This window comes from Stegostoma tigrinum, chromosome 1 (assembly GCF_030684315.1).
Source record: "Stegostoma tigrinum isolate sSteTig4 chromosome 1, sSteTig4.hap1, whole genome shotgun sequence".
NCBI lineage: Eukaryota > Metazoa > Chordata > Chondrichthyes > Orectolobiformes > Stegostomatidae > Stegostoma > Stegostoma tigrinum.
The window spans coordinates 22,452,648-22,524,736 of NC_081354.1; positions in this window are offsets into that span (position 1 = coordinate 22,452,648).

Genomic DNA, 72,089 nt, shown 5'->3' on the forward strand with positions numbered 1-72,089 from the left:
AAACGCAAATTCAGAATGGTCTCGTTAGTGGCATTAATAAAAAGCTTGCACAATATCGCACATATGCACATTCAAATCAAAGAAATGGCTATTCCACCAGACTTAAATGAACATAAAGAATGATCAGAGTCAGATTATTATCAGCCTGCCAAGTGATGAAGTAATTGTTTGAGGGCCAGGGGAACCTGGACGGATGTGGAAATGGGACCATGGATAGTGTGAGGATAAAACAACCTTAAATAGAATCAGCACATTTGAAGTAGGAGGAGATAAAAGCTGGATAATGTGAGAATCACATACTTATGCAAGTTTATTTCTGGTTATTTAATCTTGCAAGAACAGAGCAACTGTGTCAAAAGTCGACGCATTGGTTCAAACAGTAGGATGGACAAAGGTTTTAAGCTGACTTCGTGGAACAAAGTGCAGAAGAATTTTTAAAGCACAACATTTCAACATGTGTCAATATTATTTTAAAAAGTCATTGTTTCCTCCATGGCCTTCCATTGAATTCACAGAGGTCTTATCTTGCATATAACGCAGGATTTAGTGCGAGAGAAGTTCTACCGATGACTGAGACGGTTGAATAAGGATAAAAAATACACATTACTTGACAGCGACCATTTGATTGAAACTCCAGATCAGGATAACAAAAAAAAACTAGAAATTACCCGATCATCATGAATAGATACCTATTCTAGGATTCAACCACATTAGTGAGATATTGTACAAGGAAAATCTTGTAGGCTTTTAGCAGGAGCTTGTGTTGATTGGGATACCTGTAAAGAAGTGTGTGAAAAGCTTTAAAGCAAAGTGTGAACAAATGCACAGAAGCATCTACTTCTTGACACAAAGTGGGTCAACTGTGCTGATGCTTTATTGTCTTTACATTGTAGTGAACCTGTAAGGCTAGAAAAGATGAGATGTATGAACATTTGGACTTCAATAATCGTTATACTAGATTCCAGATTGTAATTGATCCTATTTCAAATTATTAAAGCTTTGTAAAATTTCATAAGGCTTGATTTTCTATGAACATTACAGCCAGCAGTTAGGTTAAAGTGCAACAATTTTGTGTGCTAGCATTAATGAAGCCAACATTGCTGCACTCTTTAAAAAATTCACTGGAAGTGAATTGACGTGACCTTTATTAACTTACAAAAACTACATTTATGTCAGAATCTTTGCCTGTTGGTAAGAATGGAATTGCTTTGTGTAAATTGTTCAGGTTAATTTTCTCACAAAGATCAATTGAGCTGCCATTCATCTAAATGAAAAGGCTTATGAAATCATCTGGAAAAGTTCACAACTCACTTTTATGTAGAGATCATAGGAATTGCCGATGCTGGAGAATCTGATATGACATGGTATGAAACTGGATGAACACAGCATGCCAAGCAACATTAGAGGAGCAGGAAAGTTTGATGTTTCAGGTCAAGACCCTTCTTCAGAAATGGGAGAGGGGAAGAGGATTCTCAAATAAATAGTGAGACAGGGGGAGGTGGATAGAAGATGCATAAAGGAGAAAATAGGGTGAGAGGAGACAGACAGACCAAAGAGACAGGGTTAGAGTCAGTGAAGGTTAATGTAGGTGGGGAGTTAGGAAGGGGATAGGTCGGTCCAGGGAAGATGGACAGGCCAAGGAGGCAGATTGAGGTTAGGGGGTAGGATATGGGGGTGGGGCTTGAGGTGGTAGGAATAGTTGGGGGGTGGCTAAGTTGGGCTGTTTTTGGAATGTGGTTGGGGGAGGGGAGATTTTGAAGCTTGTGAAGTCCACATTGATACCCTTGGGCTACAGGGTTCCCAAGCGAAATATGAGTTGCTGTTCCTGAATCTTTGGGGTGGTGTCATTGTAGCAATGCAGGAGGCCCAGGATGGACATGTCGTCCGAGGCGTGGGGGAGGGGAGTAGAAATGGTTCGTGACTGGGAGATGGAGTTGTTTGTTGCGAACAGAGCATAGGCGTTCTGCAAAGTGATCTCTATGCCACTGCTTGGTTTCCCCGGTGTAGAGGAGGCCACAACAGGAACAGTGGATACAGTATATCACATTAAAAGATGTGCAGGTGAACATCTGTTTGATGTGAAAGGTCTCCTTAGGGCCTGGGATAGGGGTGAGGGGGGAGCTGTAGGGGTAGGTGTAGCACTTGCTTTGGTGGCAGGGAAAAGTGCCAGGGGTGGTGGTGCTGGAGGGGAGTGTGGAGTGGACAAGGAAGTCATGGATAGAGTTGTCCCTCCAGAAAACACGTAAGGGTGGGGAGGGACAAATGTATTTGGTAATGGGGTCGGATTGAAGATGGCGAAAATGTCGGAGGATGATGCGTTGAATTGGGAGGTTGGTAGGTTGGTACGTGAGGATGAGGGGGATTCTGTCTTGGTTATTATAGGGGGTGTTAAAGATGAGTTGCAGGAAATGTGGGAGACACAGAGCATTTTCAATCACTGTGGAGGGGAAGTTACGGTCCTTGAAAAAAGCGGACATCTGGGATGTTTGGGAGTGGAATGCCTTATCTTGGGAGCAGATGCGATGGAGGTGGAGCAATTAGGAATAGAGGATGGCCTTTTTACAGGAAAGTAAGTGAGAGGAGGAGTATTCGAGGTAGTTGTGGGAGTCAGTAAGTTTAAAATGGATATTGGTTTCCAGGTGGACCAGAGAAGTCCAGGAAGGAGAGAGAGAGGTGTCAGAGATGGTCCAGGTAGGGTTAAGGTTGAGGTGGAAGGTGTTAGTGAAGTGGATGACCTGTTTGAGCTCCTTGTGGGAACATGAGGCGGCGCCGAAACAGTCATCAATGTAACGGAGGAAGAGAAGGGGGCTAGGGCCAGTGTACCTTTAGAAGGCGGATTGTTCCACTTATCCTACAAAGAGGGAGGCATAGCTTGGGCCCATGTGGGTACCCATGGCCACCCCCTTCGTCTGTTGGCAGTGGGAGGAATGAAAGAAGTTGTTGAGGGTGAGGATGAGTTCGGATATGCGGATAAGGGTGTCAGTGGAGGGGGACTGGTTGGACCTGCAGGACAGGAAGAAGCAGAGAACCTTTAGGCCATCTGCATGGGGAATGCAGGTGTATAAGGAGCTGACACCCATAGTGAAAATTAGGTATTGGGGACCGGGGAATTGGAAGTTCTGGAGGAGGTGGAGAGCGTGAGTGGTGTCACGGATGTAGGTCAGGGGTTCCTGGACCAAGGGGGAGAAAATGGAGTCAAGATAGGCAGAGGTAAGTTCGGTGGGGCAGGAGCAGGTGGAAACAATGGGTTGAGCAGGGCTGTCAGGTTTGTGGATTTTGGGAAGGAGATAGAAGTGGGCGGTGCGGGGTTGGGGAATGATGAGGTTAGAGGCTGCGGGTGGGAGGTCACCTGAAGTGATGAGGTGGTAGATGGCTTGGGAGATGATGGCTTGGTGCTTGGGGGTGGGCTCATGATCAAGAGGGTGATAGGAGGAGGAGTCAGAGAGCTGGCGTCTGACCTCGGCGACGTAGAGGTCAGTGTGCCATACTACTACAGCGCCTCCCTTGTCTGCGGGTTTTATGGTGACGTTGGCATTGGACCGGAGGGCTGCACGTTCTGTAGGGGAGAGGTTGGAGTGGGTAAGGGCGGTGAAGAGGTTGAGGTGATTGATGTCTTGACAACAATTAGGGATGAAGAGGTTGAGGGATGGTAGGAGACCTTGGGGCGGTGCCGAGTAGGAGGGGGTGCGTTAGATGGGGATGAAAGAGTCAGTAGAAGGAGGGTTAGGCTCACGGTTAAAGAAATAAGCGCGGAGGTGGAGGCGATGGAAAAACTGCTCAATGCCCAAACGAGAGTTGTATTCCTCCTCCTTACTGAGGACGAAAGGTCAGTCCTCAGTAAAGGACTCCCCTTTGTGCACCTCCACCCCAACATCGTTGAATACAGAAGACTGGAAAATGACAAATGTTACACCTTGTTCAAAAATGGTACAAGAATAATGCAAACAATGATGAGCCAGTCAGTTTGACTTTGGTGGGTGGTAAACTTCTTCAAGCAGTAATGTTGGATAAATTTATAGTCACATAGACAAATGTAAGTGAATTAAAGAGAGGCCATGTGGAGCACTGAAGAAGAAATCATTTTTTACCAACTTGCTTCTTCATGCCATCTCCAGTTTGCATAGAGGTGAAAGAAAGTACACAAGACCATACTGTTAATATGATGTATGTAGTTTACATTGTAAAAGGTAATGTTGAGATAAGATCTGTCAGAGGTCTTTAACTTCCCAAGTGGTCTGGACAGATTAAATAGGAAGAATATGTTCATGAAAGCATCAAGAATCAAGAATGAGAGTGTATGTTTTAAAGTAATCAGTACAAGAACAAAATAATGAGTAAGCGCTTTTTCATGCTCAAACTACAACACAGTTGGAGGGGAATGTCTGGTATCCATCTAAATCCACAGCCTCTGCTCCTTTTTGAGCATGCCTGGCCCACCTCCTAAAGACATGCACCATGCTCGAACAAAGATCTGACCTTCTGGGCCACTGTTATTCTCAGGTTGTGTTTGCAAAGCTAATAGATACCCTATTTCTGCACTCCTGACCCAGGAGTGAAAATCTGATACTTGATACTGAGGTTTGCAGTATTAAAACAGAAAGCTAAGGAGCTAGAATATGCACAAGTCTGACAGACTACCAAACGTCTTTTATTAATTTATTTGCAGGAATTGAACATATGATTGAAACTGACTCTCTGGCTCTGAAATTGTTTTAATTCCAACGCTCAGAAGAGATTAGTGGCTAGTCTGAAATATAATACCAAAAAGGCAGCATCTGACAAAAATAAATGCTGGGTCACCTTTACATTCTGAGAACTGAAAAGTGAAAAAAAGTATTTTAAAGTCTCCCATGCAAATTCTAAAGCTTTAAGTTCACCTGCAAACAAATTGGATCTGCTTCCTTATATAACAGCCATAAGTGCATGTCCAAATGAGTTACAGAATAGTTTCCTCTTTCTTTCAAAGTAAACCTGCAAATTAATCTTGGGAATATGACCCTAATCCTTAACTATCTGAACTTATCTGAAATACAATTTAAGAGTAGAAAGAGATTGCTTCTGCACTGGACTCTCAAACATACGTTTTGTCTTATTCATTCTGAGGACATGGACATCATTGGCTCTCCAGTATTTATTGCCCACTCATAGTTATGGAGTCATTGGTTTGGAGATGCATACAGGTAGAGTCCATGATTAAGAAAGCAAATGTAATCTTGTCGTTTATCTCAAGAGGGTTGGAATATAAAGCAATGATGTGCTTCTGAGACTTTATAAAGCACTAGTTAGGCCCTATTTAGAATACTGTGTCCAATTTTTGGTCCCACACCTCAGGAAGGACATACTAGCCCTGGAGCGTATCCAGCGGAGATTCACACGGATGATCCCTGGAATGGTAGGTTTAACGTACGATGAATGGCTAAGGATCCTAGGATTGTATTCATTAGAGCTTAGAAGGTTGAGGGGAGATCTAATAGAAACTTACAAGATAATGTATGGCTTAGAAAGGGTGGACGCTGGGGAGTTGTTTCCGTTAGGCGGGGAGACTGGGACCCATAGGCACAGACTTAGAATTAGAGGGGGTAAATTTAGAATGGAAATGAGGAGACATTTCTTCAGCCAGAGAATGGTGGGCTTGTGGAATTCATTGCCACAGAATGCAGTGGATGCCGGGACGTTAAATGTCTTCACGGCAGAAATCGATAAATTCTTGATCTCACAAGGAATCAAGGGCTACGAGGAGAGTGCAGGGAAGTGGAGTTGAAATGTCCATCAGCCATGATTTAAATGGTGGAGTGGACTTGATGGGCCGAATGGCCTTACTTCCACTCCTATGTCTTATGCTCTTATGGTCTTACAGCATGGAACCAGAATCTTCTGTCCAAATTGTCTGCACTGACCATGCATTCCTGTCTGACCCAGTCCCATTTGCCAGCATTTGCCCTATATCACTCTCATTCCTTTCTATGCATATTCTCATTCAGATATCTTTTAAATGTTGTCATTATACTCACCTCCACCACCTCTTCTGGGAGCTCATTCCCTCAACACATCACCCTCTACGTGAAAAATTTACCCGTTAGGTCCTTTTTAAATCTTTCCTCTCTCACCTTAAACCTATGTTCTCTAGTTTTGGACTCCCCCACCCTAGGAAAAAGACCTTGGCCTTTCACCCTATTCATGCCCATCATGATTTTATAAACCTCTATTAGGGCACCCCTCAGCCTCCGACTCTCCAGTTGCCTTTGACAAGATGGTGGCGAACTGCCTTCTTGGACTGTTGCCATCCATGTGTTATATTTGACCCATTATGGCCTTCAAGGAAGGATTTCCTGGATTTTGACCCAGTGATAGTGAAGGGATAGAGGTATCTTTCCAAGACAGGATGGTGAGTGGCTTGGAGGGGAACTTGCAGGCGGTGGTTTTCCCATGTATCTGCTGCACTTGTCTGTCTTGATGAAAGTGGTCATGTATTTTGAAGGTGCTGTCTTAGAATCTTTAGTGAAGTTTGTAGTGCATCTTGTAGAGTGTACATGCTGCTGGTTTGGAGCATCAGTGGTGGAGGGAGTGGATACACAAGGATGAGGTGTCAATATAGTGGGTGCTTTGTCCTGGATAGTACTATGCATCTTGGGTTTTGTTGGGGTTGCACCTATCCAGGGATTATTCCATCACAATCCTGACTTCTGCTTTGTAGATGATGGACAAACATTGGGCAATCAGGAGGTGAGCTACTTGCCATAATTGTCTTAACCCCCGATCTGCTCCTGTAGATGCTGCATTTATTTGGTTGAGTTTCTGGTCATTCAAACCTAAATGTCGATATTGGGGGATTCAGTGATCTTAACAGCACTGAATATCAAGAAGAGGTGGTTATATTGTCTCTTACTAGAGATGGTCATTGTCTGGTATTTGTGTGGCACACACGTTATCTGCTACTTGCCAGCCTAAGCTTGGATATTGCCCAGATCATGTTACATTTGAACATGGACTGCTTCAGTATCAGAGGAGTTGCAAATAGTGCTGAACATTGTGCAATCATCAGTGAATTATCTATGAACACCCCACTTCTTATGATGTAGGGAAGATCAGTGAAGTAGCTGAAGATGATTTGGCTTAGGACAATATCCTGAGGAACTCCTGCAGAGATGTGAACCGTGACCATATTTCTATGTGCCAATTACAACATCAACCAGAAGACAGTTGGCTCCCTCGTGCCTATTGATTTCAGTTTTGCTAAGGTTTCTGATGCCACACTTGACAGAATGTAGCCTTGATGTCACGGGTTATCATTCTCTCCTTATGTCCAGAATTTGCCTCTTTTGTCTAGTCTGAGGTCAGGAGCTGAGTAGCCCTGGTGAAACCCAAACTGGGAGTCACTAGGCAGCTTATTGCTGAGCGGGTGCTACTTGATAACACAGCTGATGATACCTTCCATCACTTTAACAATGATCAAGAGTAAACTGATGGGTTGGTAATTGGCTGGGTTGGATTTGTCTGCGTTCTGGACTACAAGTCTTTGGTGCTATTATCGGAATGTTATCAGGACCCATGGACTTTGTAGTATCCAGTACCACCAACTGTTTATTTATATCTTGTGGAGTGAATCAAATTGGTTTAAGAAAGGCATCTTTGAAGCTGGGGACCATCGGAGGAGGCCACGACAATCATCCACTCAATATTTCTCGCTGAAGGCAGCTGTCAATGCTTAAGCCTTAACTTTTTCAGTGGTGTGTTGGACTCTTCCGGTATTGAGGATGGGAATATTTGAGGATCCTCCGCTTCCAGTGAATTATTTAAACGTCCACCCACCATTGATGGCTGAATGTGGTGAGACTGCAGATCTTAAATGTAATTCATTGATTATGGCGTCTTAGCTGTGTCTATCACTTGCTGCTTATGCTGTTTGGCGTGCAAGTAATCCCGCTTGGCAGCTTCACCAGATTGACATCTCACTTTTCGATATGCCTGTTGCTGCTCCTGGCATACACTCATGCACTCTCCATTGAACGAGGGTTGATTGCCTGGCTTGACGGTAGTGGTTAAGGTCCATGAGATTGCAGATAATGCTGGAGTCCAGTTCTGCTGCTGTTGACGGACCTCACAAATGCCCAGTCTTGTGTTGCAAGGTCTGTTAAAATCTGTCCCATTTAGCACAGTGATCGTGCCACACAACATAATGGAGGGTCTTCTCAATGTGAAGGAGAGACTTTGCCTCCACAAAGACTGCAATAGTCGCTCTTATCAACACTGTCATGGACAAGTGCATCTGCAGCCATTATACTTGTAAAGATATAGCCAAGTGTGTTTTTCCATCCTATTGGTTCCCTCACCACCTGCCACAGGCCCAGTCTGATGGCTATTTCCTTTAGGAGCTGACCAACTCAACCAGTAGTTCTGCTGCTGAGTCACTCTCGCACACTTTTCCTCATTCAATATATTTATGTTTGAAAAGGAGCCAATCTACCATGGCACTCTTGAGCCAAAGAAAGCGTGAATTTGTTAATTACTAAAATACATGGAAAAGTAATGCACACACATGTAAACACAGATTAGAAATAATTGTTTAAATAGATGACAATTAAAAAAAGATCTCCAAGTCAGTCTTTTGTGTATCCATTGGAGTAAATGGTAGAATATGGCAAATGTTAAACTGGGTATTTCTGGTAGCTGATTTTGTTAGTTGAGCAGTTAGTTTTGAGATTCTTCTGCAAATGTATTGAAAGAATTTCCATTTCGACTGCGGCTTTTGACTGGTGACTTGCTTTCTGCAACCAAGAAGAATCAGACTTTCTTTTCTTTTATTCTTTATCTATATGCGTAAGCCTGTGAAATAGATCTCCTCCGTTGTAATCTTCATTGCACACTCTGGCCTCGTGACACTGGAACACTTGACCAGCAAACGCATAGCAGAGATGAACTGATTTTGAGCACCTTCTCTTGTGCAATTCTGGCTTGGGACAGAACTCACAGAATATGATTTACGTCTCTACGATGAAATGGTCCTCTGAAATTTCTTGTCAATTTTCCAGTTGCAAAATTCCATGATGACTTTTCAGACTAAACGTAATCCGTACAGGAATTACATTTTCAGCTACCTTTGTCTAATTTTAAAAAAAATCAAAGCAAAACATTCAGTCTTACTTAGAAAGGTCAACATATCAGCAAGAAATTTAAGATTATGATCCGTTGTTTTGGCTATATAGGTGTTATGTGTTAATGGAATTCTTTTGGAACTGAGCACAGAAACTGGTTAAGCTACCAGTATTAGTAAAACATTTGCTCACTAAATCACTTTTTCATTGCTTAAAGCAGAAAACAATAACAAGTTTAAAAATGCAAATATTTACCATTGTTTCAAGACATCTCCACTATGGTCGGCACCAACTAACGGCAATATCGAAAATAAACTAACAAAATTGAAAATTCTCTCCAAGTCCGCAGGAGCCTTAAAGAGATGTGGAGAGCTGTTTATTTTTACGCCCTGCTTCCAGCAACTTCTGTCCTGACTTAAGATGTAAACTTTGTTCAGTGGTTTAGGTTTCGCCTTGGTAATAGAAAGTTGTGGCTTCAAACTCCGCTCCTAAAACTTGAGGGACTGCTATTTTATCAAAGATGTGACATTAAACTGAATCCCATTCCTCATTATTTAAAAAGAGTAGAGAATTCATCATAATGTTCTGGTCAACAAAACTGATCTATCATTGCCAAACCAGTTTTCCTGGTTCTTTATATTACTGCCATTTGTGGGACCTGTCTGCGTTCCAACTTGCTATGGTGTTTTATCATACCTTGCCCCAAATAAATTATTCCTATGAAATACTGTTTGCCATCCTGGGTCTTGAAAGTTGCTGTATAAATCCAAAGTTCTTTCTTAACCATTTTGAGGTTGTTTACTTGTAGACATTTTTTTAAACGAAAAGAAGTATATTTTTGCAAGAGACAAGCAAAGCACAACTGGGGCTGAGTGACAAATGCTGGACTTGCCAGCGTTACTCATATCCTTGAAAGAAAAATAAAATGTCAGAAATGCCCTTTGTTTTTATAAACCTACAGCATTTTAGAGGCTGAGATAACAAGGTACAGAGCTGGATGAACACAGCAGGCCAAGTAGCATCAGAGGAGCAGGAAAGCTGACGTTTTGGGCCGAGACCCTTGATTTTCTGAAGAAGGGTCGAGGCCCGAAACGTCAGCTTTCCTGCTCCTCTGATGCTTGCATGGCCTGCTGCGTTAATACAGCTCTATACCCTGTTATCTCAGATTCTCCAGCATCTGCAGTTCCTACTATCTCTGAAGCATTTTAGAGGCTGTTGCTTTCCAAAGAAGGAGATGTATATCCACTTTCATCATTGTTGAGGGGCCTACCTTGGAAGACTCAGATAACCAAAAGGACTGGCTTTACTTCTTAATCTTACAAAGTGATACAACAGAGGCAGGGGGATGGCACACTTGTCAATTGCATCTGAAAGAGGGAAACTAGGAAATCTTCCATGGGCTAAAAATCATAAAAACGACTTCCCCCTGCATGCTGCTAAGCATGACATATGCGCGGTGATGTTCACCCCAAGTGTCAATTTTGCAAGGTGTGGAGGATAGTAAGTTTGATATGCTTAATTTCAGAGCTGGTGTTAAACTAAATGAGAAATAAAAGCCAATAAGTATCTCATCCAATCAATTTTGTTTGAGGCTTCCTTCTTTTCGAATTTAAAAGTAGTATGGTTGACGTTAAGGGCATAAACAAATGTGAACAGGCATGATTCTTTGGATTTCCCGATATCTAACCTGAAATAATCAGGTCTAAATACAATAGAAGCTTGCACACAGCACGGAAGAATTGAATAACTTCTCCATATTTGAACTCCCTAACAATTTACCAAGTGACTCAATAGCATTAGTCCAGGTGAACACTGGACAGCTCCTTTGGTGTATAGCAGCTCGGCCCAAGAGCATATGCAGAGGGGTGCTATGAGTTCCTGTGAGTGTGCTTAAAAATTGTAGAAATGATTAATCATTTAATTCTCAATCGGTGCACTGAAAGTAAAATTAATCCCAGGGATGAATGAAGCTTTGGGCTAGAAAGGGTATAGAAGGTGATGAAATAGTAAGGAAACAAGATGTAAGGATTCTTTTGAGACTTGGGGATGAGGGATATCTCACAACAAGAAAAGCAATCACTGCAAGAGCTATACTGCTGTGATTAATCTGTCTGTCAAAAAAACGTAGGACAACATTCTTTAAAGATGAAAGAGATCTAAAGTAATGAGAGCAGGAATTGTATGAAAGCTACCTCAGGATAATGACTATGATCATTAAATTAAATGAAGTCAAAAGGAAATGTAATGTAGATTGTTGACAGGAGCAAAATGAATTCAAAATAAATCCATATGCAAACTTGTGTGTTAAATCTAAGGACTGCAATTAATTTTGGTGGAAGTTAATGCAAATGTAATATCGTAATTTCAAGAGCGAGAGAAAAAAAAAGGTGGTTTACAAATGTTTGAATCTAAGGATTAGTGTAAGAGTTGGCAACATTTCCTTCCAGCAGTGGATCTATGAATGAAAATTAGAAACCAGCCACCTTCATCCTGTGATAGTGGGGACTGCTGATGCTGGAGAATCTGAGATAATAAGTTTCTGAAGAAGTGTCCAGACCTGAAACGTTAGCTTTCCTGCTCCTCTGATGCTGTTTGGCCAACTGTGTTCATCCAGCTCTGCACCTTAATTCTGTACCTTGTTTCCATGCATTTGCTCTCAGCAGAGCTGGCCTATTTTCTGCTCTTAACACCCGGCATTAACTCCAGTACCTCTTCAACACATCTCTCCTTTATCGCCATCAGAACTCTGTTTGCCTGTTGCTCTGGGCACCTTTGCCATCCGTTCCACCCGCTTCTCTTCCGCCTCTCTCAACAGCTAAAAAATGTCAAGATAACAAAATGTGAGGCTGGATGAACACAGCAGGCCAAGCAGCATCTCAGGAGCACAAAAGCTGACGTTTCATCAGAGAGGGGGATGAGGAGAGGGAACTGGAATAAATAGGGAGAGAGGGGGAGGCGGACCGAAGATGGAGAGTAAAGAAGATAGGTGGAGAGAGTATAGGTGGGGAGGTAGGGAGGGGATAGGTCAGTCCAGGGAAGACGGACAGGTCAAGGAGGTGGGATGAGGTTAGTAGGTAGCTGGGGGTGCGGCTTGGGGTGGGAGGAAGGGATGGGTGAGAGGAAGAACAGGTTAGGGAGGCAGAGACAGGTTGGACTGGTTTTGGGATGCAGTGGGTGGGGGGGAAGAGCTGGGCTGGTTGTGTGGTGCAGTGAGGGGAGGGGACGAACTGGGCTGGTTTAGGGATGCAGTAGGGGAAGGGGAGATTTTGAAACTGGTGAAGTCCACATTGATACCATTAGGCTGCAGGGTTCCCAGGCGGAATATGAGTTGCTGTTCCTGCAACCTTCGGGTGGCATCATTGTGGCACTGCAGGAGGCCCATGATGGACATGTCATCTAAAGAATGGGAGGGGGAGTGGAAATGGTTTGCAATTGGGAGGTGCAGTTGTTTGTTGCGAACTAAAAAATGTCATTTTCCAGCTCCTTTCAGTTCTGAAGAAGAGTCATATTGGATTCAAAACATTAACTCTGTTTGTCTTTCCCAGATGCTTCCAGACCAGCTGCATTTCTCTAGTACTGATTGTTTTTATTCCAGAAATGTTCAAATGTTCAATCCTTTAAAAAAAGAAACCTGTGGAGGTTTCCAATTCAGTTGAGCTTTACAAGGAAACTTTTATTCTGAGATGGGATCCCTTGGTTCTAGCCCCCTCAGCTTTATCCTTTCTACTCAGACACCTTCCTGTTCAACCCTGTAAGAATTCTGCATCTTTGTGACTTTAAAAACCTCCAAAATGGTCGAGCAAGCCACTTTCCCCATGGGTAATTAAGACTGGACAATAACTGTTAACTTTTCTGTGGCTAAATAAAGATGAAGTGTCCTCTGCCTCATAGGGATTAATCCTAATCTGGGGAATAAAAAAGCGGAGAGCTTTCAAGAAATGGAGCAATGCTTGCACAGGAAACGTTTGCAAAAAAACAGGTCACAGAAAATTGAAGTCTCTACCTGTGAGAAGGGACATGTATGCCTTGGATCAAAGGTTCATTGGATAGGTTCTTGAGATAACAGTGTTGACCTATGTGTTCGGTAAATTGGGTTTAAGCGGTCCAGAGTTTTTAAAAATGAGAGTCAATCTTATTCAAACATATTTGATTCTGAAGAGCACTGACAGAGAAGCTGAGAAGTTGTTTCATCTGTTTGGGGAAACTAATTCAAAGAGTTGATTATTTAAAACTGAGATGAGAAAAAAAAGTTTCTTTATTCTGAAGTTTGTGAGGCTTTGGGATTCTCCACTTCAGCGGCATTGCAGTTAGGGAGCACATTCAAGATTGTAATAGAATCTTGATCTCTCTGATGATCAAGAGATATGAAGAATGAGCTGGAAAGTGAAATTGAGGTAGGTGAGAATCCAGTATTCACACTGGCACTTGGGACAAATAAAGAGACATTCTGCAAGCAACAGGATTGTCTTTATTTGTGTAGGGAACCAAAAAGCACTGCTTAACTCTGGGAAACTAGATACAGTGCACATGATCAGACTGCAAGTTCCAAATTCAACTCACAATTTGACTTTCAATTGAGCCTTAGCTCTCCTGGATCTTTTACTTTGTACTTTTGCTCACAACTGGAACATACTGATATCAATTGGAATTGTGCACTCTGAGATTTCTCATGTACCTAATGTTCTAGGATGCATTCCTGTGCAAACAATTTCTGGTCAGAGTTATTTTTTCTATATCATTTGAAGAGAAGCTGGAGGACAGATTCCTAAATCTATTTTTCCAAGTAAATGTTACATTGAATGTGTTTTTTCAATATAATGTATATATTTATAGAATGCAGAGAAATAAGGAGGTATGTATAGCTATCACCTATAAATACCTTTGTAGATATTTAATGCTTGAAAAAAGGCTAGTTTACTGACTACAATTAAAACCAATGCTTTATACGCTGAAACATTAAGATGAGCAATAGATAATTTTAAACTAATTATCTTGCGTCTGTTTTATTGATAGCTAATTTTTAAAAAGTGCTATTTTCTTACAGCTGAGAACATTTAGCAAGCAGTAATACAGATACAGAATGAAGAAAAAAAAGTCAAACAGATTTTCTTCATTCTAATTTGATGTCTTTTTTAAAAACAAATGCTGAATTTTCAAATAAACACATCTTTTTTGAGAGAAATAAATAGCGAAATAGTCTGTGGAAGAGAGAACAAAATAGATTGGGGGTGATGGAGCAGCAGTCCACTTACTATTTGACCTGAAAGGGAGAGTTGGAGAGAGAAACACACTAGGATGTCTGAGTTTGAAGTTATTGATCATGAAAGGAAGGTTAGTGTATTGCACTTGAATGAATAGTTCAGTGGCAGATGAATGAGAAACAGCAGGAGCAAAGGGGTGGTAGGAAGCAGAGGATGATGTGCAAAGTAAACCATAGAGCAAGCAAGTAACTGGCGGAATTCTGAATAAATAGGGGGATGGTAGAAATGGGAGTGCCTGAAGACTATGTTTTCACAGCAGCCTGAGACGAAAAGCCTCTAGCTGTTGGTGGCATTTTTATTTGCCTCAGTACACAGTGTTTCACAAACAGAAAAAAGATAGTGATTAAAAACAGAAGCAGAGAGTATAGTAAAGTCCCATCATATTTGTAGGTACATTCATGGAAAGCCTCAGAAACAGCAAATTTACAATCTTTATAATGGGAGTTAATTGCACAGGTTACAACCATTGTTGTAAAATTGAAAATCAATATGCACCACACGCAATAGGGGAGAAAAATAATAAAATCATTAGACTGTATTCTTACATATTTTATGGCTCAGAGCTAGTTGCATTGAATTCTATGGAGTGTTTTTCATTGTGACGCCCATTGAGTTTTCTCGCCTTACATTCCCAAACTCACCTCATTGACCACATATGCCACCACAATAATGTCCCTCTCATCCAGATCTAGCCTACCCTACTACATGCCATTCCAGGAACAAGTCACCACTGTCGGGATGCCTCAGAAGTCAACAGTATGGCTGGTGCAGGCACCACTTTTAATAAGTCACTGTACACCCAGAAAAATGCTGTTATTCCAGATTTGCTACGCACTGTTTGTCTCTGATGTCTGGAGGAAAGCACAGCATTGTAGGAAGAAGATTGATGTCCATCTTTGCTCCACCAGTGAAATGCCTACCATCTTCTGTCTAATATCATGGACTCATTGTACCCACCTTCTATCAGGTTTCATGATCTACCACTCTCATTGCTGGGTTCGACATTCTCCCTCTCACACTGATCACCCAACCCCTGAGAGCACTCATCCTGAATGCTCTCTGTGCTGCTCACTCACTCGCTTGGGACAACTCCCCACTTGCATCAGCAGTAACGACAGTACCATCTACTTTAAGCTCCCTTAATACATACCTTTCATCCCATGAGGGAAACAGCTCGCAACAGGGCAAAAAGAACCAAGATGGATCATGGCTGACTGACATTTGACTCCTCATTCTCTATGTGGAGAGCATCCTGACTCTGACTGCCCTCGCTAACCATGTTGAAGTCTCTGGATTGGAATCAAAGATTGCCTTTGACTTACTGTGCAGGGAACGCTGAGCAAAGGCTATCTCCCTTGACTTGTGTGAGGACTGCTGATAACCATGGCAAGCATTCTGGCTTTGTGTCTGTGCCGTACAGCAGGGTAAGACAAAGGACTGTGAGCTGGTACCTCTGGCTGAGGGAGGTAAAGCATAAGTGAAGAAACAGATACATGCAAACATGACAGAATGAGTCAGAAATGGAAACACCAGTACAATAAAAACAGATAAACGGAATGTTCCATTCTCTGACTTACCAGATGCAATGTAATGCATGTGACAGTTTACCTTTCCATTCTTTGATAACCAGTCAAAACCTCACCATGCCCATTACCTGTTCCCCCAACTTGATTTAATGTTGAGGCAGCTCACAGCATTTTCAGGGCAATATTCTCAACTCTGAAAATTGTTGGCCACTCAGAAGCTGGCAACTCTCTATAATTGGCAATCCCACTTGAATTGACAGATATTACAGGAAGAGGCAGAGTATCAGTGATTGAATCCAGGAATAAAGTAAGTGATGTACATTTGTGAAGGCGAGACATACAGATCCCCAGTGAGAAGAGGTTAGAGGATGAAAACTTAGGGGAGCTGAGAGTTCCCGTATGTGTATGGTCCATGTTTCTGGTATGTCTCTCCCTTAAGAATGCCTCCACATGACACTTTCCCTTTAAATGAGCTCTTCCTCCTTTCACCTTGTATTGGGCCAAGGTTGTGCTGGGGAAGGAAGAACAGAAATCTGGCCCACAACAGATTTGTTACAGTTTATTTATGTACAACACCGAAAGCCCTGTAACATTAGATAATGCAAGTGTTTTTATTCTCCACTTTGCTACAGTTTTCCCTTTGCCGTGTTGGTTAGAAAATCTCAATTTTTTTTCAAAAATAAATTTAGGCACCTAATTTGTTTTAATAGCCTTAAGACTTTTTAATCATTTTGCTTTCCTAAATAATTTGGTGAAGCAAAGCACTTTGCATATAGATACTCCCTCAGCACTGTGGTTATTTTGGGGACTAGTATTTCCCTGTTGGTTTATGTGAAGTGTACTAATAACGATCAAGAATACAAAATAAATAGAGCTAATGATCCTTCCCATTAGAAGTGCAGAAAGGAACCGAGGAAATTTTAATTTTTTTGATTTAATTACACTGCGTATTTTTGAATTTGTGAGTTTATTAGTTAAACCAGCACTGCAAATAAGATAATAAAAATTGCAGGATTTGCAATCACGGTATATTTCTGATTTCTGTAAGCAGAACGGAAAATTTACATGGATCAAGCACGATATATCAGTGTACAATTTGCGACATTTATTTTACGAATAAATATTGAGTACTCGCAGACAGAATAATGGATTTGTTGCAGTACAGGACGGTGGTTTGTACTTTAGTCAGGGAGCTGGAAAGAAGGATAAAACTGTTTTGTTTGCTCCAACAGTCAAGCTGACTGTCAATTATTATTCAATTATATTTTCAGCATACATTTTAAATAAACTGCCGAGATGTGTTTCTAAGCAACACTTGAAAGGGCATAGAACTATGATCTTATTGCTTAACATGTATTGTTTTATGCTTGTCTTTAATTGTTTCAATCAAATTGAAGACTAATTTAATAAACTTGACTCTGATGCTTATTGTGAGGAAAAGAGAAAAAAAAAATCTTGTATTCAATACAGTTCCAGATAATTTTGGTTGAAATACACTATGTATACAATGGTTTTATTTATTTGAAGTGGTGTGACAATTATTATGCATGCAAAAGATATTTCTGCATAGATGGGGACTGCTAAAAAAAATCAAATTCTATTTACAGAGTATCTTTAATGCAGACAAATATTTCAAGGCTTATTACAAAGCTATCAGAAAAAAAATGGCCGAGAAGAGATACGATGGGATGATCAAACATATGATTAATGAGATAGATTACACGTATAGAATCTTAATGGATATAGGAGCAGCAAAGAGGGCAAGAATTTTTAGTAATTCTAAAGACTGCAACCTGGTTAAAGGCATGGTCACCTCTGCTATGCAACAGCACAAACTATTTTAGATGCATTGGTTGAGGGAAAATATTGATATGAACTTCTCTGAACTTCCGCAGGCAATCATTTGCATCCATCTAAAATATGAAGAGAAGCAAACGGAATTTAATGTTCATTCTTTGGGTTAGTACCTCCACAATGGGACTTTTTAAATTTCCCATGGGAAATGGGCATTGTGGGCTGGCCAGCATTTATTACCCACTTCTGGCCATACAATGAAGCAGCTGGGAATGGTTGGCCCTCATACAATACCCTGGGAAACTCTGGCAGTATGTCCTGGAGTTAAGATGGCTGACCTCCAACAACCACAACCTGCTCCCTATTTATCTGATCTGACTCCGACCACGGAGAAATCATCCCCTGATTTCCATTGATTCCAGTTCTGCTACGGCTCCTTGATGCTACGCTCAGTTAAATGTGGCCGTGATATCAAAGTTTTAGTGATCATACTAGTTATGGCCAAATAAGCAGGGGTGAATTGACTCCTATTTCAACCTTCCCAGTTGGCAGCAACAAAGGTTTTTGTTCCTTACAGGATGAAAATTAAGTTAATTAATTTCTACCGAAGAGATTTGGAAGCCAATTTCAAGGTTTTCTTTAGTGAAAGAAAGAACAAACTTATTGACTGTTAACCCCAAGAATATCACTGAAGGAGTGACATCATGTGAATAACCTTCAGGCAGTTAAATGCAAGCACAAAATTAAAAGGAGAAAATGTCCAGTTCAGGAAGGAAGATAAAAAGTTGTGCAGTTAAAAGACTTTTGGGTGCCCTTACAATGTAAGTTTGTAACTTACAACCATGGTTGGTGTCTTTGACATCATCAAAAGAGAACATTACAATGAAACTTTGAGTTCTCAGTGGTTCCAATGTTTCTTTTCAATCTGTATTGCCCCTGAGCAAATTTTCTTCTTGAAACATATCAAGAGTTTCCAGTTGTGTTCATTGCCGCAGTATTAGTTTCACCATTTTTCCCCTAATTCTTGGTTGACAATACCAAGATTCTTGAAATAGAAGCTTATTTGATTATTCCTTCTGCAGCAGTTATGTTTGGAGGCTTGTTAATTACAGGTGCCGTTCTATTCTCTAACATGTTAAAGTTCTCATAAAGTGTGCATCAAAATAGGAAATGAGGGCTTTTTCCTCACACTTGTCCAGAGAAAGCGCTGACTGGTTTCAGTGCCTTTAGATAAAATGTTAACTTCAGCTTGGCTTCCCGATGTCCAATCCAATTTGACGATTTGCCACGTGTTAGATAATGCCTGTAATCACGTTAAATCAGCATTTTTGCTTCCTTTTTAGAAGAAAATGTTTTCAGTACACAAAAGCTGCATGTACTAAAATGGAGGTTATAATTCAAATATTAATAATTCATATTTTATTCTATTGATCTGAACATGCTAAAATACTTCTCCACTTATCCACTAAAATAAAGCAACAGGACTAAGCAAGGCTTGTTAGCCAAATAATGTGCAGTGTTTCTAAATATTTGTTGAATTCAGAACTTTAAAAGATACAATCAAGCATGTATTTAAATAAAACATTAATGCAGTCTTCGATTCCAAAACTTTAGCTACGTGATGATAGCAGACGGTCCAGTCAGCTATATTTTGGGCCAAGAGGTAACTTTACTAACAGGAGATATTTTTGTCCTAGGAACAATATAAACAAATCTTTTCTTTCACTCTGGTGGATTTACTGTGATTATCAGTTTGGTGTAAACTGTTACCTTTATACCTTTACTTAACATTAATGTACAAAGCTTTTCTGCAAATCCTACTCAGGAGAAATTAGATAATGTAGCATCACTTCTGATGGATCTCACAGCATTCTTCAATGAATGGCATGATATAAATTGAGTTCTGCCCAGCCAACTTACGGATCCCCAGCTAAACCAAGCTTTACACCCTATGATATTTATACGTTACCTTTTGTACTTCTGCAGGGTCCCTTCCCACACAATATCATCAATGGAAACATTTTAGCCATTGCCTAGCATATTTGTCAAGTGCCGTGCACTGCAGCATAGCTTGTGCTCTAATCTCATGTCTGCTAATACACCCCACAACAGTGTTTGCGCCCCTCACTTTATTCCATGTTTCAAGCTGTACTATATTGATATAGTGCAAGGTTTGCAAATCTTGCTTTGCAAATAATGGGAAGATGATGGCCAAGTGGTATGATTGCTAGATTATTAAGACCATAAGGCCATAAGACATAGGAATGGAAGTAAGACCATTCGGCCCATCAAGTCCACTCTGCCATTTAATCATGGCTGATGGACATTTCAACTCCACTTCCCTGCACTCTCCCCGTAGCCCTTGATTCCTTGTGAGATCAAGAATTTATCAATCTCTGCCTTGAAGACGTTTAACGTCCCAGCCTCCACTGTGCTCAGTGGCAATGAATTCCACAGGCCCACCACTCTCTGGCTGAAGAAATGTCATCTCATTTCAGTTTTAAATTTACCCCCTCTAATTTTAAGGCTGTGCCCACGGATCCTAGTCTCCCCACCTAACGGAAACAACTTCCAAGCGCCCACCATTTCCAAGCCATACATTATCTTGTAAGTTTCTATTAGACTCCCCTCAACCTTCTAAACTCTAATGAGTACAATCCCAGGATCCTCAGCCATTCATCCTACGTTAAACCTACAATTCCAGGGATCATCTGTGTGAATCTCCACTGGACACATGCCAGTATGTCCTTCCTGAGGTGTGGGGCCCAAAATTGGACACAATATACTAAATGGGGCCTAACTAGAGCTTTATAAAGTCTCAGAAGCACATCGCTGCTTTAATATTCTAACCCTCTTGAGATAAACAACAACATTGCATTCACTTTCTTAATCATGGACTCGACCTGCAAGTTAACCTTTAGAGAATCCTGGACCAACACTCCCAGATCCCTTCTGCTTTGCAAATTTTCTCAATGTTTAGAAAATAGTCCATGCTTGTATTCTTTTTACCAAAGTGCAAATCCTCGCATTTGCTCACATTGAATTTCATCAGCCATTTCCTGGGCCACTGTCCTAAACTGTCTAAATTTTTGTGCAGCCTCCCCCACCTCCTCAGCACTACCAGCCTCTCCACCTATCTTCGTATCATCGGCAAACTTTGCCATAATGCCCCCAGTCCCTTCATCCAGATCATTAATATATAAAGTGAACAGCTGCAGCCCCAGCACTGAACCCTGTGGGATACCACTTGTCACCGGTTGCCACTCCGAAAAAGAGCCTTTTATCTCAACTCTCTGCCTTCTGTCAGACAGCCAATCCTCAATCCAAGCCAGTAGCTCACCTCGAACACCTTACTCAGCAACCTCCCGTGAGGCACCTTGTCAAAGGCCTTTTGGAAGTCTAGATAGATAACATCCAGTGAGTTTCCTTGGTCTAAACTACTTGCTACCAATTCAAAGAATTCTAACAGGTTTGTCAGGCACGACCTCCCCTTACTAAATCCGTGTTGACTTGTTCTAATCTGACCCTGCACTTCCAAGAATTTAGAAATCTCATCCTGAACAATGGATTCTCGAATTTTACCAACAACCGAGGTGAGACGAAATGGCCTGTAATTTTCCATCCTTTGCCTTGATCCTTTCTTAAACAAGGGAGTTACAACAGCAATTTTCCAATCATCTGGGACTTTCCCAGACTCCAGTGACTTTTGAAAGATCACAACCAAAGCCTCTGTTATTTCCACAGCCACCTCCCTCAGAACTCGAGGATGTAGCCTATCGGGGCCAGCAGATTTATCAATTTTTAGGCCTTTTAGCTTTTCTAGCACTTTCTCTTTTGTAATGCCTACCATACTCAACTCTGCCCTTTGACTCTCCTTTATTGTTGGCATACTACTCATGTCTTCCACTGTGAAGACTGATGCAAAGCACTTATCAAGTTCTTCAGCTATTTCCTTATCTCCCATCACTAGCCTTCCAGCATCAATTTGGAGCGGCCCAATGTCTATTTTTGCCTCTTGTTTGTTTCTTATATATTGAAAGAAACTTTTACTATCATTTCTAATATTACTTGCTAGCCTACCTTCATATTTGATCCTCTCCTTCCTTATTTCTCTCCTTGTTATCCTCTGTTTGTTTTTGTAGCCTTCTCAATCTTCTGATTTGCCAGTGCTCTTGGCCACTTTATACGCTGTCTCTTTTTCTTTGATATATTTCCTCACTTCCTTTGTCAGCCATGGCTGTCCAATCCCATCCCAGGTAATCTTTCTTTTCTTTGGGGTGAACTTCTGTGCTGTGTCCTCAATTACACCCAGAAACTCCTGCCATTGTTGCTCTACTGTCTTCCCCGCTTGGTTCTGCTTCCAGTCGATTTTCATCAATTCCTCTCTCATGCCCCTGTAATTACCTTTATTTAACTGTAACACCATTACATCCAATTTTGCCTTCTGTCTTTCAAACTGCAGACTGAACTCTACCATATTATGACCACTGCCTCCCAAGTGTTCCCTTACTTTAAGATCTGAGATAAAGTCAGGCTCATTACTTAACACCAAGTCCAGAATAGCCTGGTCCCTTGTGGGCTCCATCATAAGCTGTTCCAAAGAGCCATCCTGTAAACATTCCATGAATTCCCTTTCTTTAGATCCACTGGCAACATTATTCACCCAGTCCACCTGCATATTGAAGTCCCCCATGATCACCATGACCTTGCCTTTCTGACATGCCCTTTCTCTTTCCCGGTGCATAGAACATAGAACATAGAACATAGAGCATTTCAGCACAGTACAAGCCCTTCGGCCCTCGATGTTGTGCTGACCTGTCATACCAATCTGAAGCCCATCTAACCTACACTATTCCATGTACGTCCATATGCTTGTCCAATGACGACTTAAATGTACTTAAAGTTGGCGAATCTACTACTGTCTCTTGCCGCATCTTGCGCCCCTGGTCCTGATCACTGTTAGGAGGTCTGTACATAACTCCCATTATGGTTTTTTTGCTTTTGTGGTTCTTCAACTCCACCCACACAGACTCCACATCCTCTGACCCTGTGTCATTCAGTGCCATAGATTTAATTTCATTCTTAACTAACAAGGAAACCCTGCCCCCACTGCCCACCTCCCTGTCTTTTCGATAAGTTGTAAATCCTTGGGTGTTTAACTGACAGTCCTGAACACCCTGCAACCACGTCTCTAAGATGCCTACCACGTCATAATCATTCAAGATGATTTGTGCTGTTAATTCATCTACTTTGTTATGAAAACTACGAGCATTTACATAAAGTGCCTTAATGCTAACTTTCTTATCATTATTGGAGATATTGGAAATCCTAAGATGTCTTAGGCTATCCTTCCATTTTGCTGTATTCCTAGTCTGCCTCGAGCTTAAACCCGCCTGTACACATACTATCCTGCTGCTTATCCTTCCATTTAACTCCATACTCCCTGTCACATTCGCTTTCCCTTCCCCCCAACTCAGAGGTTTAAAGTCCTACTGACCACCCTATTTACCCTTTTCGCTAGAACACTGGTTCCAGATCGGTTCAGGTGGAGACTGTCCCAATGGTACAGATGCCCCCGGTTCCAAAACTGATGCCAATGCCCCATGAAATGGAATCCCTCTTTCCCACACCAATCCCTTAGCCATGTGTTTACTTCCCTAACTTTCTTTTCCCTATGCCAATTGGCACGTGGCTCAGGCAGTAATCCGGAGATTATGACCCTTGAGGACATGTACTCCAATTTCTTTCCTAGTGCTTGATAATCCCTGAACAGGTCCTCTACCCGAGCTTTGCCTATGTTGTTCATCCCAATGTGGACCACAACAACTGGATCCTCCCCCTCCCGCTCCAATATCCTTTCAACCCGGTCGGAGATGTCCTACACCCTGGCACCAGGCAGGCAACACACCATGCGGGACTCCCGATCCAGCTTGCATAGGATACTATCTGTCCCCCTAATTATAGAATCCCCTAGAACAACTACCTGTCTTTTTGCTCCACCCTCTTGAATGGCTTCTGCACCACGGTGCCGTGGTCAGCTGGCGCAACCTGTCCACAGCCCTTTCCCTTATCCGTACAGGGAGCAAGAATCTCATACCTGCTGGTCAAGGTCAAGGGCTGAGGCTCTTGCACTCTTGAACTCAGAATCACCCTCCCTACCTCACTTACAGTCACATCCTGTTGTCCCTGAACACTTTTTGAATTTGAATTACTTAATCTACTGGGTGTGACTGCCTCCTGAAACAAAGTGCCCAGGTAACTCCCCCCCTCCCGGATGTGCCACAGAGTTTGAAGCTCAGATTCTAGATCATTTACTCTGATCCGGAGTTCTTCCAGCAACTAACACTTGCTGCAGATGTGGTCGCTGCCGTTCACAATTGGATCAGCCAGCTCCCACATCATACGGCTACAGCACATCACCTGTCCAGCTGTAACTACTTATTTAGTTAACTTTGACAACTTATGTATTAAATAATTTCTAGTACTTCTCTGCTACGGTCTTTTTCAATTAAGCAATTTTGGTTCATTAACGTCATTGAGGGAAGTAAATTGCCATCCTTATCTGGTCTGGCCCACTTGTGACTCCAGACGCATAGCAAAGTCTCTGCCTCGTAATAGCCCTCTGGGCAATTAGTGATGGCCAATAAATGCTGGTCCAGCTGGTGATGCCTTTATCCTGTGAATGAATAAAAACACAGAAGATAGTACAGTTTACAATGCTCTACAAATCAGAATAGACTTTCTCCTTTTATTGTGCATTGGGACAGAACTAAACTTTCTTGAGTTCCCTACTAGAGCACAGGCAATTAGAATTATAATCTTGATTTTGTTTAAACTCTCTGATTTCATAATTAGAATCTCCACAGAGAGTTTTTTCTTCACAAAAGACATTCACCAACATATTGCAATTGTTACAAACATGCTTGAGCATTTTTTTTTGTCACTGTGAAGTTAGGTCACTAAAGCTTGAATCAGGAAACTGCTTTGTTAGGTGTTTTTTCTGCAAATAATATTAAATTGGTGTAAGTTTTTTTGCTTGTAGCTGAACATCTGATTTAGTTTTCATTTCATTAATACCAAAATGATCTGGTTGGTCATCTATTCCCCCATCCTCATTTCCAGAGAGATTGCAGTCACTGGAGGTGCTGGATGTTTACTGCTTCATTAGAATTCACCCGATTCACTTGGTCAGCCTAATCAAGTGCCAGTCAAGAGAAAGTCTCCTGTGCCTATCTGCCCATCTGCCTAACATCTGGGATGGCCAATTGGTTGATGGGGGAGGGACAGCAATTGTATCTCGCCTCCCATTCTTCTCTGCCGCTGGTCCAATCAGCTGCCAATGATGAAAAGTATTACTTTTATAATAATAATTCAGTTTTAGCTATTCACCTCCTTCATGCAGTCTCGTGGAGGCCATACAGTGTGCCTGTTATGAACAGCTGATAAAAAATGAGCGAGTTCCCCTGTATTCAAACTTCTTGAGTGGTCACAGCAAAGGCTTAAGTTACTTTCACAAGGCTATACATCTTTCTACTTGAAAACGTCATTCGCTATTCTTGCAGTGAGCAGTGAGGGACTAATCAACAAGGTTTTCTGGAGTCAAACAAAGGGCAAAATTTGTTAACCATTAAACACTAGGATAATAATAAAATGCAACATCAGGGATAATGCCTGCATGCTGTCACTCGAGCATAACAGTTAGTGTCCATTATAAAGGAAGATAAAAGCAGAAATAGATCGAAAACTTCCAAGGAGTGGCAATCAAAGTCAGATTGTCACTCCATTCCTGTATTTTTATCACTTTAGGAAAGAGCTCCATATTTCTAGTGCAGATTCTGATCACAGATCCTTCAAATATGTGGGAATGTATATTATTGTGTCAACACCATTGACATCAAAACACCAAATCTTTATCCAGAACCAAGTTTGGGAATAACAGATTTCAAGATTTCTGCTGCCATCATTTATCTTATGGTGATCAGACAGAGGTTGGTTCTAGGTCAAATTAGAATATTATGGAAAGAACAGAAATCTCCTAATTGGACATTTAACTTACCTTGGAGTTTCGGTCATAATTTCACCAAAGCAATGATTAAAGGCCAATAGACACTTGTGAAATTTTGAAGCTCATGTCTCTGGGCTCTCTTCGAATCATATCAGCTCACCTCAACCTGAGCGACAAATCTTCTCAAAACTCGCTAATATCAGCTCACTACTCTGACATTCTGTCTATTCAAATAAATGATCCATTTAACCCTGAAGGTTTGTGAAGCAATGAGTTCTCTCGTTTAAGGGTAGAAATAAATAAGACAAGTGCAGCCCATGTTGGCTCGGCTGGAAGTGGCTATCCTTGCTATTGGCTTGTTGAGAGCTGCCACAGACAAGCTATAAGGAACCTGTTCCTGAAAGCTTTCAGTTTTGACGGGCAAGGAGAATTTGGCAAGGAGAACTGATGCCAAATTGGAGAAGTGAGCATCCATGTGTAGGACTGTCTGGAAGATTTTTATGCAACTCGCACCCTCCATTTCCCTCTTGACATCATCCAGGTAGTTGACCACCATCGCATCCCGATTTCAGCCGTTGACTGAAGATTTATGACATCTACATCACTACCCACCACATCACCAACCCCCCTCCCCCCACCCCCACCACATCCTAATTCACAAATGCCTCTTTCCATAAATAAAGATTACTTGGCTGGTTGAGCAAGCCCGCCCTGCAGGTTCTCCTCTGAGCCATCCAAGAAAGGCGAGCGGTGGTCTTCCCCAGCAATAAGAGACTAGGAATCATTCCCGTTTGAGCAGGGCAGACAGGCACGAGCTCAGGGTGGAGATGAGAAGCCATGGAGTTTATCCAAGAACCTGGGTCTAGGACCACAAATGAACAAACAACTTCCTCCAATCAGCCAAGGCAAGTGACACTGCAATAAAGGCCCTCCCACTTGGGTACAAAGCCAAAGCGGTGGTGTTAGAACGCAAAAACCTTTCACCCATTCAAACATGCTGCAGGGAGTCAATAAATTCTGCCCTTGGGTCCGATGCTGACTTGTCCAATAATGCACACATTAGCACCATTAATACACTGAAGTACTTGTTTAATTTTTTTCCTTGAGATTTTAAAAGTGGCACTTGAACCTTAAACCACCTTAACTCAGAACTGAGATGATGCCACTCACTTACAGCTGACACAATGTTTGTTGTGTCACAACTACCAAATAGATGGTAGAATTACATTTAGATTTCTTCTCTAATACTGACATAATATTAACAGAAGATGCCGTATTCCCAATTTCATGTGTTAATCAGGGTTTCCATCACATTACCAGGGAAATACTTCTTCATAATTCTTTCCGATTTCTTTTCAGTGCCTACCTTGCATTGCTTACAATTTTTTTCCCATACATTATTTGAACAACAACCTGATTTTCTCCTTGACTTGATATAACCTTTGTATTTAACCTCTTTGATTTAACTTTTGATGATCTTACCTTCGTAGAGATACTAGCTCTATTATATGAAGCAGAAACAAACTGCACCTCACTGGTAGGATTTTTAAAGCTCTACACAAGCAAGTAAAAGCTGCATTGTTTTATCATCCCGTTTGAAGCTACTCCAACATCCTTCTATTTAATAAGGTAACAAGAACAAGAATCACCAGCAGTAATTTAACTATACAATAAGTTAGTTTGCATCCGAAAAGAGGAAGCAAATGTTTAATGTTTCAGCAGAACCAAATGAGAAATGCTTTAATTTCCCAATCCATTTAACAAGTTAAATAAATTAGACATAGTTAATACTTTTACTCTTCCTATTTTCTCCAATAATGCTAAATTATTTGATTTTTTTGTTTCTATGGAAAAAGACTATTAACTTTTGCATGGTGTTACAGAAATACAGGTTAGCTTTATTTTTGCTTGATCTCAGTTCAATACAAACAAAAATTCTTCCAGTCTGATTTTTCCACATTGTTCTGAAAATGTTGTGTATGAAATTTATACTTGTCCTAAGGTTATAATGTTATGATTATTTTGCTGGTTGTTCGCTTGGAAATATAATAATATGTTCCCATTGCAACCTCATTTCTCAATCCTAATTGTCACCGATAGCCCTGCTGTGGCTAATGGAAGACCAAGAAGCAATTTTAGGCCCAACTAGAAGGAGTTCTTTTTACTTCATCTGTGGATGACACGTTGTTCATTCTGCCTGTGCTGTATAAATGTGAAAATGCACCTTGTTCAATCAAATTAAAAATAATCAAGGGCACTTGAGCTGTGACACTCAAAATTAGACCTATAGGAAGATTGATTCATCCAAAGCTCCTTAAATCAGTATAAGTAAAGCGAAAGATGATGAGTTTAATGATGATGAGAGAGGCTGCTCATAATGGCCACTTTATTAGGAAGTCACTGTTTGTGCATTTATTGCCTGAAAAGACTAATGGAAATTCCTCACATCTGAGGTAAAAACAACAAAGCATGGGCAATTATATTTTATGATTAAATGGTATAATTCTAAGAATAAAGACTTTTTACAAACTCATGTACAGAAAGTACTGAATATATGAGTTGTGTGTACAGAGGAGCAAGTCCCAAACAACATTTAATGAAATGTTGAATTGTATTAAATTGAATTGCATTGAATTTGCTTTATTATCGCGTACTCACATGAAAAGTTTATGAGTTGCCATTTAAGGCACTATCTTAAATACGAAGTACTTGGGTACAGATCATTCACTCTAAGCTCTTGGGGAACAAAATGGAAAAAATAGAGAAATAATAAATGCAGAACAAGGAAAGATAGGGATGGCAATCCAATATGGCAGTGCTAATATTTCAGGCATGAACTTTACGTTGCGAATAATGCTGCACAGCAGTTCACTGCTTTCACAGTTATATGTTTTATTTTAATTTAAATTTTTACACGTGCCGGTAGCTGGTAGTTTCTTCAGCTCATCCCAAGCCATCCAGACTAATATCCATAGTGGGCTGCCTAGACAAATGGGAATGTGACCAGCCATCTGTAAAAATGCAATTTGCAAACCTGAGAAGAATCAGGCCAGGAATAAAAATCAGGCTGTACATCTCTTTTACCTCTTTCTCTTTCTCTCTCTCTCTCTGTTTCTCTCATTCCCAACTTTCTTTCTCTTACTTTTCTTTCTGTAAATGGCTCAAAGCCAATTTATGTTTCTTGGTTTACCATCTGGAGGTTCAGTGAGGACACTTCAGCCTAATGTTTTGAAAAATCTCACTGTTGATTGGCCAACTCACATGTATCCGTACATCCCGATTGCCAATAACAGTGAGTCACTACTCAAAAACCCCCAAAGTTCATGTACAGATATCAAAGCAATGAAGAGCCAACATCCTTTCTTTGCTGGGAACCACATAAACCTACTTTATGGATTTATTGAGGACAAAATCTTTGAAGGAGTATCACACTGGCCTCAAAAAGCTAACTCCGTTTCCCTCTCCTCAGATGCTAAAAGACCTGCTTGAGTTTTTTCAATACCTACTCCAATGTCAACTCTTCCACTTTAGTGCCAGCATAAGTTTGGATTCAAGATGTTTCAGTTTGCTGTTAGCCCTCAAATGAACAACATGGAAATCCAAAAGATGGCCTGAAATTGGACTACAAATGCTTTGCAGCCATCATACAGCATGTCCTCTGGTGAAGAAAGAACAACAAACCCAAACAAAACAGTTCATAAACATATTGTCCACATGGCTCTTGAGTGCTAATTCAACAGCTTTTGGTTTCACGGCTTAAGGCAAATTCGAATTGTGCTTTATCATTTGGAAAAAACATGTGTTAATCCTAGTTAGCCTGATATTAGCACTGTGCCTACTTATCACTCATCTTTCTCTCTAAAATCCAAAATAAATATTGAAATGTCAACATATACAATGTGTACAAATCCCAGGAGTGGGACACAAATCCGTGACTTTCTGACTCAGAGACAATGAGAATGTAATATTGGTGTTTCTATTTTGTTCTTCTGTTTATCAAATCATTCACAAAAAGACCAGAATATAATTTTCAACAAAATGATTTGCACAGCTTTCTGATTACAGGAAATATTTTCTGAAAGAACTTTATGTCAACTATCACCATAATATTGTGACATAATACATTACAATCAAAGCAGCCTTGGTTTCAGAGCTGAGCTCAGATCCATTCTTGTTCATCTGAATAATTCTAAAATGTGCAACAAAGTTATTCTACTTGGTCCATCTTTAGATTAGATTAGATTACCTACTGTGTGGAAACAGGCCCTTCAGCCCAACAAGTCCACACTGCCCCTTGAAGGATCTCACTCAGACCCATCCCCCTATAAGCCACACACCCCTGAACACTACGGGAAATTTAGCATAGCTGATCTGCCTAGCCTGCACATCTTTGGACTGTGGGAGGAAACTGGAGCACCTGGAGGAAACCCACACAGACACGGCGAGAATGTGCTAACTCCACACAGACAGTCGCCCGAGGTTGGAATTGAACCCGGGTCCCTGGTGCTGTGAGGCTGCAGTGCTAACCACTGAGCCACTGTGCCACCCCAAAGTGAACACACCTTTACTTCACCACACTTCACAGCTTCTCCTCTTCCCCTCAGTGCTGCCCCTTGGTGTCATCATTCAGATAGGGGTCAAATTCCAAACATGCCCTCTATCAGCCCACCACTTTTATCAACTGTTTTACTTTACAACTGTTTTACTCCACTTTTCTGTCAGGTAGTTTGTCTGGCAAAGTTGGGTGCACCACAGCCTCCTCCAAGCAAGCATTGGGAAGATCAAAGGCATTGTCACTATCAACAGCACTGGCACTTTATCCTTGCCACTAACTTTCTTCCATTTCCTTGTCCCTGCCTCAGGTTTTACCAACCTGACCATAATCGTTTTTGCCTGCTGGGCCTGAATGGAAATTTCAAATAGAAACTCTCTATCAAAATTACTGCCCACTTCCATATAAAACACATCAACCGTGGCTGTGCTTGTTCAGACAATTTTCTTTTCCTCTCTATTTGTTTATGGATTGTGGGCGTCACTGGTGGCCAGTATTTCTTGCCTGTCCCTAGTTGGCCTTGAGAAGGTGAGTTGCCTTCTTGATCCACTGCAGTCCATCTGCTGTGGGTTGACCCATAATGCTATTAGGGAGGGAGTTCCAGGATTTTGACCCAGCAACAATAAAGGAACGGCTATATATTTCCAATTCAGTATGGTGAGTGGCTTGAGGGGAGCTTGCAGGTGGTGGTGTTCCCAGAAATCAGCTGCCCTTGGCTTCCAGATGGAAGTGGCCATGGGTTTTGAAGGTGCTGTCTGAGGATCTATGGTGAATTTCTGCCGTGCATCCTTTAGATAGTACACACTGTAGCTATTGAGTGTTGGTGGTGGAGGGAATGGATGCTTGTGGATGTTGTGCCAATCAAGTGGGCTGCTTTGTTCTGGATGGTGACAAGCTTCTTGAGTGTTGTTGGGGCTGCAGTCATCCAGGCAAGTCAGGGGTATTCCATTACAATCCTGAATTGTGCCTTGTAGATAGTGGACAGGCTTGGAGGAGTCAGGAGGTGAGTTACTTGCCAAAGTATTCCTAGTTTCTAACGTGTTGTTGTGACCACTGTTTTCATGTGGTGAGTTCAGTTGAGTTTCTGGTCAATGATAACACCCAGGATGTTAATAGTGGGGGATTCAGTAATGGTAACGCTTTCTCTCTAAAATCCAAAATAAATACTGAAATGTCAATATTTGAAACACCTTTGAATGTCAAGGGGTGGTGGTTAAATTGTTTCTTATTGGTGGTAGTCACCGCCTGGCATTTGTGTGGTGCGAATGTCACTTACCACTTGTCAGCTCAAGCCTGTGTTCTATTTGCACAGGGACTGCTTCAGTATCTGGGGAGTTGTGAATGGTGCTGAACGTTGTGCAATCTACGATGAACATCCCCACTTCTGACCTTAAGATGGAGGGAAGGTCATTGATGAAGCAGCTGAAGATAGTTTGGTCACGGACACTACCCTGAGGAACTCCTTGAGAGAAGTCCTGGAGCTGAGATGATTTACCTCTAGCAACCACGACCACCTTCCCATGTGTCAGGTATGACTCCAACCACCGGAGCGTTTGCCCCCGATACCCATTGATTCCAGTTTTGCTAGGTCTTCTTGACACCACACTCAGTTGAATGCAGCCTTGATGTCAAGGGCTGTCGCTCTCACCTCACCTCTGGAATTCAACTCTTTTGTCCGTGTTTAAACCAAGGTTGTAATGAGGTCAGGAGCTGAGTGGTCCTGGTGGAACCCAAACTGGGTGTCACCGAGCAGGTTATTGCTGAGCAGGTGCTGCTTGATAGAACTGTTGACACCATCCATCACTTTACAAATGAATGTGATAGACTGATGGGGTGGTAGTTGGCTGGTTTGGATTTATCCTGCTTTTTGTGTCCAGGATATACTTGGGCAATTTCTCACATTGTCGGTTAGACACCAGCGTTGTTACTGTACTAGAACAGCTTGGCTGAAGGTGCGGCAAAGTCTGCAGCAGAAATCTTTCAGTACTATTGCCGGAAGATCGTCAGGGCCCATAGCCTTTGCAGAGTCCAGTGTCTCCAACTGTTTCTTATTATTGTGTGGAGTGAATCTAATTGGCTGAAGACTGGTATCTGTAATGCTGAGGACTACTGGAGTAGGCCGAGATGGATCATCCACTCGGCACTTCTGGCTGAAGGTGCTGCAAAGGTTTCAGCCTTATGTTTTGCACTGATGTACTTGGGCTCGTCCATTAATGACGATGGGGATATCTGTAGAGCCTCCTCCACATGAAATCATAATCTACATTTCTGGTTTGCCAATCCAGATTCAGTTGAAGCAGCACTCTCTTGCTGGGCTTGAAACCTCCATCCTCTAACTGTCATTACTTCAGTGCATCTAAAACTCTGATGTTGGTGTGCTATCCCTTGTTGAAACTTGTTTGGCCTATTATACCTCTTTCCAGTCTAATTGACATTGGTTTGCAGTCCCCCAGTACATCAAATTTAAAACTTAAATTCTTGTGTTTAAATTGATCATGGCCTTTTCCATTCTTATCTACATCATGTACTCAATGTTACAACCACTTCTTGAACTCTCCATTCTCTGATTCTGAACTCCCTTGCATTCTGTTCTTTCTTTGGTAATATTCCTTAGCACAAGCAGACAGCAGCCTTTTGAATTTGCTTCTAAACAGTGTCCATCTCTGTACTTTTCTGACCTTTGTGAAAACCTTCCTGGAACCATTTATTTTTATCTCAACCTTCTGCTCTCCTTTCCTCCAATCACTTTCTTTGGACTAATGCATTTGGATTAATTTTCCCCCTCTTGCAAAATGTTGTGTTGTGATTTTCTGCATTACAGGTTTGTCCAATTGTGTGGTAAATGTTCTGTTGTTGATGGTGAGTTGTCCAATTTAAGTAAATATGGGTACTGACGTTTCAGCTCACTTACAAATGCAGTTTAGTTTCTGTCACCTACTATATTTTTAAAAGCTGAAATCATACTTCGCTGCAAGCAATAATTTGACATCATTAATTTGAGCGTGAGTGTTGTTCAGCAACTACATTCTGTATCTTTTTGTTTTGTTTGACATAGTAACATTTTCCTCTATAACAGAGAGCTAGCCCAAAGAAAGAAATAGTTATGTCTGACCATTTGTAAAGTGTCAATGCACTTAGAAGTGACAATACAGGCCTATCCGATTTGGATTTGTCAGGAATAAGACTACAGTGGGGAATACAATTTCATTAATATTCTTTCTTGGCGTACGTTTCTCTGGCCTGTGCAATCACCATTATAAGTTCATCTTTTCCACTGCGAAACAAATAATAATTGGTTGGAATTTGTCAAGGTACAAAAGCAGAGAAACAAAAATGAAGGAGAAAATCTGACTTTATATGCCCAGCGTAACATAAAATATTTATAATAAATATTTTCAAGGTTCATACAATTTGTCAGAGGAATGGCAATCAAATGAGCTGAAGTAAAGACAATGAAGTAAATAAGAAATGAATACATTTGTGCTAGGTATCAAATCTGGTGATGCCTCATATGATGTGACCATGAAGACACTTGGCGATGCAGCAAAGCCGAGAAAATACCGAATGTTATACCGACGCACATTATTTGCTCCTCACTGTGTGCAATAAAATTTCAGAGTGACCTTCTTTCCTTCTCATTTAATGCAAATTGCTTGTGACTGCCAACTTTTCATTTGCTTATTAAAAAGTTCCCGGAGGCTGCAGGAGCTGTGAATCAATTCTGCTCTCAAAGGGGTGAACAAAATATTTTTATGTGGCATTTCAGCAAGTTTGCACATCATTCGTTTAGTTGGCTGTATTTTACATGCAGCTCCCAATTATTGCAAGTACAAGATGAGAGCTCTTGTTTTCAAAAGAGTCATTTGATCAACAGAATTTTTTCTTCAATTTCACTTCTACACTTTGCTGTCATGATACTAACCATTCCCTTCCAGATCACCCAGTGCAGTAACATTTTGCTGATATGGTCTTGAGACAAAAAGAAAGATTCCAGGTTACATTTCCAATCTTATTCAGGCCATCAATAAGGCACTGCAATTGGCCTTAAAGGGAGAGAGTCATTAAGTTCACCTTCCATTCCCTACCCTTTCAACTGCTGTCCAGAGAACAAAATTGGATTTGCATTAATCTACTGCTCAAAAAGCCACTGTCATCTTCTGTCAGTAGATCTGTTAGATAATGGCACAATGTCTGCAGGCCACATATTTAATGTCTTGGACAAGACGTACAGAGCAGATTCAATAGACAACTTCTTTTCTGAATGCAGTGAGTGTTGCTGGCCTGGAATTTGCCACCTCATAGTGGAAACAGTGACAATCAATGATTGGAAAAGAAAACCGGACACGTAGTTGAGGGAAATGAATTTGCACAACTGTGAAGATAAGACTGAGGAATGAATGGACTGTTTACTCTTCAAGATGCTGACATGGATCTGACGGTCTGAATTGAACTCCTCCTGTGCTGTGCTATGCAACTCTTCCCTGCGACAAACGTCATTTTGATACAGAGCTGTAAGTCGAACTGACTCTATCCCAAGATGTATCTCAATCCCTTCAGGGGAGGCAGATAAAATATCAGAGACGGTTAAAAAGGACCACAGCAATGCAAGGAGAAGAAGAATTTGAATTCCGATGAAGCTTTTCAGATCACATCTGCCCCAAAGTGCATTATTGTCAATTCAATATGTTACAGCCCTGTTGTAAATTAGGAATCAGGAAAGAGGATTTTTTTTTACCCCCCACTCCTCTTCCCTTACTGTTCCTCCTCTATTTCCTTACAGACATAAACATCATGTTAAACAAATCAAATCCAATCTCACACCATTCATTCACATACAATTTGGCAATAACATAACAGTGACCATTTGTTGTATTTTTATACTGAACTTTTATGAACAGCAGTTACATAACATGCAATGAAAACATTAATGAAATGTTCTTGTCCAGAAATACGTGTCTTTTTGATTCAGCAACATTAAATGAACCAAATAAATGTGGTGAAAGTAGGCCCAGACATTATTTTAGAATCACAAAAACTCCAGAGATCATAAATATCTCGTGGCAGTTGAATGGCTGCTGCATTTCCTGCATTATGACAGCACTAATGACCTAGTTGGATCTAGCTTCAGGACATCTTGTGGTCAGAAAAAACAATGTTGAGCTGGAAGGACACAGCAGGCCACGCAGCATCGGAGGAGCAGGCAGTTTCAGGTCAGGACCCTTTTTCTGCAGAAGGCTCCCAACCGAAACATCAACTTACCTTTTCTTCTGATGCTGCCTGGCCAGCTGTGTTCCACTAGCTCCACACTGTGTTATCTCTGACTCCAGCATCTGCAGTTCTTATCATCTCCCCATGGTCAGGAAAGGTGTTTTATAAATTCAAATCTTCCTTTCTTCAGTCTATTCTTCTTGCAATAGAATCTTCATGATGCATGTCATTTCATTTACTTGTTCATAGGTGTTATGACACAGCTGTAGAACAGGTGGGACTTGAACTCTGAGTCTCGAGGTAGGGGCATTGTCACTACACCCACAGAGCCACACGATGCATGACATTGGGCACTGGGTTTGACGTGCTGCGGCGGAAGGTGTGTTCACTTTATTTTAATCACAGTTAGTTATCATGTACCTGCATGAACATATGCATTATATATTTCAACAAATTAAAGCAAATTAATTAGGTACCGGCCGAATAAACTTATATTTCATCATTATGATTTGTGTTAGCATGCTAACAGGTTACTGAGGGTAATAGTATATTTTTATTAAAATATCCCAATTTAATTTTATCATTTACATTTGCAATTAACCTTTATGATTGAATGACTTAGAATGCCGTTTTGATGTGAATTTTCTATTTTCATAAGCTGACTACTCTGACCTTACATTTGTGTGTGATTAAAAAAACCTACATCTTTATGAATACAATTTGAAAATATTGTTGGTTAATTATTTTAAACCTCTTCCTCAGAACAGTTCTGCACCTTGAATCCTGTTTCCTGTGAATAATTCTGGTTTACTAAATTGTTTTCTCTTTGACTTTTGTCTGTCTTTTGCAAATCCGCTGATTTTTTTTTGGCAAACAATGCCTCTGAATTCAATAGCTCACGGCTCTATGAGATTGCATGTGGGAAACTGATTAAAGGAGACCTAGTTGCAAATTTTTGTGGCAACCTGACCACCATTTTTATGCAAATAAATGAACTCAGCAGTGACCAAATACAGAATTTTCAACCTCATAAAGCTAAGGTGAGCAGGTATGATGAAATGTCTGCTAAATATTTTACTGGTTTGCTATCACAGTCTTAGCCACTGATTTTATAGGTAATAGAGGGAAGACAGAACCAGGCCCTCAAATGCCTGACTTAGATAATTGACCAATTCATCCTGTGAAGGAGCTTGCCAACTGCTCAAATGCCAGTTTGAAAATTTTGGAGAGAGTGCCAATAGTTACATGAGTAAATCTCAAGTAGAGGTCAGTTGCAACGCAACAGAGAGCTGCATGGAGATAGTAGGAATTGCCGATGCTGGATTCTGAGATAACAAGGTGTAGGGCTGGATGAACACAGCAGGCAAGGCAGCAGGGCTTTTGTTTATAACTCATTCATAGAATTTTGCATTGCTGGCTGGTCCAGTATTTATTGCCTATCCCTAGTTAGCCTTGAGAAAGTCATTGTGAGCCAACTTCTTGAGCTGCTGCAGTTCATTCAAAGTAGAAGCACTAACATTGCTGTTACAAAGGGAATTCCAGGATTTTGACCCAGCAACAGTGCCCAAAGAGCAGGCTGAGTTCATTGGAGGAGGAGTAAAAAGTTGAAGAGTACGAAGAAGCAAATACAGAGATAAGCAATTCCTATGATCACTGGGTGGTGACTAGGGCTGACATAAGAATGTAGTTTTTGTTAACGAGATGTAAATGCTTTTTCACACAGGACTCTTTCATGCACTTTGCCTTGTAAAACCATATCTTTCTTTTTGTATTTTGGATTGTGGACTGAAATAGGGAAGGGAAGGATTGATGAAGGATTATTGAATATTTTTTATAAAGCAAGTAACCTGACACTCGTTGTGAGTGCTGTTCATACAAATATAGAACCATTGTGCCTGTGACTCCGAAGACCACACATCAGTGCCCAATTAATCATACCTGTGTCAGTCCCCCATCCTCCACGTGGGAACTATCCAGTTGCTACTGCCCTAGACGTTTCCTCCTTCTTTTGAAAAAGTGCTATTCTTTTCGATAACGATGAAGGTCCATCTAAGTGAGGTTATAGACGCTGGTGGAGGGTGTGCTTGAACAAGGTGACTGTTCAGATTGCTAAAGTGTCACTGTCCCCCTTTATTACTATTGCATTGGCAATACAAGAAGGAGAACATTAGTCTTTTATGGCACTGCACCCAGGCCCTCCAGAAACATTTTGATTGTTGACAGTTTTCATCACATCCAGCCTAGCCTGCTTAGTCTAGCTGGTGCCTTTCTTCCTACACTTTCTAGGACTATGACTTCTTGTGTCCCTCCCAATGCATCAAACAGGCATGCCAGTGTTACATGTGTGAAGCATGGAGAATGCCTATCCCTGGTTCCAGGGTCTGCCTCTCCTCTTCCAAACCTTCCACTTCCATCGGAAATCAAAATAGCTGCCTCAGTAATGGCTCCTGCCATGCCTTTAAAGTGGACATGTAATTTCCCATGTGTGGTCTTAGCAGTTGTCTTCTAAACATTCTAGAAATCAAAGTCAGCTATGCAATCAATACGTCATGTGTCTCCTAATGGGACTTGAGTACTAACTATTGTGTTACGAGTTGCCACAGTGACAAGTTGCCTCTTGAAGAAATAAACAACAATTGGAAGTTACCCCTATCCGGCAACATGTGACAATGTTTTTTCACTTAGTGTCTGGGTAGGTCTGTGGAGTGTTGTTTGCCCAATTACCTTTGTCTTAATAACATGTATTTGTAGCAAGACCCCTTTTCCCACCGATGCTGACAGGATGGCTTGGTCACGTGACTCTCACAAGAGGTGAATCCCACTGCCTTATCACTGCACAATTTAGAAATAACTGCCAGCTAAGAGATTAACGTTGCTCTATACGACATCCACTGAACATATCATAACCTTCAACCTTTGGATGGCAAAGGAAACACCTCTGGACCTCAAAAAAACAGCCAAAATTCTGTATCTGGCGGACACTGCTGCAAACAATCACCTTTCTTCCATTGAAACAGTGAAGCAGAATTATATTTTAGCAGTATTCCACAGACAAACTTCAACGTAATGTTTGAGACGAAGAAACTGTTTAAGGCTCATGAACTGCTAGGCTAAACAATTAAGCACCTGCAATTCAAGGCTATAAATTAAAATTTTGGATTTTTGGATTGCATCTGAAAAACAAGGACATTGAACATCTGCTGTCACTCTGTTATTCTGCAATTCGATTGTTGATTTATTTTTGCTGGGGTGGCATGGTAGCTCAGTGCTTAGCACTGCTCCCTCACAGCACCATGAACCCAGCTACAATCCCAGCCTGAGGCAATTGTCTGTGCGGAGTTTGCACATTCTCCCTATGGGTTTCCTCTAGGTGCTCTGGTTTCCTCCAGCAGTCCACAGATGTGTAGGTCAGGCGGATGGGCCATGCTAAATTACCCACAGTGTCCAAGATATGCAGGCTCGGTGGCATAGCCATGGAAAATGCATGGTTGTAGGGACGGGGTAGGGTGGTGGGCCTATGTGGGATGTCTTCAGAAGGTTGATGTGAACTTAATGGGCTGAGTGGTTGGCTTCCACACTGTGGGGATTTTATAACTGATTAATCTCTTTACCCTTGTCACTTCAATCTTTCATTGTGAGGATTTGTGTGTGTGTTTGCATTGCTAAGTCTGCTACACTGTGTAAGTGTAAAACAAACTCTACATCTGGATTAGCTTTACAGCAGTATTGCTACAATCTTTACAAACCAGGATCGAAAAATAGGGGGAGTGGAGAAATACACCTGGACTATTTAAAAAGGATAAAATTCAATCCCGATCTATTTGCAGTTGGTGAAAAACATATATCAGAGGTGGGACCTGGAAATAGTTCTAATATTGGGTTCCTGACTACCAAGGCAAAATTGTGCTGCAGAAATCACTCACTCAAATTTTCTACTTTCGTTAAACGTAATTCAATTTTGAACAATATTTCCACTAGCTGAATGTTAGAAAAAATCCCAAGTCAAGTAACCTTTTTGAATTCCCTGTCATGGATAAAATGCGTCCATTCTCTCATTACCCATGCTCCCTACATTTTGTTTGAAAGCCTGCTGCCTTTTCCCAATCTCACCAAACAATTTAATCACAATACGTTGTAAACATTTCATAGAATCCCTACAGTGTGGAAATAAGCCATACAGCCCATTGAGCTCACGCCAGTCCCTCCAAAGAGAATTCCACTCAGACCTGTCCTCCTACCCTACCCCTGTAGCCTTGTGTTTCCCTTCATTAGCATGTATATCCCTGGATACTATGCGCAATTTAGCATGGCCAATCCATCTAACCTACACATCGTTGGACAGTGGGAAGAAACTGGAGCACCCAGAGGAAGTCCATTCAAATGGCAGGAGAATGTATATACCCTACACAAACACTATCAAGAATGGAACTGAACCTGGGGCCCAGGGACTGTCAGGCAGCAGGGCTAACCACTGAAACACCGTGCTGCCCAAAAATTGTCCTCGAGCGAGGTAGGAGCCGCACCTACTATCTTCTCGTCTGTAGTCAGATGTATTATATATTGCGCCACTGTTCTTGCTCATTTTGTGAGTTTAAAAATAAAATATTTATTGATTCTCACACACAACATCAAAGACGTTCTTGCATATGCACAGGTTAGATACGGGCAAAGTCAATCAATTTCCACAGCTTTTGTGAACAGTTAGAAGCTCTTGTGCTGCAGTGGCTAGTGTCCCCTGCTCCTGGATCGAGAGACCTGAGTTTAAATCTCATCTGCTCCAGAGTTGAATAATAACATCCTGAACAGGCTGTTTCAAAAATACAAACCGGAACAGCTTGAGGAAGGTCTCGGAGTTCAGTGATAAGATCTCTGCCCCTGAGGTAGCAGGCCTAGATTCAAGTCCCAAATCTTCTGGATAAGTGTCACAGCAACTCTGACCAGGTTGATTAAAATACCTACATTAATGTCAGTGATAACAAGATGTTGAGCTGGATGAGCATAGCAGGCCAAGCAGTATCATTTCTGGTGAAGGGTCTAGGCCCGAAACATCAGCATTCCTGCTCCTAAGATGCTGGTTGGCCTGCTGCGTTCATCTGGCTCCACACCTTATTATTTCGGATCTCCAGCATCTGCAGTTCCTATTATCTCTGATACAATAATGTCAGTCTCTGGTTTGCAATTTCTGACCTCCCACATAGCAAGCCGATTGACTCTTGGATAGTTTTGAGTCTCGGACAGCAAAGGATTCATCGCAGATTTGAAGGCTTTTCACAGTTGAACGTCCAAGAGGTTGGTTCTGCAAGAGGTAGCTTTGAAGTTGGAATGGAATGGGGCAGTCCTTCTAAGATAACAAAGTGTGAGGCTGGATGAACGCAGCGGGCCAAGCAGCATCTCAGGAGCACAAAAGCTGACATTTCGGGCCTAGACCCTTCATCAGAGAGGGGGATGGGGAGAGGGTTCTGAAATAAATAAGGAGAGAGGGGCAGGCAGACCGAAGATGGGTAGAGGGGAAGATAGGTGGAGAGGAGAGTATAGATGGGGAGGTGGGGAGGGAATAGGTCAGTCTGGGGAGGACGGACAGGTCAAGGAGGCGGGATAAGGTTCGTAGGTGGGAAATGGAGGGGATAGATGAGAGGAAGAACAGGTTAAGGAGGCGGGGACGAGCTGGGCTGATTTTGGGATGCAGTGGGGGGAGGGGACGAGCTGGGCTGGTTTTGGGATGCAGTGGGGGTAGAGGAGATTTTAAAGCTTGTGAAGTCCACATTGATGTGAGGATGAGGGGGATTTTCTTCAGGCAGTTATTGCAGGGGCAGGGTGTGAGGGATGTGTTGTGGGAAATGCGGGAGACACGGGCCAGGACGTTCTGGACCACTGCGGGGGGGAGGTTGCGGTCCTTGAAGAACGCAGCCATCTGGGATGTGCGGGAGTGGAATGCCTCATCCTGGGAGCAGATGCAGAGGAGGTGAAGGAATTGGGAATAGGGGATGGAATTTTTGCAGGGGGGGTGGGTCCTCACATACCACCCCACCAAACTCCGCATCATCCTCCGACACTTGCGCCATCTACAATCCGACCCCACCACCCAAGGCATTTTTCCATCCCCACCTTTGTCTGCCTTCCGCAGAGACCACTCTCTCCATGGCTCCCTTGTTCGCTCCACACTCCCCTCCAACCCCACCACACCCAGCACATTCCCCTGCAACCACAGGAAGTGCTACACTTTCCCCCACACCTCCTCCCTCACCCCCATCCCAGGCCCCAAGATGACTTTCCGTATAAAGCAGACATTCACCTGCACATCTGCCAATGTAATATACTGTATCCACTGTACTCGGTGTGGCTTCCTCTACATTGGGGAAACCAAGCAGAGGCTTGGGGACCGCTTTGCAGAACACCTCCGCTCAGTTCGCAATAAACAACTGCACCTCCCAGTTGCAAACCATTTTAACGCCCCCTCCCATTCCTTCGACGACATGTCCCTCATGGGCCTCCTTCAGTGCCACAATGATGCCACCCGAAGGTTGCAGGAACAGCAACTCATATTCCAGTTGGGAACCCTGCAGCCCAATGGTATCAATGTGGACTTCACAAGCTTTAAAATCTCCCCCTCCCCTACTGGATCCCAAAACCAGCCCAGCTCGTCCCCTCCCCCCACTGCATCCCAAAACCAGCCCGCTCATCCCCACCTCCCTAACCTGTTCTTCCCCTCAGCTATCCCCTCCTCCCACCTCAATCCACACCTCCATTTCCCACCTACTAACCTCATCCCACCTCCTTGACCTGTCCGTCCTCCCCAGACTGACCTATTCCATCCCCACTTCCCCACCTATACTCTCCTCTCCGCCTACCTTCCCCTCTATCCATCTTCGGTCCACCTCCCCCTCTCTCCCTATTTATTCCAGAACCCTCTCCCCATCCCCCTCTCTGATGAAGGGTCTAGGCCCAAAACGTCAGCTTTTGTGCTCCTGAGATGCTGCTTGGCCTGGTGTGCTCATCCAGCTTCACACTTTGTTATCTTGGATTCTCCAGCATCTGCAGTTCCCATTATCTCTGGGGCAGTCATTCTGTCTGTTAGAAACTCCCACTTTCTGGATAATGTTTTTAAGCGCCTTAGCTTGATGGCTAGTTAGTTTGTTATTTTCTGATCACTGAGCAGTTGACCTGTTGGGTTTCTGGTTAAAGTATCTGTAAAAGCTTTTGAAGAAAAGACAAATATAAAGGTTGCCTCCCCATGTGAATGTTCACAAATTTGAGTGCTATTTTGAATTAACAGAGTAATAACCAAGTTGATTTCAATGTCTTTTGTTGGGACAGTTACCTAGCCTTGTTTGGATGGAGGGATCTATGGCAAGTCGATAGTGTCCATTCACTTCTGACTGCCTGCCCCAAATTTTGTTTTACCTTTCCCCTTCGTCCGGCATGAAGCAGGGAGCCAGGCAATCTGGGGAATTCTACAGCCATTTTCCGTGAGTTCATCTTTATGGAAAGAGATGTGTGATTACCCCAGAAGGCTTTCAATGGCCATGTTAAATTATGTGTTCACTTCAGACTCGTTACAGTCTGCAGCTCAAATGCCATAGTTCAAATCACTTCCGGCAGCCACTTGTTGCGTCCGGTTTTTAAAAATATTGACTGAAAGCACATAATATGACATATTTATACTCGAGATGATAATATTGTTGATTAGATTTTCTAGTATACTTAAGATTAATGCTAGTAGCTTACTCAGACTAATTAAAAAGGTTACAGCTCCTCCAATGAATGAACCCTTCCAGTAAACTTTTCAACAGTAATGGAACAGTAAATCCTTCACATCGAGGAGTTTTATTATATACAACTCAATAATCACTCCTTTACATGTTGCAAACTGGGAAGAGGACATGACTTCAAAGAGTAAAAGTAATTCTACTGGTCAAAGAAACCAGCAATGTATTTGTCTTCTGTCTAAGTAATCATGCTAAGGATATAGAGGCAAGACAAGTGAATGGAATTGAGGTACATGTCAGCCAAAATATAACAGAATGATTCAGTTGGCTTAAGGGGATGATTGATACAATCCTATTCCTATTTCTTCAAAGATTAATGTTTAACATAGAGGATGTAAGTGATGTTGTGGCAAGAAAGAACTGGATAACATAAGCATATATGTGGAATTTGATGTACATTTGAAGAATCTTACTAAAGTGAAAGTATGGTTCAATGTTAGGTCACTGAGACACAGTAACATTGCAAAGGCAGAAGATGGCTCACTGTGGGAGATCCTCAGACTATGATTTGATAGAGAAGACAGGAACCAGAACGAGGGCAAAATACAGTAAGCTGTACAGTGAAGAACAGGGTCAGAGGAGAAATAACATGGTCAACCAGGACAAAGATTGCAAGGAGGGGTTGTGCTGCAAGATCTCAGTCGCTTAAGATGTAATTTGCATCAGTACTATTTCTACACTGTGATGGGAATGAAAGGTGTTTTTCATTAGTCATTTCCAAAGTTGTAGGAACGCTGGGCAAAGATTTAGGAGTTTTATTCCAAAAACTTTTCCTACTGTTTGCTCATGAATGATTTTTTTAAAAAAATTATATCAAATTAAATTATATTTGACAGGCAGTAAGGCTTGAAGGAATCCAATTTTGCTGCTGCCAATTAAGTGGGTGAAAATGCACTATCGGTGTTGCAATTACCAGTCATTAGTGGCTCTGACTTCTCTCAGTTTTCACATATCCTACATTTTTGTGAATTGAATTGCCGAAAGTAATTATGGACAGGCACTCTTGTTGCTAGAAAGCTCATGCTATCAAAGTGAATGAAATTCAAATGCAGTCATTTTCAAAGAACACCAGATAGTCAGCTAAAGGGGTAGTCGAAACAAAGGAAGCAGACCCTTTATAGATCTGCAAAAAGAAAAATTATGACTTCAACTAAAATAATGTCAGAGGATGCATTCAAAGAGTTTTCTATGGATATGCTGTAAAGCCTGCAATTACAACATTTGACAAATGATAAATGTGTTTGATATTTAAAGGAACAATGCCTTCGGGAAAGAAAAATGATTGTCTGTCAAATCTGGAGACGCTGACTTTTTTTCCAGCAAAATATTGAGTGCAAAACCCTGTGGATGAACATCAAGCCCTCCCTTATTCATGATCACGAGGTCAATGCAGAACACTTTAACAACTGAGCCTGATTAACACAGATATTCATTGGATTTGTCCAGCTCCAGCTTCAACCTGGAGATGTAATCTCATCCTTCAAGGCAACCAGAACCCGAGCAGCAATTAATTTGAATGGACAAAATATGTGGTTGGGGATCTCGCAAATGGCCAAGGTGCAGTTGCTGTCAACTTTCAGGGCCATCGCGTGCTTCTGCAACGATAAATTCTGACCACAGGCAAGTTACTATGCTGAAGAAGAATGGCAGACAAGGGCTGGAGGAGTCCTGAGAGATGGAGTCTCCTTCTGGAGCCTTGCTACACTTGATCCACAGAATGGTGTATTTATTAGATTTCCAACTCTCTTCAGGGCATTCTTCTGTGTGGAATGTTTCCCTAACAAAGCAGGTACTAGAAATCATAATTGAAACCACATTTTAAAATTGCATCAGGATCCAAGTGACACTGAAACCAAGTTTTACATTTTGAAGTGCTCCTCACCGGGTTGCGACCAGTGCCTGTGATGCTGACAAAACCAGGTCTATTTAACAATGCAAGGTTCGGCTTGGAAACAGTCAATGCCGCTTTACATATATGTTAACCTGTTGTCATCTTTGCTTTTTGTTTGGTAGCGGTGTAAACAAAGCTAATAAATATCAGAGGAAGTAGCATAACTGTGTATGACTTTGATCACAAAGATGAGCTAAAGTAACTGTGATTAACATCATCACATCATGGTTTCATGAAGAAGAGTTGTAAAAAATTGCAAGACACATTTTTCATCAAGGAAGTGTCCCTTTAAATTTCTTCTTGTATCATGCCCATCATGTATTTGCCAGTCTAAATAGGTGTGAGGAGCTTGCCAGTAAAATGGAAAGTCCTTTCCGCATAACATGGTTGGCTGCTTAATTGTTACCATGTCGAGTAATGCCTTTAGCAGGCAGCACAATGTAAGTTACAAAGCGAACAAAGCTTCTGTGTTCCAAAACACTTCTCTGAAAGCTGAATGCAGCGCAGAAACTCAAGGATACAACAGGAACGTTTTGACCTTGGCTTTTGTTACCAACCAGCCATGATCTGAACTTTACTCTCTCATTCTCCACGCTTCACTGTTAGACACAACTGTAACTGAATCCATTTGGCACCAAAAAAATGCAATTGAAATTCTGAAAATAGAATCACATTTACATGTAATCAAGTCTTACAAAACAGATTACATCACTCTGAAATAATTCTTGCCTTGGGTTTTTGTTCATCTGATATTTTAGTTAGAAATATTAATTTGAAGTTAAAATCTCATGAAGAATAAACTTGGCAATTTCATCATTGTAGGGGAAGTGGTGGTGAGGAGAGGTGGAGGAGGCGTTAGCTGGATTTTCACTGCGAGTACTGCAAAGTAGAAGGCAAGCTAGCAAGGTACTGAAAGCATCTTTTTACAGATCGGATTAATCAAAGTGTTGGATATTATCTCGTTTCCAGGAACGTGGGGAGGTTGTTTTTGATAAATGAGATGAAATTCCCGCATGAATAAAATCAATCACCGTTTGAGACCCTGTATCATTGATCTGTGTAAACTATATATTATTAATTTTGCATGGTTTAAGCTTTTAAAAAGTTAAAGTACTCAGCAAAATGACAAAAAGTATTTGATTTGCAGAAGGCTGGAAAACTAGATGCTGCTGTTAAATAAAAGTTTTATTTGAAATTCCAGTCAAAGTGTATTTGTAAGTCTCAGTTCTGGTTCTCAAGGGAAGAGATGGGTGCCAGGGAAAATGCTAATATGTAGCAAACAGATGCTGAATGCATGTTGAACTCATGAGTGTGTGAAAAAGATTGAGTATTCAATATGCAAGAAACTAAACTGTTTATATCAAAGGTCACTTTGAATTTCAAAAGAATCAAACAAGGAGAGCTTCTTGATGAAAACTTGAAATCATGTTTCAAACAATGAGTGAAACAATCAATCAGTGATGTGGAAACCAAAAATTAATCTTATTTCAGAATGACGATGAAATATAGTCTGTAGCAGATGACTAAAAATAAAGAATGAACCAAAAATAAAACATTATCAGAGATAATGGGAACTGCAGATGCTGGAGAATTCCAAGATAATAAAATGTGAGGCTGGATGAACACAGCAGGCCAAGCAGCATCTCAGGAGCACAAAAGCTGATGTTTCGGGCCTAGACCCTTCATCAGAGAGGGGGATGGGGAGAGGGAACTGGAATAAATAGGGAGAGAGGGGGAGGCGGACCGAAGATGGAGAGAAAAGAAGATAGGTGGAGAGAGTATAGGTGGGGAGGTAGGGAGGGGATAGGTCAGTCCAGGGAAGACGGACAGGTCAAGGAGGTGGGATGAGGTTAGTAGGTAGATGGGGGTGCAGCTTGGGGTGGGAGGAAGGGATGGGTGAAGAACCGGTTAGGGAGGCAGAGACAGCAACCAAAAATAAGGCATGCAAAAATCAGATTAGGATGGGGGCACCAGACTAGAGAATTCACAAACCTGACTCAATGGCTTGTCACTTCACTTATCCCCTGGATTTTTGCAGGGAGCTGGGATAACTACAATTCCACCAAAGCACTCCTGTTTCTTTCAACTCCAATCGGGAGTCCTGAGTAAAGGACAAAGTCATCCCATAAAGAATTTTGTTTTATTATTATTTCCTATTACTTTCACCTAAACAAAAGCTTGTTAAATTAATATTTCCTTTAGCATAAACTGGAATTGAAGGAAATCCCAACATCTCCAAGCTTCACCTACTCGTAATTGATTCCTGTAACATGAATCATCTTAGACAGCCGATTCCTGTTAAACCATTTGCTAGCTCTAGGAATAGGAAGTGCTTATTAATAGATGTGTCTCAGTTGATTATTTGACTTAGATATTTTTTAGAAAGTCAATATGCAAAATATTCCCTTTCGTTCAGTGCCTCTGGGATTTTGGGAAGTTCTCAAAGGACTTTAGGCTGCTGGTCATGCACTTCACCACTTTCACATTTCAAATCGTTGTGCAGCCTGCAACAACTTGGCATTTAAAAAGGTGTTTCTTGTATTGGAAAATTCAAAGCCACTTCACAGAACCGACCTAAAACAAAAGTTGACATTGAGTCCTCGAGGAGATATTACGTAAGGTGACAGAAAACATGGTGAAAGCAGTAGATAACAGATACTGTACAAAACGCCAGTGCGACCTCACTCAGAATATTGCATGCAGTTCTGGCCGCCCCATTACAGGAAGGATGTGGAAGCATTGGAAAAGGTGCAGAGGAGATTTACCAGGATGTGGCCTCGGTCTGGAGCGCAGGCCCTATGAAGAAAGGCTGAGGCTCTCATTGGAGAGAAGAAGGCTAAGAGGGGATTTAATAGAGACATTCAAGATGATCAGAGGATTAGGTAGGGTGGACAGTGAGAGTTTTTTTTCCGAGGATGATGACTTCAGCCTGTACGAGGGGGCATAGCTACAAATCGAGGGGTGATAGATTTAAGACAGATGTCAGACGCAGGTTCTTTAATCAGAGAGTGGTAAGGGCGTGGAACGTCCTGTGTGCCAATGTAGTGAATTCAGCCACTTTAGGGGCATTTAAACAGTCCTTGGATAAGCATATGGATGATGATGGGATGGTGTAGGAAGATGGGCTTAGATTAGTTCACAGGTCGGCACAACATTGAGGGCCGAAGGGCCTGTTCTGTGCTGTGTTGTTCTATGTTCTAAAGGAGAGAGCTTGTAAGGCAGAGAGATTTACAAAACATTGCCTGAATTTTGGACCTAGGCCACTGAAGATGATTACTAGTAGTGAGAAAAACAAACAAAATTGGGAACAATCAAGATACCAGATTTGGAGGACTGCAAAGATGTATTCGATGAAAGGAGGGTTCAGCAATAAGGAGGGATGGCATCAAAGGGGGAATTTGAAAACAAGGATTTTAAAACTGAGACTAAGTTAATCACATCCATAGATGAACTGATATAAAGGCATCTGGCAAAACATTGGGATAAGATGAATGGAAATGCCAAAACAAGGCTTGACATGTTATTTCAGGGCTTGTCTGATGACTTTGCGTAAAGAATTAAATGTTTGCAGTTACATAGCACCTGTTGTGACGACAGGATGTCTCAAAGTGCTTTTCAGCTAATGAGGTCTTTGTGAAGCTAAACAATGCTGTAATATAGGAAACCTAAGAATGGACTGGAAAAGAGGGTGTCTGGTGGAAACCTCAAAAACCATTGAGCCCCTCAAGTATTTAAATCTATCAATTAGTAATTTATTTCAAGGTACACCAGAAAATGAGATTTCTTTTCCCATGAATTTGTGACAAGACAGTATTAATTTGGAATAAATAATGAGCTGCACATTCAGCAGACACAATTGTGAAATATTTAAGAGCATTTCGCGACAAGCTACATAGAGACTTATTTTGCAAATGCTTTTAAATACAATTGTTTACTTTAATGGTCTCAAGTTCCAACTGAGAGATGTTTGTGATATTGGTTTGTATTCCATGTCATTTAACATTAAGGTAAAGTCATCATAGTGTTGCCGGACAATTGGACTTCTCTTAAATTAGAAAGTATCTCTTCATGGTAACATCATCAGGTATTACAAGCCAGTTGACCAGTCAACTGTGCGATGTGATACCCTTGTTTAACGTATTGTTTAACATCCAGTTGAGTATATAAATGGCTGGGATGCATCATTGCAGGAAGTGATGCAATCAGGACATCCCTGCGGTGAGCGATTGTTGGTGGATGGGTGCAGGGGCTCGGGTGCTATGCATGTGGTGCAAATTAGTGGCGCCATGTTTTCTAATTGTCTCCGAGCTCAAAGCAGCACCATCCCTTCAAGTGGTTCACTGATGAACCAGACAGCAGTACGTAGAGGAGAAAATGAAATTACGTTTGGTGGAGCAATTTGGAAGGCAAATGGTCGTGGTGAGGAAGTTGCTGGGACAGGCTCAGGAACCAGATCTGGAATCCTGGGAGTGGCTGAGTGCAACATGCGGCCCATGTGTTAGATAACTGAAGCATCCAAACTTTGTGGACCTCTGTGCTGAGAGGTTGCTTTCTGTTGAGTCTAGAGGGGATGCCAACTGCTGTGGGCTTGGGAGGAGGAGGCAAGGGTAAAGGCAAGACTGTGTGATGGAGGGAGCAAGCTTTAGGCGTGTCGTTAGGAAAGGAGGAGACTGCAGGAGGTGAGGTAAAAGAAGAGGCTGTGAAAGGTTGGAGAGAAGCTGTGAGAGTGGGGCATAGAGGAGGCTACAAGCTTGGGGAAATGAAAGAGTCTGCAAGGTGGTGTTCAAAGAATGAGGCTGGAAAGGTGTGACTGGAGAAGGGAGCTGCAAAGAAGAATGAATCAATTCACACCTGGCACATTGGTGCATTCAACTGTTTGGCAACCAGGAAATATTAAAATTGCTGAGATAACAATTCTTTGAAAAAGATGGTGTAATCTGCAACTTTAGATCATGTGTTACTACCATGGAAGAAATGTCGTAACATGTTCAAATAAACAATACCAATTGTTGAGAGCTTACATCTTTGATTTCAATCTGAGATGCATTAAATATGGCAGTAACTGCCTGGTTAGAATGTCCTAACTTTTCTTACATGCAATGGAAGAACATTGCTGCGGACTCACTAGTCTGTCAAAGATACATTGAGAGTGACCGTATTTTTTTCATATGGAAGTGTCTGTCAGTTATTTTCATGAAAAATCTTTTCTTTCTAACTGATACCTGTTATGCCAATTTTTAAAAAAAATCTGTGGTGTGTAGGAAATCAATGTTATCCCAATGTTTTGTGGCTTTAAGTTTAATATAAGTACAAAAATTGCTTATGTTGATAAATTCTTCTAATTCTGCAGCTATACTCATCCATTCTTCCATTCTCTGGTTGCAAAAAAGAACCTGAACTACCTGTTGCCTGCTACTTCAATGCATCACCCCGCTCCCTGGCCAACATCTCTGTCTCAGGCTTGCTACAGTGTTCCAGTGAAGCCTAGCGCAAGCTGGAGGAACATCACCTCATTTTCCACTTGGGGACCCTCCAGTCCTCCGGACACAATATTGGGTTCAACAATTTTAGGGCCTAAACTCTCCCATGTCCCAGCGCCCTCCACCCCACACACCAGGCCTGGTTACCACATAGCCTGCCACTACACACCCCTTGTTGTTAGTCACTTACAGTCCCCATTAACGACTATTCACCCTCCCAGCCTGACCGTTAGCAACTCCTTTGTCTGTCCAACTGTCTTTCTCTCTCTTTGACCTCTATCCGATCGTTTACTCCCTACCCCACCCACCTCCCTATTTTCTGCATATAAACTGACATTTTCCCAGCTACCATCCGTTCTGAGGAAGGGTCACCAGACCCGAAACGTTAACACTGTTTTCTTCTCCACAGATGCTGCCAGACCTGCTGGGCTTTTCCAGCAACTTTGTTTTTGTTTTTGTTTTTGTTCCTGGTTTATAGCACCCACAGTTCTTTTGGTTTTTATGTTCGTCCATATGTCTGATAGGTCAACTCCAATTCAGAAGGTGGTGTTGATCGGTGACTGCACCACATAATAGGTGAGTTAATGAGAATGAGAACTGAAAACGTAAAATTATCACCCAAAATTTATAAATTAGTCTTTGAGTAAATGTGAAGAAGTGTGCTTGAAAATAATCATTTTGACATGAGCTAGCTTCAAAGAAACTGAGCTAGTTGCATCATATAAACATGCAAATTGTTTGTAATTATCTGACAAAAATTAGGATGACTTAAGTATATCATAGAGAAAACTAAGCTTTCAGTGGGCTTTGTAAGTAAAGGTATAGATGCTGAGTCGAACTACATAGAATAGTTTAATCCCAATGTGACTATGGTTTCCATTTTGAATGCCAGATGGATGTAATGGATTTGTTAGGCTTCAGGAGAAAACACGTTCAGTAATAAGGGATCACAGAGAAACTAAGGTTGCTCTCTTAAAAGCCAAGAAACCTGAGAGGACTTGATGGAGGTGTGTAAAATTTCGCACAGTTCATCTGGAATAAATAAGAAAACTTTCCAATGTTTCATGTGTCAATATTTACAGGGTACATATTTAACTTAAGTTAAATTGTTTGGCAAAGAACCCGAGGCATCATAGGAAAAAAAATTACATACAAGCATTGAAATAACAAGGTATAGAGCTGGATGAACACAGCAGGCAAGGCAGCATCAGAGGAGCAGGAAAGCTGACGTTTCGAGTCAGGATCCTTCTTCAGAAACATGCTGGAAATCTGAAAGAAAAACAGAAATTGCTGGGGAAACTCAGCACTTTTGGGCAATAAACACAGTTAATGTTTCAAATCTGGTTTTTTGATGAAGTGGACTCAAAACATTAATTCTGCTTTCTTCCCACAAGTGCTGACAGACCTGCGCAGTTTTTCCAGCAATTTTTGTTTTTGTTTCAAGCAGAAATGACACTCTTTAACCTTTTCTTCCATTGTCCAGAGGCTAATCACGATTGACCAAGATCCCTTTATTCCTGACAAAGCTCAATGCTGAAGACAACCTATGCTCGGCTCCTGGCTACAAAAGTAAAGAATGGCAGACAAATTGCATGATCCTACCAACAGAGTCTTACTGGAAATCTGATATGTGCCATTTTGCCATGTTTAAAGGAGAGTTTCATGATTTTCCAATATTCACCTCAGTACGTATATGTCATACTCCTATGGTGCTCCACTTGTCATATGCTCCCACCCGTCACAAGATGAAATATTGGCTACTGCTGGGATCTCCTGGCCCTGGCACTATGTTCAAAATCCAGCTGTTTACCCAGTCAAGTGTTGGCAGACTGCAGCTTCCCTGCGCAATTTCTGTCAATCTCCCCAGACGCACCCAACAAAGGGAAATTAGCACTCTGCTTCACTGAGGAGTACCTCAAGGTCCTGGCCAATGGAGGTGAAGTGTGTGTGCTTGCTATCCATGGAAAGTGCCCTGACATTTTTGTGCTCGCAGCTCAAGGTATAAGGCCAGAGGAGGAAGCATCAAGCTAGAGTCTAGAGGGTAATGTTCTGGCTTTAAGGTTAGTAAATATCACCATTTAGTTTCTGCCAGGTGGGTGGGAGAATGGGACGCCGCATATTTATGAAGCAGGATTAGGTAATAATGAAGATGGTAATGCATGCTAATTCATGCAAATAGGCCACTCTCTGCTTCTTAGCCAGAACTTTTTTTTATTCATTCACAGGATGAGGGCATTGATGGCTAGGCCAGAATTTATTGGCCGTCCCTAATTGGCAGAGGGCAGTTAAGAGCCAACCATACTTCTGTGGGTCTGGAGTCACATGTAGGCCAGGCCAAGCAAGGATAGGAGATATTCTTGGTGAACATAAATGAACGAAATCGTGTTTTCATGACATTCAGCACAAGTTTCATGATCACTAGACTCTTAATTACAAAATTTTAACTGAATCCAAATTCCACCATCTGCAATGGTGGGATTTGAACCTGGATACTCAGATCATTACTCAAGTCTCTGGATTCATAGCCTATTAATAATTCCAGTCGGCAAACACCTTCTCTGTCACACTGTTCAATATTTGGCTGGAAAATGGGACTGTTTGGTCTCAACATGAGGAATCTCCTGACTGCCAAACTCATATGATATCATATGGTTCTCCCAATTTCTTGTTAATGCTCACATTGTTCAATATATAGGAACATTCTGCAAGCTGCTTTAATCCTGAACCTCAAATAATTCCCATTATTTGTTAGAATAAATACAAACATGTTTTTTTATCAGTTTGACAATTCCAAAATGTCAAATATATCCTTTCAGGAACTCCTCAAGCACCAAATTCTACATGTTTGTTCATATATTCCATGTTTACATCCAAACAATTTCTGTTCAGTATTAAATCTTCAATTATATTTAATATTTTCTTTTATAAGTACTGAATGCCACACACTGACATCTGAATTAGCATTTTTACTCATGTTTGCATATTGTTCAAATACGTATGTCCTAGTTTTATTGACACAACTTTGTTGAATTTCCTCCAACTTGACATTTTTGTTTTTGATTCTCTTCACTAAATGTAGGTCTCATCACGCTGAGAGTGTGAGATAGTTTAATTCAGTTCAATATCACAATTGGTTCCGAAACAAAATGGCTGAAGACTGTTGACTTTGGATCGTTAAGCATAGCATGAGAGTTGGGAAATACACGTGCCTGAAATTGGGCCAGCAAGTTTAAACTTTCAGCAGGGGTCTTGTGGCACAGTTGAAGTGTACTCACTTGTGAACCAGAAGTTCCAGGTTCAAGTTTCACTTGTCCTAGAAGTATTTCACACATATCTAAGTGGATTAATTAAAATAATTCAAAGTAATATTGAAAGGGCCCTCATGATGCAGAGGTAAAGTTCCTCTATCTGAGCCAGGAGGCCTAGGTCAAGACCTAACTTAAGTACAAAAGTGTGTCAAGTTAATTCAAAGTAACTAAACTTCCGCTGAGTTATTCTGCACAGAAATCTATGGAAAGTCCTTCAGCATGAGCACAGGGTGAGCAGGACTGACCTGCATACTTACCCTGGAATTACTACAAAGTTGTACATCTCATCTAACTCAAAGATTCAGCAACAGAAGTCAATTGAGCAACCCTAATCGTCTCCAAAACCAAACAATTACCACCTGGCCAGACCCATCTATGCCCTAGTAACAGATAATTCCTCCAATCAGAAGATTTCCAAACCAATTGTCTACACTCATCAACTCACTCACTAATAACATGAGGCCTTAAAAAATACAACTGTATATCCCTGTTATTCTCATTTAAGAAAGAGGTCTCTGCTTTCTTTCCTTGAGCTCTCCTCTGATCAGCAGTCTTGTACATGGCAGGCTTCAACAGTCCCTTTCCGCTTCTGCTGGGAACAGAGGACATGGCTGAAAACTGATAGCATTGTTGGGTTGGAGAAAGCTTCCAATGGCACCATCTATACTCATTCGTTAACTCCAACTATTCTTCTCGCTGCCTCATGTCGGCAGCCAACATAATCAAAAATCCCTCCTATCCCTGTTGTAATTTCTTCCAACCTCTCTCGTCGGGCAGAAAATACAAAATCTTAAACACAGTTTAGTGCTATTGCCAGATTTCTGAATGGATCTCTCAAATTTTAAATTTAAAGGTTGACCTCACTCTTTCTGCACCTTCTCTGCAGCCATAACATTGTAATCCTTCTCTGTTCTATTACTCTAGTTCACTCTGTGTGGCATGACCTGCTTGTATTGCACTCAAAATAAAACTTTTCACTGTATCTAGGTACATGTGACAATAAATTAATAAAAAAATCTTCATTGCTGATGGCAATGTGCCCAGCTTTGCTGCTGACAGGAATATCTGGGATATTATTCCACTGGCATGGTAATAGGAAATAAATGTGATTTGAGGAATAAACAATCATAACACGCAGAAAGAAATAAAAATGTAGGCTTACCATTTGGAAATGCATTTAAAAGAGCATAGGGCAGCAAAATACAGCATCCCTTGCTAACCACATTAAATAGAAACTGCTGAGCACTGGTACATCTTGGAACGGGACATTAATCATTTCCTCTAAAGTTAATTTCCTTTTCAGCATTTGCAAGCAGACTGTGAAAGCAATTAGGAGTCTAATAGTCAGACATTTGTTTCCTAACAGTTGCTTTGCAATCACTGAATCAAATGCATAGATCTTTCTGAATCAAAAGGAATTATGCCAGTTTATCATGGTATAAAGTACCTTATAACAGTCAATGTCCCAATATTTGGTAGCCCTGTGTTCCTGTTGTAGAAATTCAATTCATCTTCTCTGGAATATGAGATCTTTTAAAAACAAATATCTATGGGATATGTGTGTTGATGACTAGCTTAGCTCGCCTGTCATAGGCCTTGAGAACATGATGACAAACTTCCTTTTTGAACCACAGCGGTCCCTGCAATATGAATTAACAGTCCATGGGTTTAGGCACAGAGAAGTGGCTGGCTAGAGCAGTCAGGCTGAACTGGTAAATACATCTCCAGTGCAACAATGGGTCACAGTCAGCCTTACGGTCTGTTGCAAACACTCTGCTGAGTCACAGGAACCCCCTGGAGGATTTGTACAGATATCAGTCATTGTTCGGCGCAGTCTTGCTAATTTGCTCAAGGAAATGGTTCACAGCCATCCCTAATGGGGTCCATCACTAAAATTTGAGGAGGGGTCGGGGTTATTGGAAAACACTGCTATTGGATGGATTTTGCATACAATTGTGCAGTGGCAGAAAATGAGCTTGGTTGAAAGTGTGTGCAATAACAGAGATAGAGTATTAGGGAGCAGAAAACAGATGGTGGCTCTTAAAGTGATTGGGCAGAGAATGTAAGATAACAAACTCCAGCATCTGCAGTTCCCATTATCTCGGAGCAGAGAATGTCATTGCCCTGCTTGCTGCACTGCTGGCCTTTTTCGGATTCGTGAAAGCCACACTGACCCGGTTGCAAGCTCAGACGAGGCTCAGGGTCTTTTGGCATGGCCTCCTATGTCAATCCTGTGTAAAGACAATATCCCTGCTCTGTACTACACCATTGCCTAAGACCTCCACTTCGCTGCCAACAAAATGGTGTGTATATTTCTCCCTGTCTGCCGTGTCCAGAACAAATGTCTGAACCATGCAGGGCAGTTTCAGGTTACATTCACATTTAAGCAATGGCACTTGCTTTTTAAACAAGGCAATGGTACCAGAGATGCCAGAAAATTTGGCAGTGGTGCGTACATTCAACTATGTTGGCTAGGACAATTGGGCTATTCAACAAGAAGAGAGTCATTGGGGTGTGGGTGAAATTTAGTAAGATGAGTTTAAAATGATTATGCCAGAAAACATACTAGGCCCACAGAGAGAAAGCCTCCATAAAACATCGGAAAAATGGCACTTAGCCAAAGCACTGGAAGATTCGGCACATTATTCTTGAGACTTTGAGGAGGACCCGATACTATGTCTCACTTGTGTGAGATCCTAAACGGTTCTGCCCCAAATTCCACATGATCTTGTCACAATAGATGGCATTTCTTGAAAGTCCTTTCAGTTAATCTTGCCAGATCTTTTCAGACCCATATACAACATTGTCCTCACTACACCAGCATTAGACAGGAGATATTTTAACTCTTGAATTATATATACAAAAGCACAAGCACAATGCATAGCTGAAAATGGCAGGAAGCAGAATTTAGCCTGTGGGAAGAAATACACTGTTGAGCAGTCTCTGGCTGAAGACAAACCCTCCACTGCTCTCAACGTTTGGCTCGTAAGGTGTTTAGAAGGTCCTTGAAGTCATGGAGAGAGAAGGGAAGCCTTCTTGTGGCAAGAAAATCCAAAAACTTTCTTTAGGGTTTGGATATATCTTATTGAACCACTTGCAGCTCAGACTCAATTTTTTGTTTCAATATAAGCTTGAGGAGCCACACCTTTTGATTAGACCTTTGATAGCTTTCAACTGGCATCATTGAGTTCGACAATTTCTGATTGTAAACTCGGTCCCACTTCCTTTGTTTTCTTTCCACGTTATCTCATTTTTCTTCTCTTCACAGTCAGAAAATAGCAGGCTTGCTCTGGGCACAATATTCTCTTTCGCCTTGTGAAATTAACACTCTTGTCTCTTTTATTTTTCTGAAAAAGGATCTTGACCGAAAATGTCAACTTTCCTGCTCTTCTGATGCTGCCTGCCCTGCTGTGTTCCTTCAGCTCCACATCATGTTATATCTTGTCTTCCTGTTTATCATAGGCCTTCACTATCTCCTGGTCTGACCCACTCCATATTAAAAATCTATTATGTTGCTTGCATTCTCCACTTCTGATGAAATCTTAACAATTTGAAACATTTAGTTTGTTTCTCTCCACAAGACATTGCCTAATCTGCTGAGCTTTTCTTATTTATTTTCTCATTTTGTATTTTTAGCTTGAGAAGTACTCTATGTCTCCAATTGCTGCTAGATTAGCCTGTTAGGGAGACGCTTAATAAGCTGACGCTATTTTCCTTGGAGTGTCAGAGATGAAGGGATGACCCTATAGAAATTTGTAAAACCATGAGGGGCATTGACAAGGTGAATAGCCAAGGCCTTTTCTCCAGGATAGTGGAATCCAAAACTGGAGGGCAAAGGTTTAAGGGGAGAGCAGTAAGATATAAAAGGGGCCTACGGGGCAACTTTTCCATGCAGTGTGGTGCGTGTATGGAATGAGCTGCCAGAGGAAGCGGTGGAGGCTGGTACAGTTACAATGTTTAAAAGGTATCTGGACGGGTACATGAATGGGACAGGAATACGGGTGAAATGCTGGCAAATAGGCTAGATAAATTTAGGATATCTGGCCAGTAAGGACAAGTTGGACTGAAGGGTCTGTTTCTGCGCTGTTCAACTCTATGACCCTATGACAATGTCGTCCATACAAAGGCATCTGAAAGAAATAGGCTTTGTATCCTTGTAATACTTTTGAAGCTTGAAAATCTACAATTTTAACAAAGAACTGTGCTGGCTTATGATTTTTCAGAAAAGCAGGTTAAATCAGAAGTGAGGACCCAGTCAGTGAGAGTTAAAAATCGCCCCAATAGAGGGAAGTTTTACTGTTAACTGTGAGCGTGCCTGTATACGCATGTGCGACAGATTTTTTTCAGAATGTACACAAGTGGACTTTTAAGTATCAGCCAATATGAATTAAGCTAAGCCAAATACAGCTATTTAGTAAATTGAATTAAATTGATTAATTTGGAACTCAGTTTAGCACTTAACTAGGACTTGAGAGATGTGCAATCTCGAGAGCTCAAGTGTATAACTATGTAAAGACAGTGATAGGAATTTTGAAGATATGTGGTAAAATATACCCATCCAATTATTGGAAGTGATGTCAGGACAGTCAATCTGTTCTCTAAAATGGAAGTAGTCTATGAAATATATCACTTTAAAAATGATCAGAGTGAACACCAGTACAGCTTGTGGGAATCAGCTATAGTGAAAACCTCGCAGCACAGACAACATAGAAAAAAATAATGTTGAAACTGATCTAAATACCCAGGTCCAATTATCCTTTAGAAACATAGGGCTAAACCTTAGGTTACTCTAGCTAAGTGCCAGTTGTGTTGGGTATTTTGGAGGGTTTATTGCTGCAAAGTCACTGTATCTGACTAAACTTGCCTCACTAGCTGCTTATTCTACCTAATGGTAAAAAAACAGATGGCTTCTGGCTTGCAGCACCCACACCTGAGCTGGATCCTGGCAGATATCCACCACAGAGATTCTCATACTGCCAGGAGTTACTCATCCAGCTTTGTGGTCTCCAATCATAGAATCCCTCATGTGGAAGCAGGCCTTTCTGCCCATCAAGTCCACACTGGCCCTTCAAAAAGCATCCCGCACAGACCCACCATCCTACCTTATCCCTGTAACCCTACATTTCCCTTAGCTAATCCTTCTAGCCTGCACATTCGTGGACACTATGGGCAATTTTGCATGTCCAACCTGCCTAACACGCACATCTTTGGACCGTGGGAGGAAACCCATGCAGACAGGGGAACAATGTACAGACTCCACACAGGCAGTCACCCCCAAGGTAGAATCAAACCTGAGTCCCTTGTGCCGTGAGGCAGCAGTGCTAACCACTGAGCCATCATGACACCCTAGTCACAGCCTGGTTCACCCACGCATTTGTTACTGATGGGGTCAGTAGTTAAACTATTAGTCACAAATGTGGAAGAGAACAAGTATGTGATCGGGAAAGAAGCTCATGACCATTACCTTCCATCCATCTTATAAGGGAAAACCATTTCCTTCCTAACTTTTCCAAGCATTGCAATTCCGAGTTAATGAATTTTCCCAGGCATTTTGAGGAATTTTGGCATGGATGCCCTTGCCATCCTCATGTATATTAAGTATTGTTGGATGTAGAAGCACAGGTTGGCATGGATGGTATTAGGGATCATGATGAAGTCCAACACCATTATGGCAAGCCTTTTAAATAGCCTGCCTCCATGCCCAGCAGCTTCAGTGGCTATCTTTGATGGGTGAATGGGTGAACTGTGTTGGGGATGCAGAGATCCTTCAGCATGATCTGTATAGGTTGGGTCAGTAGGCAAATCAAAGGCAGATGCAGTATAATTTGGATAAATGTTAGGTTATTCACTTTGGATGTAAAAACAAGTGGGTAGATTATTACCTGAATGGTTGTAGCTGGGAGAAGGGAATGTGCAGTGGGACCTGGATGTCCTTGTGCACCATCACTGAAGGTAAGCATGCAGGTGCAGCAGGCGGCCAAGAGGGCAAATCGTACTTTGGCCTTCATTGCGAGAGGTTTCAAGTGCTGGAGCAGACAATGGTGAGGCCACACCTGGAATATTGCGTGCAGTTTTGATCTCCTTTTCTTGCTCTCGAGGGAGTTCAGGAAAGGTTTACCGGGCTGATTCCAGGGTTGGTGGGACTGACGTATGAGGAGAGACTAATTAGGTTGGGATGGGTTTCACTGGAGTTCAGACGAATGAGGGGGGACCTCATAGAGACTTATGAAATTCTAACAGGGCTAGACAGGGTAGCTGCAGGGAGGATTTTCCCAATGGTGGGTGTGCCTAGAACCAGGGGTCACACAATCTGAGGATTCAAAGTAGACTATTTAGGGAAGAGATGAGGAGACATTTCTTCACCCAAAGAGTGGTGAGCCTGTGGAATTCATTACCACAGGAAACAGTTGATGCCAAAACATTGAACATATTTAAGAGGCAGCCAGATATAGTAATTACAGCAAATGAATCAAAAGAAGTTATGGGAAGAAAGCAGGATTAATCTACTGAGTTGGATGCGACAAATGGTAGAACAGGCTCAAAGGGCCGAATGGCCTCCTCTTGCTCCAATCTTCTATGTTTCTGTGATCCCTTCCCAGGGTCGACAGATCAGGGTCCAGTTATCAAATTCCCTTCTCACACCAAGGAATGAAAATCAAGCTCTTCAGGGCACTTTCTCTCGAGTTTACAGTTTTCCCAACTTTCTGTTCCCATTTGTCATGTGAAAAATGAAGGCTGTTTTCTTTGAAAGAGTTTTTCCTGTAATAAGGTACTTACTCTAGGACTGATCATATGATGAAGATATTTATGAGGTAAACAATAGAAATTGAAGAGTAAACAAAAAATTTATTGCACAAAATATCTTTATCAAGCAATTCAGTTTTAGAGCAAGCTGGTTGCAGAGAATATCTCTTCTAGCAGTGTGACTAAAATTCTTTACATTGGCTAAATGGAATTGTAGCACTCAGTAACTGAAATGCTCTCTTAGAAGTGAGTTAACTTCTAGGATAACTGAGCTGAAAAGTGAGACCAAAGTTCTTTAATAGGGAACCTCGCAAGTTCAAGAACTTTGGAACCTAGTGAGTCTTGGAACAAGGTAAGTAAGCTTAAAATGTTCGCAAGAGCTTTGTTGAATTTGGCATCTACAACCATGGGATGATTAAAGTAGGTTTGAAAGGAAAATCCTGCCAGAAGCAAGCAGAAGATATCTGGTCTCTGACGAAGGGTCTAGGCCCGAAATGTCAGGTTTTGTGCTCCTAAGATGCTGCTTGGCCTGCTGTGTTCATCCAGCTCCACACTGCTATCTTGGATTCTCCAGCATCTGCAGTTCCCATTATCTCTGAAGATATCTGAACTTTTATTTCACTCTTTGGAATAATATTCAGTCCAAATTGTTAAAATTTCAATTTTTGTTAAGTGTTAGGCTGGTGTTATGAGAAGTGGAAGCAAATGTGAGTCAAAAGTTTGTTTTGGTGTATGAATGATTGTGTTAACTGTACTTGAAAAATCCTTAATGTAACTGCTTACCTAAGGTGGTAATATTCATGTTCTTTGATTTTGCACAGTCTTTTGATTTTTGCTTTTAACAATAAACATTGTGATTTTGCTCCTTTATTGAATAACTGAGTTTTTGGATTTGAGAAGAAAAATGAAATTGTCACTGATCTCTCCCAACAATTACAATATTCCACCTACCTTCTCCCTTTACCCTTGCTCGTATTGGAATTACAGGTCTTACCCCAACATCTATCCTCAGTGTTGTGAATGGCGGTCATTTCTATTTAACTGGGGGACACGTCCTTTCCAGCAGAATCAGAACTGAAGGATTCTGACAGTCACATCCCTAGCTTGCAATGCCACTCTAGGGATTTTTGGGGATAAGGTTTCTATTTGGCAAATATCATTATTGGCCCTAATGAAGGCTGCTGATGTCAGAAAAGCCATCATTACTGGTTCTAATGAAATAGAGAAAACCATTATCAAGCCTAAGATTTAAAATAATGCAAGAACTGGAAAAATATTCAAGTCAATCTGCCTGAGATTAAAAGGAATTGTTAATGTGAAATATTGATGATTACATTCTGAATACAACATTTAAACAAATCACGTTTAAGTTAGCTACAGGGAAGGATCTCCGAGCATGGTTACTAAAGTAGTAAAATCACAGAACACCATGCTTTGTTTTCATGATATTATGCTGAGTAAACATTGTGGGATTTTCCAAGATAAATCTAGCAATGTCATCAACGATGGCTCCAATCCAGATTAAAGGGAGGCAACTTAATCTGAAAGGAAGTAATCACTTAAAGTCAGATTATCAAAAAAAGGGTGAAAAATGATTTCACTGGGACATTCAAGTGACTCTTGGATAGGCACCTGGATGATAGTGAAATGAGGGCTATTCAGAGTACTTTGATCTTAGAGTGGGATAATAGGTTGGCACAACATCGTGGACCAAAGGGCCTGTACTGTGCTGTACTTTGTAGGTTCTATGTTCTCTGTTCCATTATTCTTCATGGTCAAGATTTTCCTGTCAAAATATTGGTGCCCAACTTTATTTACTCTCAAATGGCACAGCAACTGTAGTTGAGAAGAAAATTTGTAGTTATGTGCAGAATTTTAAACAATGCTTTCCATATTGCATGGCTAGGTTTGTAAAAATTGAATCTTGTTACCTGACATACCATTAAAACATATTGAAATGAATAAAATTATCAGATAGCTATGAATTCTGCACAAAGTTCAGTCTTGTTTTTTTTTTGTTCATTTGTGGGAGGTGGTTAACACAGGCTAGCTAGTTTGGGGCTAGGTGCTATCCCAAGGATCTCTTGGAGAGACGACCTGGAACTATGAAGACTGACCTCCAGCAACTAGAACCATCTTCCTCTGTGCCAGGTATGACTCCAAAAACTGGACTGTTTTCTCCTGATTCCCATTGATTCCAGTTTTTCTAGAACAATTTGATGCCGCATTTGGTCAAATATGATCTCCTTATCAAGAGCTGTCACTCCCTACTCTGGGATTCAGCTCCATTTTTGAACCAAGGCTGTAATGAAGTCAGGAGCTGAATGCCCTAGTGGAATCCAAACTTCATAATGCCCTCAACTGCATCTCTTGCATTTTCCTCACTTCTGCCCTCAAATGCCCTCCCTCCAACAAAAATAAGGACATAATCCCCCTGGTCCTCACACATCACACCACCAAACTTCACATCCAGATCATCATCCTTCACCACTTTTGCCACCTGCAGACTGACCCCACCAGCAAAGAGATATTTCCCTCCTCACCCCTATCTATTTTTCTTAGGGACCACTCCATCTGCCACTCCCTCGCCCGCTCCAGACTCCCCACCAAACCCACCATCCCCGGCATTTTTCCCTACAACCGCTACACCTGCCCCTACACTTCCCCTCTCACCTCCGCCCAAAGCCCCAAACAATCTTTCCAAATCCAACAGGGATTCACCCTAGCATCCTCCAATCTGGTCTACTATATTTGTTGTTCCCAATGTGGTCTCCTCTCTATCGGTGAGATGAAGTGCAGATTCAGTGACAGATTCACACAATATCTGCGCACCGTAACTTATATTCAATAGCACTTTCTGGTCGCCAACCATTTTAATTCCCCCTCCCACTCCCTAGGTGACATGTTTATTCTGGGCCTCCTCCAGTCTCACAATGACGCCACCCACAAACTGGAGGAACAACACCTTATATTCCACTTGGGAAGCTTACAGACTAATGGCCTCAACATTGAATTCACTATTCTCAAAATCTCCCCATGCCCCAGCCTCATCCCATGTCCAACACTCTCTCTCATCCCCACCTCCTTGACCTGGCTCAACTTATCCAAAAACCTATGTGCCCCATCCCTCCCACTGACTAATCTCTACTATCCTCTACCTGCATTCACCTATCATCATCCTACCTACCTTTCTCCAGCCCCACCCCCTCCATCTATTTATTTCCGAGCTCCCTCCCCTTCCCCAGTCCTGATAAAAGGTGTAAACCTGAAACATGACTTTCCTGCTCCTCTGATGCTGCCTGATCTCCTGTGTTCCTTCAGTTCCATACTGTGTTGATTATCACTGAGCAGATTATTGCTGGGCAGGTGCTGCTTGATAACACCTTTGAAGACACTTACCATCACGGTACTGTTGATCTAAAGTAAACTGTTTGGGTGGTAATTGGCTAGTTTGAATTTGTCCTGCTTTTTGTGTATACGACATTCCTGGACAATTTTCCACACTGTTGAATAGATGCCCACGTTGTAGTTGTACTGAACCAGGTTTCTTAGAGGAGCAGGAAGTTCTGGAGCCCATGTCTTCAGTGCTATTGCCAGAACATTGTCAGGGCCCAGAGCCTTTGCAATACCCAATGCCTCCAGCCACTCCTTCGTATCAAGTGGAGTGAATTGATTTGGCTGAAGATTGGCATCTGTGATGTTGGGGACCACAGGAGGAGTATGTCAAGGTACATTTCCAAGACCACTATAATTGTTCATTACCACCAATCAACCCTTCTGACATTGACGATAGTCTATTGTCTGATCCCATGTTTGCCAATCCATCTAGGAAGGATGCAGTTGTATCGGAGAGGATACAAAGGAGACTCACCAGGATGATGAGATAACAAGGTGTCGAACTGGATGAACACACCAGGCCAAGCAGTATCACAGGAGCAGGAAGCCTAGCTTGGAACAATTCAGCTGTAGGGAAAGACTGGATACAATGAGGTTGATTTCTTGAGAGCAGAAAAGGCTGAGGGTGGACCTGATCGAGGTGTCAAAGTTATGAGGGGTACGGATTGGGAAGAAAAGGAGAATTTTCCCCTTAAAGGAGTCAATACCAGAAGGAACAGTTGCAGGGTAAAGTGCAGAAGGTTTAGAGGGGATTTGAGGAAGACATTTTTCATGCAGTGGCTGATAGGTATCTGAAACTTGCTGCCAGAAAGAGTAGCGGAAGGAGGAATTATGGAGACATTTAAGAAGTTTCTTTCATTAATTTGTGGGGTGTGAGCATTGCTGGCTGGCCAGCATTTATTGTCATCCCCAGTTGCCCCTGTGAATTCGGTTGTGAGCTGTCTTCTTCAACTGTTGTAGTCCATGTTCTGTAGGTAGACCCACAAAAACCTTTGGAAGGCAATTCCAGTATTTTGACCCAATGATGCTGAAGAAATGGTGATATATTTCCAAGTCAGGGTGGTGAATGGTTTGGAGGGGCACTTGCAGGTAGTGACGTTTTCATGTAACTGCAGTTCTTGTCCATCCAGATGAAAGTGGCTGTGAATTAGGATGGTGTTGTCTAAGTACTTTTGGTGAATTTCTAAACAGCATCTTGTGGATTGCAGCAGTGTGCACTAATGAGCATCAGTGGTGAAAGGAGTCGCTGCTTGTGGATGTGGTGCCAATCATATTGGTTGCTTTGTCCTGGGTGGTATCAAGCTTCTTGAGTGTTACTTGAGCCATACTTATCCAGGGAAGTGGGGAGCATTCCGTCACACTCCTGACTTGTGCCTTGAGGATGCTGACTCGACTTTGAGCAGTCAGGAAGTGAGTTACTCGTTGCACTATTCCGAGACTCTCAATTGCTGTTGTCACCATTGCGATGTCAGAAATATTACCTACCAGGCTTGGAAAAGTTGGTGAACTTGCATTACACAGCAACTGGTGCTTTGAGGCAAGTGACACTCTTGAAAACAATAAAGACATAAACTAATTCAGCCAGGTTTATCGCCATTTAGCCTGAATAGCTGGCTATACCTGACGTTCCTTCCTCTCCCCAGTATAATCAGTTTGTCATCTATGCCATTATTTTTCTGGTTACCAACACATTTTTTTTTACAAATCAGCTGGATTTGGGTTTTCCAATAGGGACACAGTGCTTGGACTGTGACAAAAGGAGTCCTGCCCACCAAAGCAAATTCTAGTTTGCAAGCTTGGTCAAATTTAAGGCCTGTCTTGAAACTAACAAATTCAAATGATCAAAAGTCTTCCAGAAACAGAATCTGGAATCAGTGAATCAATTGGTTTCAGTAAGAACTATATAGACTTCTTTTTCTTCTCCTCTCAACTGAGCAGCTGTTTTTCATTTGCAATGCGGCATGGTTCATAGCATGCAGCGTACACCTCACATGTTAATTTGCATTGCACCTTCATCAAAATAGACTTAGTTACTCATTTATCACATTTTTATTTGTTGAGACCTTGCTGTGTACAAAATGGCTGTTGTGGACTGCCTACATAGCTACATAACTTCCGAGCTAATTCATTTTTTGTGAAGTGTTTCAATACACACTGAGACATGAAAGGCACTGTCTTTGTGGAATTCTGTAAACAATAAAAGATGAATTTGTGTTTCGCTGATAACAGTGCCTTGTAAATGACATTGGCAATTTTACACTTTTTTTTCGCATTGTCCTTGATGTTGGGCTTTTAATGGGGAAGATAGGGAAGAGGCTATGCCAGTGAAGTGGCTGGGAAGGCTGCTCAGGAAAAATAGTTTTGCAATTTCTAAAATACATTTCACCTTCTTATTTACTTTGTAACTTTCTTTTAACTGAGATGTGAGGTGTTTGTGATCCATATTGTTGGTTTCATATTTGGACTCATAGGACTACAAACTGTGAATATGTCTGAGGGGTTATTGGAACAGGAGTCGTCCTTGAACTTATTTGATTTTTTTTCAGATTGGCTGATTACAGGCTGATTTTCCAATATCTCGTTAATCAGGTAAACAGTTCTGTCTGTAGGCACTGAAACCTATTCGTTGAAGAAAGAATGTTCTGAATATATTGGGCCAGTGCCTGCGGACAGCTTTATAACACACATTTCACTTGAACAGCTCCCAGAAGGATTTAAGTGGCACTTTGAGCTACAGTACAACCCTTGCATTTCTGGAGGTTAGTGATTGATTCAGCTTTCTCATGGAATGAATTGCTCTTTGTATGATATGAAATATTTCAAAGTGAATTGAGGTGGGGATATTTAGTTAGAACCAAGGGTGCAAAAGAAGCCATAGTTAAATGTTAAATGAATGTAAATCACATCACAAACTGGGGTGGGAACTGATCTTCCACTCTGCTACAGCTTTTGCCTTCAGCAGGTTATTTATACTTGATGAGACAATACTTAACATTATCTCCGATAATATAAGATGTAGAATGGATGTTACTAACAGCTCCTGACACATACATATACTACAGTCACAGGCACTTCAATGGCTGAGCAGACAAAGTTATTTAGTTACAAGCAACAGTATACATCCACCGGTGTGTCATATTTCAAGTGGCCCCAATTAAAATGGATTCTGAGAACAAATATCCTCATTTCACATCTTATAGAACAGCAATCATATAATGAGCATGTATCTTAAAGAAATACTGTATACAACTGACAAAATAAATCATTCCTTTTGTTATAAATAGAAAAAATATATATACTTGGTTGTACAAAGCAGTTGTCGTTTTGATAATTACTCAAACAAGTAAAAATAAATTTATTAAGACTAACAATTCAAACTTCAATATCCCACTTTGGAAGTTTGACAACTCATCCTGGTCTAGCCTGACGAGGTGTGTATTGTACTTATTAAAGTGTAATACTGAAGTTGCTGGAGATCTGAAACAAACATGGAAAATGCTGGAGCAACTCTGAAGAGAGAAATGGAGTGAACAATTTGAGTCTGGCCTGGCCTTTCTTCTGTTTTTAGTATGTGTTGCTCTTGGTTGATAACCTGTTTGCCTTGGTGCCTGTCACTGTCACTCAACATCTTTGCACAGTCATCATCATCAGAGATTTCCTTCGCTTTCTGGGGAGCCAGTGTTGTAATGTCATTGGAAAGGTGACACGAATTTTAGGGTAAAGGAGGCTAATGTAGAAAGAGGGTTTCTGATTCCTGGGATATTGGGACCAGTTCTGGGGAAGGTGAGACCAGTACAAGTTGGATGGATTATACCTAGGCAGGACTGCGAATCATACCCTGGTGGGAATATTTCCTGGAATGGTCGGAGAGGATTTAAACTAAATTGGCAGGAAAATGGGACCCTACACAAAGAGTCAGAGGAAGGGGAAATAAGGACAAGGATAAAAGACAGAGAGGAGAAATAAAAGATGTGATAGGCAAAAGGAATCAAAGACCAGAATCAAACAATGCTATACTATAAAATACTGGGAATGGGGCAAGAAATGTTAAAAAAAAGACAAGCTTTATGGCTTTGTGTCTGAACAAGTGGAGAATTCAAACTAAAATGAATGAATTTATCACATATATAAATTGGGATTATGTGTGTCACTCCACAAAGCAGGCTATTATTAAACATATTGAACTCGACCCCATATACATTCCACTACGAAGGAAAACGAGAGGTGAGGCAATCCATCTTAATGGACCCCAGAGTTTAAAAACCAGGTGGGAAAGCACACTGACGCTTTATCGGCAGCTACACTGAGGATGTTATCAAGTATGGTAATGAAACGTTTGCAGAACAACAAACCAGCTCGGTGAGCCAACCAACCTCAATACCCACAACCCAAGCTACAGATCTACTCCAAAATCTTAGTAACTCTTAACTACTCTGTGAAATAATCCAACAAGACGCTCAGTTCAAGCACAATTTGTGATGGGCAAAAAAATGCTGGCCTAATCATGCTTCCCAAAAATAAACTAAGAAATTTCTTTCTTTGTAAATACTCTGTATATTGTACATTGGTCTGAGCTGGCTTCTGTTTTTTTTGCAATGTAGCAGCATGATCAGCAATGACTTAGTGTGATTTGGGCTGAATACACATTGTGAAAAACTTTGCAGTTATCCAAGTATTTAGATTTCTGACTTTTACTTCCTGCCCATTGTGCAGTAACTTTCTTCCTGTTTGATGTCATGCACCTCTTTCATTTTACACTGTTGTTGAAGAAGAATATCACAAAATGGTTCAATAATTGGTTGCTGGCCAAGGTCAGTCACACTTGCTTCCTGATTGACGGTGAATAAAAATTCAGCATTGCAATGTGAAATTTTGTTCCCTTGCTCGACCACTTGATGATCATTGGACTCGCTCATGCATACCGTATGTTCTGCCAAACTGATCAAGGATAGTGTCGTAACAACATAATATGGATCACTTCACACATAGTACACTTGCCTTGAAACTGCTTGCCAGTGTACCTCTGTTCAATGTTAACCAATAAGAACTGGATCTTACATTTTCTTGGCTAAGTCATATTACATCCAGTTTTAAGGAAATATCTGTGGTGAGGCCTAATAAGTTTTCTCACCATATCTCCCTGCATGAATGACCTAACTTGCCACATAGTGTCCACTGCATGCAATTCTAGTCCTGATCTTATCATGTGCTGTTCACAGAACACATTAAAAGACTTTCTACTCTTGTACCCATATGGCATCTTTAAAAGGCCACAGTGCATCCAGATGAGCATTTGTATTCGCAACTGTGTTGCTTAATGAAGACAGATTCAGAACAAGTCTAATAAGGGTTAGATGGCTCCATAATTCTCTGAAAGGGATGTGAAGGTCCTGGCCAACAGGGTGGTCCAGAAAAGGCCATTTCTTTTTCTAGATGACTGGCAGAGAAGACCATGCCATCTGATCCTAGCAGCCTGGTCTGTGGGTGGACCCAGAGCTCTGTCAGGTCAATGATGTTCTCTGCTGTGCCAAGGTAAGTAGCACATTCTTCTCTCTGCCACTCATTCTTTTCCTTGGTACTGCACTCACCTCCCACCATGTCTCAGGCTCTGGCACTCTCATTATTGCATGCATCATATTTGTTCATCCATTCTTGTTCTTCCAACCTCCCTTTCTACTTAACCCTGCATGATCTCACCACGTTTAACTTACAAGCACGAACACTCAGTTCTGCCATCCTGTTTCATCTCACTTAATCTCTCCCTGTTAGAGAACAAAACAGGGAAGAGAGAGCCAATATAGATGGAAGACTGCAAGTCATTAGATTTAGCGAGTTTTGAGAAGATTTGTAGCTCAGGTTGAGGTTCTGGATATAAGTTTGCTCGCTGAGCTGGAAGGTTAGTTTTCAGACGTTTTGTCACCATGCTAGGTAACATCATCAGTGAGCCTCCAAAGAAGCGCTGGTGTTATGTCCCACTTTCTATTTATCTGTTTAGGTTTCCTTGGGTTGGTGATGTCATTTCCTACATTGGTGATGTCATTTCCTGTTCTTTTTCTCAGAGGGTGGTAGATTGGCTCCAAATCAATGTGTTTGTTGATGGAGTTCCAGTTGGAATGCCATGCTTCTAGGAATTCTCGTGCGTGTCTCTGTTTGGCTTGTCCTAGGATGGATGTGTTGTCCCAATCAAAGTGGTGTCCTTCCTCATCTGTATGTAAGGATACGAGTGATAGTGGGTCATGTCGTTTTGTGGCTAGTTGATGTTCATGTATCCTGGTGGCTAGCTTTCTGCCAGTTTATCCAATGTAGTGTTTGTCACAGTTCTTGCAAGGTATTTTGTAGATGACGTTTGTTTTGCTTGTTGTCTGTATAGGGTTCATTTGTGTCCACACACTGCAGCACAGAGGAACTGCGCAGAGCAGAGGAAAATCACCTATACAGCATATTCAAAAAGAATGGGTACCCAATGAACACAGTCCGCCGATTCCTCAGCAACAAACCCAAACAAACAGACAAAACGGGCCCAGAAACCATAACCACCCTCCCCTACATCAAAGACATTTCCGAAATGACTGCCAGACTACTCGGACATCTTGGCATCAGGGTAGCCCACAAACCCACCAACACACTAAAACAGCAGCTAATGAACTTAAAAGACCCTATACAGACAACAAATAAAACGAACGTCATCTACAAAATACCTTGCCAGAACTGTGACAAACACTACATTGGACAAACAGGCAGAAAGCTAGCCACCAGGATACATGAACATCAACTAGCCACAAAACGACATGACCCACTATCACTCGTATCCTTACATACAGATGAGGAAGGACACCACTTTGATTGGGACAACACATCCATCCTAGGACAAGCCAAACAGAGACACGCACGAGAATTCCTAGAAGCATGGCATTCCAACCGGAACTCCATCAACCAACCCATTGATTTGGAGCCAATCTACCACCCTCTGAGCAAAAGACCAGGAATTGGCATCACCAACATAGGAAATGACATCACCAACCCAAGGAAACCTAAATAGATAAATAGAAAGTGGGACATAACACCAGCGCTTCATCGGAGTCTCACTGATGATGTTACCTAGAATGGTGACAAAACATCTGAAAACTAACCTTCCAGCTCAGCGAGCAAACTTATATCCAGTCATTAGATTTGGCACTCCAAATGAGGAGAGAATTCTGGCCCTGACTAGAGAAGACCTTTGCGACATCTACATCCAGTCAGCCAAGTAAGTACACACTTCAATTCAGTGTAACTCTCATATTAGTACTGCTGTCAGCTCCGTTCATTGTACTCTAACTCCAGCAACTGGCTATGCTATTTTGTCTCTCTTTTCGCTTGCAGGTGCAGCGTGTATGTTTACCTCCAAGGTGATGAAATGGCCAGCTTGCCCAGAAGCGACCTCTGAAGATGAAAGTACTTGGCTTTCGAAATGCAGCAAGGCTGCCTCCTGCAGCATCACCAGCAAAATCACAGACAATGTAGTGGGAGTTTTACCTTTAGAGTATGGAGAATCATAATATAGTGAACATCACACTGTGACAGCTCTGCAGCTGACCAAGGCAAAAATGTCCCAGATCATTGCTCTGTGCTCTGTTCTGGAATCTGGTTTAGTTTTTGGAATCAGATTTCTTCTATATGCATGCCTAATGCCCTTTAGAACCACATGCTGTGCAGAACACTGGACACCTTTTGAGTAGGCGCTTCTGTTTGTTTTGCACACATTGCTGACTGAGCAGTAGTATTAGCACCAACAGAACATGTAATGGTTACTGGTTCTGCCACTAATGTTTCGTATGGCCATCGGTCTTTGAGTAAGGTATCAATAGTATGGTCCTTCCCTTTGTTCAGAAATTCTTTCATGAGCTTTTTAATTAGTGCAGAGATGATGACTAAATCATTTAAATTCTTTGAAATTCCATCTTCAGAGAAATCATACTTGTAAAATTTACGATGGCAACTTGTGACAAACTCATCAATAGACTCTTAGTGTTTCTGTCTATTTGACATGTGCTCCAATTTGTTAATTCTGACATTAGTTGTTATCT